Source organism: Triticum aestivum, chromosome 6B, assembly GCF_018294505.1.
Source record: "Triticum aestivum cultivar Chinese Spring chromosome 6B, IWGSC CS RefSeq v2.1, whole genome shotgun sequence".
NCBI classification, from domain to species: Eukaryota; Viridiplantae; Streptophyta; class Magnoliopsida; order Poales; family Poaceae; genus Triticum; species Triticum aestivum.
Genome location: NC_057810.1, coordinates 652,263,950 through 652,336,038, shown reverse-complemented (window position 1 = coordinate 652,336,038; position 72,089 = coordinate 652,263,950). Strand labels below are relative to the sequence as shown.

General features: G+C 44.8%; 2 protein-coding genes across 8 annotated transcripts; one reads left to right on the top strand and one right to left on the bottom strand.

Annotated features, from left to right (window-relative positions):
• Nucleotides 1-12,859: 12,859 nt before the first annotated feature.
• On the bottom strand, nt 12,860-13,698 carry LOC123134704 (uncharacterized). The gene has a single exon (XM_044553898.1). It carries the CDS (start codon nt 13,516-13,518, stop codon nt 13,144-13,146), a length of 375 nt encoding a protein of 124 aa, XP_044409833.1. The 5' UTR covers nt 13,519-13,698; the 3' UTR covers nt 12,860-13,143.
• Nucleotides 13,699-18,927: 5,229 nt separating this feature from the next.
• LOC123138517 (uncharacterized) lies at nt 18,928-23,399 on the top strand. 7 transcript variants are annotated; one of them, XR_006469215.1, is made up of 4 exons: nt 18,928-19,510; nt 19,974-20,014; nt 20,113-20,227; nt 22,544-23,397. XR_006469215.1 is itself a non-coding variant. In XM_044558495.1 (4 exons), the coding sequence occupies exons 1-4, from the start codon at nt 19,337-19,339 to the stop codon at nt 22,722-22,724; spliced, it is 393 nt and encodes a 130-aa protein (XP_044414430.1). In that variant the 5' UTR covers nt 18,928-19,336; the 3' UTR covers nt 22,725-23,399. The 7 variants fall into 7 exon arrangements, 2 of the variants coding, with proteins under 2 accessions (XP_044414430.1, XP_044414429.1); XR_006469214.1 differs by adding an exon at nt 22,343-22,443 and having other exon boundaries at nt 18,928-20,014; nt 22,544-22,803; XR_006469213.1 differs by having other exon boundaries at nt 22,343-22,615.
• Nucleotides 23,400-72,089: the final 48,690 nt, after the last annotated feature.

The following is a 72,089-nucleotide window of genomic DNA, read 5'->3' as shown; positions in this document are numbered from 1 at the left end:
TTTCTTTTTTTATTTGGTGGGCTTCTTTGGCCTCTTTTTTTGTATGGGCTTCTTTGGCCTCTTTTATTTTTATAAAGTCCGAAGTCTCATCCCGACTTGTGGGGGAATCATAGTCTTCATCTTCCTTTTCTCACTTGGGACAATGCTCTAATAATGAAGATCATCACACTTATATTGATTTACAACTCAAGAATTACAACTCAATACTTAGAACAAAATATGACTCTACGTGAATGCCTCCGACGGTGTACCGGGATATGCAATGAATCAAGAGTGACATGTATGCACAATTATGAAGGTGGCCTAGCCACAAATATGATGCCAACTACATGATCATGCAAAGAGCAATATGACAATGATGGGGTGTGTCATAATAAACGGAATGGTAGAAAGTTGCATGGCAATATATCTCGGAATGGCTATGGAAATGACATAATAGGTAGGTATGGTGGCTGTTTTGAGGAAGGTAAATAATGGGTACATAATACCGGCAAAAGTTGCACGGCACAATAGAGGCTAGCAACGGTGGAAGGGTGAGAGTGCGTATAATCCATGGACTCATATTAGTCATAAAGAACTCATATACTTATTGGAAAAGTCTACTTGCCCTCGAAGCAAAGTACTACTACGCATGCTCCTAGGGGAAGGGTTGGTAGGAGTTAACCATCACGCGATCCCGACCTCCACTCACAAGGAAGACAATTAAAAGAGCATCCCATGCAACAAATTTGTCACACAACTTTTACCATAGGTGCATGCTACGGGACTTGCCAACTCCAACACAAGTATTTCTCAATTTCATAATTACCCAACTAGCATGACTCTAACATTACCACCTTTATATCTCAAAACAATTATCAAGCATCAAATTGATCATAGTGTTTTAATGCACTTCTATGATAGTTTTTATTATACCCAACTTGGATGCTCATCATTCTAGGACCAAATTTATAACCATAGCAAATACCATGATGTTCTAAAAGACTCTCAAAATGATATAAGTGAAGCATGAGAGATCAACAATTTCTACAAAATCAAGCCACCGCCGTGCTCTAAAAGATATAAGTGAAGCACTAGAGCAATTCTTGTCTAGCTCAAAAGATATAAGTGAAGCACATAGAGTATTCTAACAAATTCCAAATCATGTGTGTCTCTCTCAAAAGGTGTGTACAGCAAGGATGATTGTGGTAAACTAAAAAGTAAAGACTCATATCACATAAGACGCTCCAAGCAAAACACATATCATGTGGCGAATAAAAATATAGCTCCAAGTAAAGTTACCGATAGACGAAGACGAAAGAGGGGATGCCTTCTGGGTCATCCCCAAGCTTAGGCTTTTGGTTGTCCTTGGATGGAGATATTCAAATTTGACAGTCATAAGGCGACTTACCAAAGATAGCAGAAACCATCTGAGACACCTGGCGTTTTAAGTTGGTAAGTTCAGTGGTCGCTTCCTGGAGAGTCGCCTCCGCCTTTTCAGCCCGTTGTGTCAAGGCAATTTTCTCTTTAGCCCAGGCGTTTTTCTCAACTTCAAAGCTGGTCTTCATTTTTTCTGATTCAGCCACACTGAATTCGAACTTTGAGTTCGCCTTCTGGGTCTCAGATTCTTGTAGCTCCAGACGAGTCTTCAAGTCAGACAACTCTGATTGAAGTTGAGTTGTAGTGGTCTATGATACGTCTCCAACGTATCTATAATTTCTGATTGCTCCATGCTACTTTATCTACTGTTTTAGGCAATATTGGGCTTTATTATCCACTTTTATATTATCTTTTGGACTAACCTATTAACCGGAGGCCCAGCCCAGATTTGCTGTTTTATGCCTATTTTAGTGTTTCGAAGAAAAGGAATATCAAACGGAGTCAAAACAGAACGAAATCAACTGGAGAAGTTATTTTTGGAAGGAAAGCCACCCGATGGACTTGGAGTGCATGTTAGGAAAGAAGGGAGGTGCTCACGAGGGTGGGGGCGCGCCCACCCCCCTAGGGCGCGCCCCCTGCCTCGCGCCCCCCCTTCGGTCCACCGACATACTTCTTTCACCCATATATACCTACGTATCATAAAACTTCCAGAACAGAAGATAGATCGGGAGTACCTAAGTGGTGGTTTTATTTTCTTATACTAATGGAGCTTATGAGTTTTCTGTTGAGTTTTGTGTTGTGGAGTTTTCAAGTTTTGGGTAAAGACTCGATGGACTATGGAATAAGGAGTGGTAAGAGCCTAAGATTGGGGATGCCCAAGGCATCCCAAGTTAATATTCAAGGAAGACTCAAGCGCCTAAGCTTGGGGATGCCCCGGAAGGCATCCCCTCTTTCGTCTTCGTTCATCGGTAACTTTACTTGGAGCTATATTTTTATTCACCACATGATATGTGTTTTTCTTGGAGCGTCATGTTATTTTCTTTTGTTAGTATTTGCTTGCTGATATTTAGATTAATGTTTTGCATCTTTAGTTTCAATAAAAAAGTCAAGGATAGCCTTTGCCATGCTTATTTTGCTAGTATACATGTTGCTGTTTGAAAACAGAAAGTTTACCGCTGTTGCAAAAATTCCCTGGAAAAGTCAGAGAATGGTATAATGTTGAAACCTTTTGCATATTAAGCTCTGATAAATTTACTACAGTGGGAATTTTCTCTCATAATTTTTGGAGTTAGGGAAGTATTGATACTCCTGCATTCTTTACAGACTGTACTGTTTTGACAGATTGCTGTTATGTTTGCATTGTTTGCATATGTTTGCTTGCTTAATGATTCTATTTGAGGATAGGAGTATTAAATATGCAGAGACATTTAGTATGCAATGTTGAATAATAATTTTAGTGATTTGTTACAGTAGAAAATGATAAGGTTTTGCATTGTTTTATACTAACCTATCTCACGAGTTCTTGTTGAGTTTGGTGTGAATGAAGCTTTTTGATAAAAAGAAGAGAAACCATGATATGTGAGGAATTAAGGAGACACAAAAGTTCAAGCTTGGGGATTCCTAAGGCACCCCAAGATAATATTTCAAGAAGTCTCAAGCATCTAAGCTTGGGGATGCCCCAGTAGGCATCCCACCTTTCTTCTTCAACAACTATTGGTTAGTATCGGTTGAGCCTAAGTTTTTGCTTCTTCACATGAGTTGTGCTATCCTTGCAATGTCATTTTCTTTAGCTTTTCTTGCTGCTTGAATACAATACCAAGATCTGAAATTCTTTATTGAGAGAGAGTCTTCGCATAGTTGCGTAATTTTTTAACTACTCATTGATCTTCACTTATATCTTGTTGGAGTAGTTTGTCATTTGCTCTAGTGCTTCACTTATATCTTTTAGAGCACAACGGTGGTTATATTTTGTAGAAATAGATGAACTCTCATGCTTCACTTAGATTATTTTGAGAGTCTTAAATAGCATGGTAATTTGCTTAAATAATCCTAATATGCTAAGCATACAAGATTTGTAAGAATTCTTATGAGTGTGTTGAATACTAAGAAAATTTTGATGCTTGATAATTGTTTTGAGATATAAAGATTGTGATATTAGAGTCATGCTAGTTGATTAGTTGTGAATTTGAGAAATACTTGTGTTAAAGTTTGTGATTCCCGTAGCATGCACGTATGGTGAACCGTTGTGTGATGAAGTCGGAGCATGATTTATTTATTGATTGTCTTCCTTATGAGTGGCGGTCGGGGACGAGCGATGGGCTTTTCCTACCAATCTATCCCCCTAGGAGCATGCGCGTAATACTTTGCTTTGATAACTTGTAGATTTTTGCAATAAGTATATGAGTTCTTTATGACTAATGTTGAGTCCATGGATTATACACACTCTCACCCTTCCACCATTGCTAGCCTCTCTAATACCGCGCACTTTTTGCCGGTATCATACACCCACCATATACCTTCCTCAAAACAGCCACCATACCTACCTATCATGGCATTTCCATAGACATTCCGAGATATATTGCCATGCAACTTACCATTGTTCCTTTCATTATGATACGCTCCATCATTGCCATAATATTGCTAGCATGATCATGTAGTTGACATCGTATTTGTGGCAAAGCCACCATTCATAATTCTTTCCTACATGTCACTCATGAATCATTGCATATCCCGGTACACCGCCGGAGGCATACATATAGAGTCATAATTTGTTCTAAGTATCGAGTTGTAATTGTTGAGTTGTAAGTAAATAAAAGTGTGATGATCATCATTATTAGAGCATTGTCCCCAGTGAGGAAAGGATGATGGAGACTACGATTCCCCCACAAGTCGGGATGAGACTTCGGACTTTACAAAAAGAAAAAAAAGAAGAAAGAAAAAAAGAGAAAGGCCAAAAAGAAAAAAAGAAGGCCCAAATAAAAAAAAGAAAAAAGAGAGAGAGAAAAAAAGAGAGAAGGGACAATGTTACTATCCTTTTACCACACTTGTGCTTTAAAGTAGCGCCAAGATCTTCATGATAGAGAGTCTCTCATTTTGTCACTTTCATATACTAGTGGGAATTTTTCATTATAGTACTTGGCTTGTATATTCCAATGATGGGGTTCCTCAAATGCCCTAGGTCTTCATGAGCAAGAGAGTTGGATGCACACCCACTTAGTTTCTTTTATTGAGCTTTCATATACTTATAGCTCTAGTGCATCCATTGCATAGCAATCCCTACTCACTCACATTGATATCTATTGATGGGCATCTCCATAGCCCGTTGATACGCCTAGTTGATGTGAGACTATCTTCCCTCTTTTTGTCTTCTCCACAACCACCATTCTATTCCACATATAGTGCTATGTCCATGGCTCACGCTCATGTATTGCGTGAAAGTTGAAAGAGTTTGAGATTATTAAAGTATGAAACAATTGCTTGGCTTGTCATCGGGGTTGTGCATGATTAAATACTTTGTGTGATGAAGATAGAGCAACAACCAGACTATATGATTTTGTAGGGATAACTTTCTTTGGCCATGTTATTTTGAGAAGACATAATTGCTTAGTTAGTATGCTTGAAGTATTATTATTTTTATGTCAATATGAACTTTTGTCTTGAATCTTTCGGATCTGAATATTCATACCACAATTAAGAAGATTTACATTGAAATTATGCCAAAGTATCACTCCGCATCAAAAATTCTCTTTTTATCATTTACCTACTCGAGGACGAGCATGAATTAAGCTTGGGGATGCTTGATACGTCTCCAATGTATCTATAATTTTTGATTGCTCCATGCTACTTTATCTACTGTTTTAGGCAATATTGGGCTTTATTATCCACTTTTATATTATTTTTGGGACTAACCTATTAACCGGAGGCCCAGCCTAGATTTGCTGTTTTATGTCTATTTCAGTGTTCCGAAGAAAAGGAATATCAAACGGAGTCAAAACAGAATGAAATCAACTGGAGAAGTTATTTTTGGAAGGAAAGCCACCCGATGGACTTGGAGTGCACGTCAGGAAAGAAGGGAGGTGCTCACGAGGGTGGGGGGCATGCCCACCCCCCTAGGGGTGCGCCCCCTGCCTCGTGGCCCCCCTCTTCAGTCCACCGACGTACTTCTTTCACCCATATATACCTACGTATCGTAAAACTTCCAGAACAGAAGATAGATCAGGAGTTCCGCTGCCGCAAGCCTCTGTAGCCACCAAAATCCTCTTGGGAGCCCGTTCCGGCGCCCTGCCGGAGGGGGAACCCATCACCGGTGGCCATCTTCATCATCCCGACGCTCTCCATGATGAGGAGGGAGTAGTTCACCCTCGGGGCTGAGGGTATGTACCACTAGCTATGTGTTTGACCTCTCTCTCTCGTGTTCCCTCTATGGTACGATCTTGATGTATCCCGAGCTTTTCTATTGTAGTTGGATCTTATGATGTTTCTCCCCCTCTACTCTCTTGTGATGAATTGAGTTTCCCCTCTGAAGTTATTTTATCGGATTGAGTCTTTTATGAGAACACTTGATGTATGTCTTGCCGTGCTTATCTGTGGTGACAATGGGATATCATGTGCCACTTGATGTATGTTTTGGTGACCAACTTGCGGGTTCCGCCCATGAACCTATGCATAGGGGTTGGCACACGTTCTTGACTCTCCGTTAGAAACTTTGGGGCACTCTTTGAAGTACTTTGTGTTGGTTGGATGAATCTGAGATTGTGTGATCAATATCGTATAATCATGCTCACGGATACTTGAGGTGACAATGGAGTATCTAGGTGACACTTAGGTTTTGGTTGATTTGTGTCTTAATGTGTTATTCTAGTATGGACTCTTTTATAGATTGATCCGAAAGAATAATTTTGAGGTGGTTTCGTACCCTACAATAACCTCTATGTTTGTTCTCCGCTATTAGTGGCTTTGGAGTGACTCTTTGTTGCATGTTGATGGCTTGCTATATGATCTATCTATGTTATTATGGTTGAGAGAACTTGCACTAGTGAAAGTATGAACCCTAGACCTTGTTTCCTATCATTGCAATACCGTTTACGCTCACTTTTATCATTAGTTACCTTGCTGTTTTTATTATTTAAGATTACAAAAACCTATATCTATTATCTATTTTGCACTTGTATCACCATCTCTTCGCCGAACTAGTGCACCTATACAATTTACCGTTGTATTGGGTGTGTTGGGGACACAAGAGACTCTTTGTTATTTGGTTGCAGGGTTGCTTGAGAGAGACCATCTTCATTCTACGCCTCCCACGGATTGATAAACCTTAGGTCATCCACTTGAGGGAAATTTGCTACTGTCCTACAAACCTGTGCACTTGCAGGCCCAACAACGTCTACAAGAAGAAGGTTGTGTAGTAGACATCAGTCTATACATACACCGGATCAAAAATATAAGTCAGCTAAAAACATGAAGTCCCAAGCCTTTTGCAAGCAACAACACTTGGCACTTGGGGGCTAATGTCTGCCGAGAAAACTACTCATGCAACGGTTTATATGAATAAGTCCCAAGAACTTTGCGAGTAAGAATACTTGGCACTTGGAGGCTAATGCATATTGCTTGTTTTCTTACTGCTTTATAGTGACCCGGTTGTGCTGCACATGGTCACAACCGGCTCATGAGAACTACACAAGTAAGTATTGTCTTCTACACAAGAATATAAAGGACCTCATTCATGCTGATTAATCCGACCCTTGGGGGCTACGGATTCAGTGTTAACTATTACAACTACACTTTAAGCTAGATGCTTTAAGCCGGATTTTTAAAGGATTCTATCAAAGGGTATTACTTATGCTCATAATTAATCTAAGTCTACATCATATTCATCATAAACAGTAGACTTGGGGACTGACAGGATGTGCATAATTCAATAAAGGAAGAGTTCATACCTCAAACTTTTGGTGCATTTGCTTCACCATGTCAACTTCAAGTTCATGGATGTTGTGTACTTGACTGAGATAACTAGAATACACGTCGCCAATGCTTAATTGGGAGTAGTCAGCAACATCAAATCTTACTTTGCATCGTTCAATGTGCTCCTCCTTGGCAGAGTGTTTGGCCAAGACGGTGGGCCTTCCCGGCTCTCTAAAGCCGGTATTGGTGATCACCACGTCATCATCTTGTGTGTCAGCCGTCTTAACAGGGCTTGAGGCTTCAGGATTTAAAGGGTCATTGTTGGCTTGATCGATAGGCGGGTCAGGAGTCACTGGTGGAATGTCAAGAACCGGTTCAGATAGTTGAGGAACAGAGGCCTCAGGCGCTGCAGTTTGTTGTTCCGGTTCACTGACTTTCGGGTTTTCGACCGGCTTATTCACATTTTCCTTCTTGCTGGGCTTGGCTTTTCCACTACATAAAGTCATGAGAGGTCAGTATAAATATAAAGGAATGTAATGAGTAAATGATAAATAATTATTATTACCCGGGAGCAGTCTTGAAAGCCGGCAAATGAGATTGGGATGAGTCGCCGGAAGAGGAACGAGACGTTTCCTGGTAGTTTGAGTCAGAAGAATTAAGTGGTTGGCGGATGAGACCCGCCAGAGGATAAAAAGAGTTTAAATCGGGGGTGACCTCGTTTCGACGCTTCTTCGGAGTGTTCGGTAAGCTGGAAGATAATTCTTCATCCCTGCTTGTCCGAGTCTGTCGCCGGCTCTCGTGCTGCTGTTGCTTCAAAAGAAAGTGAGGATCTAGATGAGCTAACAGGTGTGAAAATCTTACTTTCCGGGTTACTCTTCGGATTTTCTGTCTTGGCAAGGGTCGGAGTCGGATGAAATGATAGTTACCTCTTCTTCAATTGCCTGACTGGTCCCCGTGTCTTCCTAATGATAATCAATGTCAATAAGATGGTTGAAAAAAGAGCCAAGAGAGTCAAGGGCTACCTCCGACTCAGAACCATCGTCCAGTTCAAGCATCTCGGAAGCACTGGGTTTCTTTCCCTTCCTCTTGGCGGTTCTCTTGGTGGCTTTCTTGGCCTTCCCAACTCTCTTTGCAGCTTCATGATCATATTCTTTCTCCCAAAAGTCATCATCATCCTGCGAAAATCATCAAGGTCGAGTTAAAACAAAATATTTAAGGATGAAGTTAAAGTAAGTAATTTAAAGAGTTACTCCTGGCGCCGGGTTAGATGCACAGAAAGGGCTTAGATCCACTTTACTGCAGTCCACCGGGCTTTCATGCAGAAGAGACTTTGTCATTTCATTGATAGCATCCTCAGATAAATCTTCAGGACTGTGGCATAGTGGATCCTTCTTGGCACCGGTGTAAGCGCACATTAAGCCGGCTCGGTGACTCAGTGGAATGACCCGCCATGAAACCCAGCATCGAACCAAGTGAATGCCAGTTAGACCGTTTCCCAACAGAGCCTTGACCTTGGCAATGGTAGGGGCGAGTTTCTTGTGTTCAGCAGCTGTCAGCTTGTCAGGGAGAGGATGATTTGATTCAAGACGCAGGGCGCGAAAGCCGGGCAGCCGGTTCTCGTCAGCCGGAGAAGTATCCTTGCAATAGAACCATGTCTGGTTCCAGTCCTTGGGGTGACTCGGCAGGCGGGCATAAGGAAAGATAGCATCTCTCCTGCACTGAATTGAGATTCCACCAAGCTCCAGACTGGGTCCGTTTGAGTACTCGTTCTGGCGGTTCAAATAGAAATACTCTCTGGATAGCTCCACACTAGGCTCCTCTTGAAGGTAGACCCCACAGAACACTTGGAAGTTGCATATATTTGACACAGAATTAGGTTCGATGTCTTGAGGATGAAGGTTGAAAAAGTGCAAAACGTCCCGGAAGAATTTAGAGCAGGGCGGTGAGAAGCCTCGGTTCATGTGATCGGTAAAGACAATGACTTCATCATCTTTTTGTTGAGGTTTCTCTTCTTCCAGCTTAGGGGCGTAATAGTGCATGACAGTCTTCTTGGGCAGATAGCTGGTTTTCACAAAGTCCTGGAGGGTGTTCTCAGTGACTATGGAGGGAACCCAGTTACAGGAAGTGGCTGTCTTTGGGGCCATTGCGAAGAAAGAATCCTAAAAAGGAAAAGAACAAAGTTTGCCGGTTCAAAGTTAAGCCGGTGGGAAAGAATTACAGCACACATTCAGAATGGCGGCTTAAAAAGGGGCCTAATGGTATATGACTAGTTACAGCAAGCTATATAAGCCGCCATGAGCAGTTTGATGTCTATCAAAGGAGAAATATGTTGAGCATTGAATTTAACTACAGCCGGTGATATAAGCCGCTGTGATCGAGTTGGTTTATCAGGAAGAAAATTTTACTAAGTCCCAGACAAACAGGTTTTACAGATTACAATTATAAATTTGGATCTGGCGCTGTGTGGAAAAAGAAAATAAATCAAAACCTAAAAGCAGAACAAGGGAGTTCATAGGTTCTGAGGAGATCTTATATCAAGGAAAAAGGGTCCGCTGTGTTTTCAGATCTAAAGGGTGCTAGGGTTGAAGAACTACAAGCAACCACGAAGAACATGAGGAACCGTTGAAACCCTAATGTGATCTGGAGCATGGAAAGAAGAGCGCTTACAGAGGCCGGTGAACTACGATGGAGCGCCGCCGATCTCTGGTCCGTTCAGGTTGATGCAGCGGCTAAGGACGAGGACGACGGTGTGCTTCGCGGCGGCGGCGGAGCTCGAGTGACAGGAGAGTCGCGAGAGGAGGAAGACGAAGGAAGGAGGGGGAAATGAGAAGAGGTTGTTCGTGACTATTTATAAGGAGAAGGCTAATAAGTGGGCGCGAAAAACGAGGAGGCCAAAACATGGTTATCCAGCTGCCCAGGCGCCTCGATTCTCGGGACGGTTGTTAAAGATAAAAGATCTGTTTAGATATATTGGATATTGTGTTAATTAATGACAGGTGACATCATGGCGGGTTATCGCGATTCCAGGAGATGACGTCATGGCGGGTTATGAATTCTCGCACAGATAAATAAGCGGGGATTTTTCTAAGTGTTGAAGATTGACATGAACCAGTTCAAATCAACCTGGGGCCTAATGTTGGGGATATAACTATTACGTATGACCCGCCCAGGAGGGGCCGGGTTATACCTATGGCGATTCATCATATGAAGCCCACGGTGATATTGAAGATGGCGGTTCAAGATAAGGGCCCAAGGCCCAAGGGCGGCTTAAAGCCCGTAGAAATAAACCGCCTTATGTAAGACTTGTATTGTAAGGCATGAATAGATAGTCACCGAGCCGGACACGTTGTTTATGAGCCGGCCGGGACTTCGAGAGCCGCGTGCTGGGCGTCAACCTGTGTATATAAAGGGACGACCCGGCGGCGGTTCAGGGCAAGAAAGAACAGATCGAAAGCTAGGTCAAGCGGATTCGCTCCCTAGTAATCGAGACATAAGCAATACCACCTCGAAACTGGAGTAGGCCTTTACCTTCATCGCAAGGGGCCGAACCAGTATAAACTCTCGTGTCCTTTGTCTCGGAGAACCCCTTTAAGCTAACCTAGTTGTGATGGCTTCACGACTAAGTCCTTTCGCTTGGACATCTGTCGTGACTATTCCACGACAGCTTTTGTGCGGCGCTACTGCTTCCTGCTAAAGAGCGCTACTGCTATATTTTCACATATATATATTTTCAGGTACGTAGTTGCGGTGTTTTTGTATAGGTTTTATACACTATTCTAATCATATCATAAGCATGCAATATGCTCATCATATCATACACATAATAGTCTCATCATATCACCCAACACAAATCATGTCGTCTCATCATAATCACGATATAGCGATACAAGTTAAGTGACATGTAGTAGTTTTTGTGGCGCCGGTTTTGATCCCTCTCTCGCGCTAGTGTCAACCTCAAGTAACTATCTTCCGCTACGGCTCTGCTATCGAACCCTCTGTGGTTGCCACCCCAAAATGCATCTGGGCCCTATGTACACGGCGTAGCACTTCTTCACCATCGATGATCTATGTACTTGCATCGTCACATGAGTCGATAATATGCAACATATATAATTGAGCAACAGAAATATACAAAGTTAGCAAAAATAGAAGCAACATATCATAAGCATAAATAACTAAGTTCATCGTACCCCAAATGCCCTAATTAGAGTGATCTTTGCTAGTTGAGGAGGACAATTTAATTACATCATAAAGTTTCATCGTGCATAACTCAAAGTTTTGTCATCGAAAAAGTAGTGACTAAACAGACATGGGGTGGTTCTCCTACTCTCCAGCAGCGTTGGCGCGTTAACCCATCCCCGGTGCTGCTCGCCGGCGACAAAGCTATGATGTGTGACCCACGGATGGAAGCAATGACTAAGGAGAAATCAAGCGGCTCTAATCCATCATAATTCAGCAAATCGGACGGCTGGCTAGGCGCTTAAAGTTGCATAAAATCAGCCGCGTGATTTGTAGCAGCCGCCCTTCTTTTTTCACCTCAATTCTCGACGATGCCTTTGACTGAGTCGACTCATGAGATTCTTCTCATAAAAAAAAAGAGTGACCCATGAGATCCGTTCGTGATCTTACTGAGAATATACAAATCAAAATCGAAACTACTACCCACACGATACTGCTGCACGATCTTTGCACGACGTGCTAATCCAGCGGCCAGTGCCTTTCTGAATCTTGTGCATGTCCGGCTGGATTTGAGTATCGTGCATGAATCGTCTGGCTCGTGTCGTGTGTATAGCACTGCTGAATCAAAATCAAACCCCAGCTTCAGTGCATGATTGTTGATTGGCCAAACGATGGAATCATGCAGTTCGTGAGACGACGACGCAGCCGGACTACCGGCCAGTTGGTGTTGGTCGACACCCGCGCGAGAGGCCGGCCGGGTATATTCTCATTTTCTTTATCTGTCATATCATCTGACGAGTGATAAGCCAGCACAAGCAACTTGTGCAAACATAATGTACTAGCAGTACATTCTAGGCTGCAGTGCCGTCGTCGTCATCTTCTTCCATATTCAATCCGGTTCTTCTCGCGTCCAAAGCCGCCAGCAGTGGTTCAAACTTAACTACGTGACTTGAGCTCCTCCATTAGACTTTCATTCTGCAACTTCAATGTTTTCTTCTTTTCTGAAGCGGAGGCGAAAGCTTTGCCTCTTTCGATAAATAAGAAAAGACGAGAGTTGCCCGGTTAATTCATGGAAAAACCGGGCGAAAAAGTTGTAATCGCAAAAGAAGAAGAAGAAGAACAGGAGGAGGAGAAGAGTTGTAGTACTATAGTCTGGTTTTCCATGGATTTGTCATACAGTTCTTGAATAATTGCAGAGCACATGACTGTTATCTCCTCGGGAGAGAAAACAAAATACTAGTACTAGTAGCTATATCTGGCATCAAAGTGCATAGGCATGCAGCCACAGTTGCTCGATGCCTCGATCAAGTTAATGACAACTTTTCTTGTGAAGAAGAGATCAAGTATTAATTAATAGGAACTTTGGTCGATACTCGTATGAGCCACGTATGATGAATTTCTGATAAAGAACGCATAGTTGAACAAGACTCGAACGAAGGAAAAGAAATTTGATTCTTTCTTTCCTCGTTTAGTTTATCATCATCGCCTGTCCTTTGATTCAGAAATTAAGTAGCAGCAGCAGTAACATGCTAGCTAACTTAAACAACAGAGTTTATACGTACGTACACGTACAGATCAAGGAGGTAGAACGTCGATCGATCCCAAGCAGCTGAGTCAAGCACGAGACGAGTACCACTACACACGGACGACGTGCTCGATCTCCCGCTCCATCAGATCCTCGCTCGGCGCGGGGGGCCGGCGTCAGTAGCGGTTGCCGACGGTGACGGCGGGAGCGAAGGCGGTGCCGAAGGAGCAGTCGGCGCCGGCGTAGTTGGATTGCATCATGCTAACGGCCGCCGCGCCCTCGAGGAGGTCCTCCAGCGCCCGGGCGTAGAAGGCGCGCAGCCGGCGCAGCGCCCGCCGGTAGGCCGCCGCCACCCACCGCATCCGCAGCCGGCGCACCGCCCCGAAGAATCCCCCGCGGCCGCCGCCCAGCCGCGCCACCGCCATCTTCTTCCTCCTGCGCTCCCCCTGCGCCGCCGCCCCGGGCAGCAGCGGCGGCCCCGCCGCCAGCGCCCGGCGCCGCGGCATCCTGAACCGCACGGCGCCGCCCCGCCGCTGCAGGTCTCCTCCCATCGCTCTCCCTCTCCCCCCCGCTCTCGCTCTCGCTCTCGCTTGCTTTGCCTTGCTTTGCTTGCCTTTGGAAGGAAGGAGGTTAAGGCGAGAGCGAGCGAGCTGCCGCGCCTTTGCTTCGGAATGGCAAAAGAGATGCGTTTGTTAGCCAACATAAGCCCGTGATTCGTGCAGCTGCGGGAGGGTACCACTCGTACTTGTTTTATAGGAGTATTATTATCAGCTGATGATATGAATGTGGTGATATAGTGTTAAGCACGCAGCACATTGTTTAAGCACGTAGCGGCAAGAGGGTAGGAGACAAGACGAAGGGGAGGTTACGGGAAAGTGGGACGGCGATGGGCCTTGGAAACGGTGACGTGCTCCACACCCACGCACATGTACTACATCAGGATTATAGCTAGGGTGCCTGCATGGGTCTCGTCTCCATGGATAGCATAGCTAGGTAGCTAGCTGCCAACGTGCTTAAGCAAGTGGGATCGATCGATCCCTAATGAGTTAGGAGATCAACCAATGGGCATCTGCAACCACTACTCGCATGCACGCATCTTGTCCTCCGTAAACTAAACCTGGCAAGACGGACCGTGAGAGGTTGTACTGTTGTACAGTAGTGGTAAAGGAAGATAGTGGAAGTATGTCGATCAATCAGTCAAACGCAGAGGAGTCCAGATGCTTCAGTGAATTTAAGCAGCCCGCGCTGCGTGCGTGCGGAAGAGGGAACTGTATGCCAAGAGGAATATAGCCGTCCACAGCCCGATCGCGACCCTCTTGCTTTGCGCGCCGGTGGACAAAAACTCCATGCACGGAATCGCACGGGCGCTCATCAATTCCAGCCACTCCCAGCTAAACTGACACTGACGCGCCCGAAAAAAATGCAGAATAGAATTATGCAGCAAAATATTGGTAATTTGTGTGAACAGCTGCGAGGTGTGCGGAAAATTTTCACCGGCCGTTCCGTTGTCGCCACACAGCCGCACACTACCGGCTGGAGGGATTGGGATTGAGCCGACCTGAATGGGACCATACACGGTCCACTTGGAGGGATGGTATTCTCTGTCCTCTCATGTCCAAACGAGCCCGACCGAGAGGGAAAACCCTGGACATAGCCATCAGCCGCTAGTGTGCGTGTGAGAGAGAGATACAGCCTAATAATCTTCTTAGTTTGCTACCCATGTAACTTACGGTGGCCACCTGGAGGCAGAGTAATTCACCGGGCGCAGTGATATTCCTCTGTTTTGTCCGTGCTCACGTTCAGAGTCAGTTGGGAGGCTTGGAGCAAACTTGAGAAGCACGGGAAGATAAGTATGAGTACTACAGTACTACTTAATCTTTATGGATGTGTGTGCATACGTGAGAGCTTACCTCAGCCTAGAGTAAGCATTAGTATTATAACATGCAGCATCAGAAAGGAACACATGGTCTGCAGATTGTTGGTGTGCAGATCGATATGCCGCTTCATTTGTATATTGTTATACTCTTTTAAAGAACTCAGCAGTGTGCAATTGTTCGTGGAACAAAAACATGATGTGATACCATGAGATTTCTAGAGGATTTGGTTTGAAATCTCAAATTATCCGTGTGAGGTCAACAAGGGCAAATTCTGTTGGACGAAGGTACCATTTCCCACAAACGAGCAAGGCAAGCACTCAGGATGGCCGGCCTGTTTAATTAGTTTTCACGGTAAAGTTTCTACAAGATTTTCTATTGGTCTTAGGAGCCATTTCGCATTTAAAAAGTTATTCGGAAATTTCAAAAAATCTTTGCGCTTTTAGAAACGTTCCTATTCTTTTAAGGATTGCTTCTTTGATAAATGTTTGGATTTTAGAAAACAAATTATGAAAACATGAATGTGCTAATAAAATTGTTCCTGACTATTTAAAAAAATTGGATTAAAAAAAATCACGTTATTTATAATGTTCAGAAGTTTTGAAAAATCTACACAAAAGGTTTCAAAATGTTAGTTTTATAATGTTCACTTTGTTTCAAAACAAATACTCACAATTTTTTTTAAAATTTTCAAACAATGTTCACTTTTCAAAAAACTTTTTTTCACTTATCTTTTCTGAAAAATAAATGTAAAAACCGACTTAAAAACCACAAGAAACAAAAACCGTTCAATACAGTGTGCGGCTCGCTGCACCACCTCAGAAATGGGGCGGCCCATATACATTTGGCCGCCAATTTGATGCAATAAACATCAAATAGGCGAAATCATTTATTGAGAAGTACTCATTGGAAAGATCACTCCCACCTCCTCATGTTGCGACAAGTGGCGCTGCATGTGTGCCACTTGTCACAACCCGGGAGTTTTTCATTTTTTCGTAGATTAGTTTATTCAAAACGTTTTATCTCTTAAACCGTGCGTCCAAATCTCGAACCATTTTCATCGTTGGATTCCTAGCATCGAGATCTTCAAAACTAGAAACCGTGTTGATAGGTTTTAACGAACTTTTTTCACGAAAAAAACTGGGCGAAAAAACCGAACCGGGAGCACGGGTTTTTTCACTTTTAGAAAAGAGTCACGCCGTGCCTGTCGCAAAATCACAACCGTGACTCTCGCGGAAGCAAAATTGTGCCTCTCACGAAAAAAAACAAAAAACATCGCGTTCCCAAAAAGGCCTTGCCTCTCGCGAAAGCACAACCATGCCTCGCAGAAGCAAAACCGTGCCTCTCACGGAAGGAAAAAAATACATGTCATTTTTTTTGTTTTCGAGAGGCACGACCGTGACTCTCGTGAAAGCACAACCGTGCCTCTTGCAGAAGCAAAATCGTGCTTCTCGCGGAATGAAAAAAAAGCAGAAAATGTGTTTTTTTTTTAGAGTCGTGACTCTTGCCAAAACACAACCGTGCCTCTCGCGGAAGGAAAAAATAGGAAACGTGTTTTTGTTCGTTTCCAAGTGGCTCGACCGTGACTCTCGAGAAGGCACAACTGTGCCTCTTGCGGAAGAAAAAAAACAGAAAACACATTTCTTTTTTGCCGTTTCCGAGAGGCACGGCCGTGACTCTGGCAAAAGCAAAACCATGTCTCTCGCGAAAGCAAAATCGTGACTCTCGTGAAAGAAAAAATAAAGAAAAAGTGTTTTTTTCGCGCAATTTTTTTTCCAACTTTTTAATCCAAAAGCTGAGGAAGACCTGTGGAAAATCGAAATGTCGAAAACCCCCGGGAAAAAACCTTTTAAAAAGCCAAAAACGTGTGCGAAAAAAATCCGAAGGGAACGCCCAGAATGCGACAGGTGACGTACGGCTGAGAGTGCATCAAGTGCCGCTGATCGTTATGGGGCTCTCGAAGAAGCGCTCATCATCTAGTTGCTCACTCAAATAGGGGCTCCCCTCAACGAGACGAGGTTATAAATTTCCTTTCTGAGCGTTAGGCCATGAAATGAGTAGAAGACAGCTTCCAAGCCCACACATATTGGAACTCGTCAAATCGAGAAGTACACTATTCTCATTAGAGTCAATTACAACATAGGTGCCTGAACTTGGCAAGAAAAGTCAGTTTGGTGCTAAAACTTGTGGCATACATTGAACTGGTGACAGAATTTGGTTTGGCCATGCATCTACGGTGCTAATAACATTTTGTATACGCACACCATGCTGCCGAGGCGCGCCAACATGGCATGGGACCAAATGTCAGTGACCAGGAGGCGGGGACGGCGTGTGACCTGATTTTTTAATGAAAAACACCCTCATATTTTTATTTTTCTCACAAAAAGCCCCTAAATCTTGTCACTGTGACAATTACCGCTAGTCCAGACACGCTAGCCAGCACACCACGCACCACTTGCTGTACAAGTGGGATTTCTACCCCTAATGACCTATAGACAAGCACACATATAGGGCTTAACTGGGCTGCAGTCACCGCGGGCCATTTTCACATGTTAGTTTTTTTTGATATCATTTGTAAAACATATATAAATTAAAAAGATTATACATACAAATAAATTAACTTGTTTAGAATAATATTCTTGTAGTTATAAAAAATATTTAAAACAATTGTCATGTAATTTTAAAAATGTAGTCAATATTATTCTATTAAATATTCAACTATTATTTCAAAATGTTTTTATAGTTAAAATAATATTTAAAAATTATAATAATTTTCGTAAATTATTAAAATATTCATTTATTATTAATGTAAGCCGAAAAATATTCATGTATTTTTGGGCTGTATTCATGCATTCAGATAAATATTCATGTACTCACTTTACGAGAAGTATTATTATGTAAACTACTGTTCATGTAATTTTAAAAGATATTCAAGCATTATTTTTAAAACAATTATATAATTTAAATAGTAAATACTGTATGAATTACAGTCGTATTTTTATGAATTAAAAACACTATCATGGTAAAAATGGGCCGCAGTCACTGCAGGCCATTTAAAGCGCATTTGGGTAATTAGTTTTTTTTAGACAAATACGGGTCACTAGATGTAGCTATCCCATTTTCTCAAAAAAAAGAAAATAGATGTTCCAGAGGCTAGCAACTTCGGCTTGTTAGGATGAGCTCGCATGTTCGAACCCCGTACTTTTTCCTGTTAATTTCATTTTTGTACTGGTTCCTGACGGGTGGGCCTCATTGTTTTTTTAAGGAAAAAAACAAGGGGCTCTTTTGTGATGAAAAAAATTCAGGGTGGTTTTTGCAAAACCCAGGTCAGGCGCCCATCCCGGCCTTTCCAGTCACTGACAGTGGGTCCTACGTCACGTTGGCTCGCCTCATCAGCTTGTTGAGCGTATGCAAACGTGATTAGCACCGTAGATGCACGCCCAAGCCAAGTTGTGTCACCGGTTCAATGTATGCCACAAGTTTGAGCATCAAACTGACTTTTCTTGCCAAGTTTAAGCACCCGTGGTGTAATTGACTCTTCTCGTTACCTTTTTGCACTTGGAGCTAAGTTGAGAAGCACGGGAAGGTAAGTACTACTCCTTAATATTACTAGTAAGCATGCACGTGCAACGCACGTCTCTCAAATATAACACATGTTTTTAAAAATCTATTTACTCCTGAAGTTGATTTTTTATCGAATTGATTTTTATTTAGTTCCCCCACCCAAATAGGGTATCATGGGCCTAACGGTTTAAGCATGAGAGTGCAATGTACGATTCACACACACAACAATTTTTTAAATCGACAAACCATGAAAATATGTGACTGAATATTTTTTTTGGGGATTTTATGACATTCCAAAAATAATTTTTCATGCGCGGAGAACGTGCTCCTGGGAGCCCAAATGGATATCCTATATTTTCTATAGCTTCATACTCATCAGACATATACTGTATTATTCAATAAAGAATATCCAAAATCTTAATAATTTGAATTAAAATTTAGCTTCCAATGGGTTCTTTATATTATTCACAACCTAAAGCACTCCTTGACTGACTTGATAAAAAAATGACAGCCCGTCGGACACACACACGCACACGCCGTCGCCACACACACCACTGACACACTCTCTCATCTTGCTCCCGGACAAGCAGCGCCTCCGCCCTCCCCACTGCATCCCGCCGCCGGCACAGGGACCCTCCCTTGCTGCGCGCTGCTTCGGCAGGGACTGCCCCTCTGCCTCCCCACTCCCCATGGCTGCTGAGACGGCCGCCCTTCTCTTGCCTCTCCACCTCCGTCCGCGGAGGCGCAGACTTCCTCTCCACCAGATCCTCGGTCGTGGACTCGACATGAGAGCTGGAGGGTTCCCCTACGCCTACCTCCTCCTCCCGCGGGACAAGACGCAGAATCGGAGCAAGCGCCGAGGAGCGCCGGCTAGGACGCCGTGCTCCGATGGGTTGGGCGTGTTGCGAGCCTCACCGTGGCCAAGTACCACATGCTCCAGAGTGGATGGTCGATGCCCTCCCCACCTGGCCACCTCACGCGTGACTGGTATTTCGTCATCCCGCCTCTGCTCGATTCGGCTCCGTCCGATGGCGGTGCTTGCGCCTTGACGCCGCGCCTCGCACGATGGCCGCCAGAAGCCTATGCCTTGGCCGCTTTAGCTATTGTGCGTAAGCGTGATCTAATAATCAGAAATGTTTTGATGTAATCCATTGCTCATGCAATTCTATAGTCTGTGGAAACTGCTCTTTTACACTGGTACAATTGCAGTCTTAAGTTGGAACTTATTTGTAGTTTATTCAGTGACTACATAATATCTCTATATAATGCCATACCAATAAGGCATATTTGATTAGTCTTGCTTGGTCTGAACATTCTTAAATGTAATTCAGGATGCTCTAGCTAATCTTTTTTCTCATTTCTGACAAGATGCATTGTTGTTTATCTGAACAGCAGTTTCGTGGCATGAAAAAGAACATATATATAACAATGCATTCCATGGGGCTGCAGTACTGGAAAATTTCCTGATCGTTGAGGCAACCAACATGGATTTGCATAGCTTCTGTAACTCAAATGAATGCTATGTAAATAATATTTTTTTCGTCTAACTATTATCAAAATGCATGCAGGTTTAGCTCTGACAGAATCAAGTCAATCAACTATGGGACAGGTACAGTATGCAGTTATGTTCTAGTGTTTTAGCTACAGTGCAGGTACATCTTCCTTGCTTAGTCTAATTGTGATTGTCAAATGTTCCTTGATTGCTAGATTTTTGTGTACACTTCTTGTGCATATGTGAAGGGAAGCAAGCTTGGATTCACTGGATGATGTATACACACCAAGTGCACCTCGCTTTCATAATAGCAAGCAACCTCATATTGAGGTACGTTCTCTTCGCTTGCAGCCTTTTTAAGAGTTTGGTTTTTCCAGTTAGTCTCTTCTGATGGTGATGTCTCAGAAAATCGCTTTCTCCGGTGGTTGATAATTTTAGCTCTATATGCTTGTGTTGCAAACAGCACAAGCAACTGGGCAACCATTTGTTTCATAAACTCAAACCATTGAACTTAAAAACATCACCTTCCGCAGCTGGTGTGTATCGTAGTTGAGTGACAGCAGATTGCCCAGTGGGCTTCTCCGCAGTGTGAAAATCTGTCAGAAAGAATTGATCATAGATATGATTATACTTGTGACTGCTACATCATAAAGAACAGAAAAAATGGACATACCAGGTGATATGGCCACGGGTGTCTTAGATGGAGTGCGCTTTCAATTTAGAAAGGAGATGTAGCTTTGTTATTATCCTTTGCCTCGTGTCTTCTTTTTAATATCTCGTGTCTTCTTTAATTCTTTTGGATCTGCTTTTTGACCTGTCTCCAAGAAAATCTTCAGGATCTATAAGGTCCAAGTAGGTAAGAGTTGGTGATATATTTATTTACCCTGGGTAAATAGCAAATCAAGTAAATAAGAAAGTCTTGTACATCTCATTTTGGAAATTTGAGAAATGATCAAGAGGTGAAGTCCACTTTGATTTTTACCTTGTGCAGACTTAGGTTTGTTGTAGGTCCTTGTAGTCATGGTTTTCTTTTAAAAAAATCATACATCATCGAACCATGCTGAACTCACGTGTACAGAGTATGCTGTCATCATCTTACATAGCATCTTCTATAAATCATACACAAAATTTCGGAATCTGAACTACACAACTTTGAAACAAACTGAAAAGTTATCAGCATCTGCACTAAACATTGGTAAGTTAGCTTTAGGAGAAACATACTCAAAGAATATCTGAGTCGGCCGTTATTCATCTTGACAGTAAGGCACGATAGTCATTAAATTCGTATTACGATTCTTCGTGCCAACACTACAACCTACAACAGTAAATCATATATATAACTATGTCCGAAACTTGACATCATACAATGTGGAAGAAGGAATTAAATTGCCAAAAATATATACATACCTTACTCTTTAACTGCGTTTACTCGATTGCTGAGTCTGATGAATTGCTACATAAATAGCCCAAATGATTGCCTGGCCATATGTAATGTTGGTAAACATACAATGTAAGTACCAGAATTCGATCAGAATAAAACTTCGGCAAACCAACATTTAGTTATTTAAACAAAAGTTCACCTTATTGAGTACAGAAGTGGCACTTGGATTAAGCATTTGAAAAACATTAATGCATGGTACCCAATACCAATTGGCAGGCCAACATATAAGAACAAATTTTGCTTAATTGTATTTCAGATATATAGAGAAGCATGTACTGATTTTTATTTGCACAAAATGATTAGTCGTAGATTGTCATAGAGATTTTGTAGTCATTTCATTCAAATGGCTTAAAACTAACATAAAAATGTGGCAATCCATTGGCACAAATAGACTTCATACAGTACTCTCAAGTCTACAATACAATACCAATTGGCAAGCCAACATTCAGAGAAGCATCTACTGAACTTAGGTTGTAGAAATTCAGAGAAGCATGTTCTGGATTTAGCAAGTAGAAATTCAGAGAAGCATGAGTGGAGGAGCCGATTCTACCGTTTCGTGTATGCTGTCTACCTTTTCCTATTATCAGTTGGGATGTCACTTTTTCTGTCTTCCATGCTCAGGGTCTTTTGATATAGAACTTGTTGACTATCTGACTTCCATGCTACAAAAGATAGGCATCTCCTAAATTATGTTTGCTAATTCTTTCATTTAGCCAAGTTGGATGTCAATCCTCCCAATTATGTGCTTATATAATAACAGAACATATTAGAGAATAGAGATATGTTCAGTGACATGCATTCTGTTTCATGCAAAGCACATAAACTCTATATTATAGGCCATTGCATTTTGTTTACTCGGTATATTAAGAAATAGGAGTACAATTGTAGTCATGTTTTTTATGTTACTCTTTGTATTTATGAATTTTGACCCAAATCTGCCACGAGGTGAACTTTGACTGATGTCCATCATTTTGGTCAATATTATTTTGTTGTCTCAAGCGCAGATTCTTCTAATTACGGTACTCCTAATAATTGAATATGTGGGGAGAGTCAGTGTTCCATGAAACCAGATTGCTTTCCTTGCTACAGAGTATGAGCCACCTAGGTTTGTTTCCCGTCAGCTAACTTCCTACACCAAGCCGGCGGCTTGATGTTGAGGTAAAGTCTTAAAGAAAATTCTGATCGAAGTTTGTACCTGATCAAAGTTTGCTGGCTTGGTGGCGAGGGCGTCAACATGGCGACGGCGGCAGCCCGCGCTCGCATCCGTTGGTCAGCAGAGGAGAGCAGCAGGCGGCCACGGCGCCCCGCGCTCATGTCCGTGGGCCAGCAGAGGTGAAGCCGACGGTGGCGCCGGAGACTCTCGCTCGCATCCATGGGGCAGTGTAGGAGAGGCAAGTGGCGACGGCGGTCTGTGCTCGCGTCATTGGGGCAGTAGAGGAGCGGACGGCGGCGACTGAGTCCCGTGTTTGCGTCTTTGGGGTAGCAGAAGAGGAGCGGACAAGGGACAACGGCAGCGTCGATCCGCGCTCACGTCCATAGGGCAGCAGACAACAGAGGAGGAGCGGCGGGCGGTGGCGGCGATCTGCGCACGCGTCTGTGGGGTAGCAGAGAGACGACGCGTTGTGAGGGCAGAGAGAAAATTACGGGATAGAAACCCCCTATCCTCGTTAATTGAGGACCAACCAGTGCGTCGGGCAGTCTGCTTGGCAGAACATTTAATCTGGGACGTTCATGTGCGTAGCAGACCCTTGATGTAATATGGATTGTTAGATGCTATTTAGTTGGATTGATCTAACGCCTCTGATAATCCTGTGCATACTTTGTGGTGTGTCTCTAGGGGAATTCATGTTTGCTCTTTTAATAGTAGTATAGATGGATGTGTATGCAGGTGAGAGAGCTTACCTCAGCTTAGAGTACGCATCAGTGTTGTAATGTGCAGCGGCAGAAAGGAACACATGGTTTGGTCTACAGATCGATGTGCTGCTTCATTTGTACGTTATTATACTCTCTTAAAGACCCCGCAAAAAAAGTATACTCTCTTAAATAACTCAGCGGTGTAGAATTGTTCATGGAACAAAAATCATGAGTTGATACTGTTAGAATAAATTCGAGGCATACCGTCGATCATCTGAGGATCAAGCAATCACACGAGCACGACACCGAAATTTGTTAACGAGGTTCATCGATATGACTACATCCCCGGAGCCTGACTATGGGCGCTCCTTCCCGTGACACCATCACAATACCGCACACCGGCCACCCAGGCGCCGGCACACGCCGCCGGCTCCCCCTTGCGCGCCTGTGCTATTATGTTGGCATAGGTTACATCGTGTGTCTAGCCCTGCTATATATGAGAGGCTTAGGATACAAGTGTCCTACTTGGACACGACTCCATATTCTATCTAAGCACAACACAACTACAAGTCCAAGTGGTATCATGAGCAAGGTTACGAGGAGACTGTGGATTGTTGATCTAGAGGAAGCATTGAGTTTGAGATGCAGCCGACTGCGGCATGGTTCTCGGCGAGATTGGAAGAAGCAATTGGAACCGGGCAGAAGTTCTTGGCGGCGGCGCGATGTACGGCGCAAGCAGTAGTCAGATTGGATGGATCGATCCGATTGGAACCAGGAGCAGCAACGAGACGTGAAGGTCCAGTAGCAGCCGAGACAGGAGCAAGCGCAGGCGGATGGCAGCCGCCCGGACCGATGCACGGGCTGGCGTGAGGCGTGCTGTTCCATGCACGTGGAGCAGCTGCGTGCGTGGTCTCTAGGGCCCCGGCGGTTCGTGACTGTGCGCGTGCATTGTGCAAGGCTGTTGCTTCTTTTTGAGGGATGAATATATTTAAACTAGGCTCGGAATGTCATCCGAGACAGCATCCAGAATACAACTTGGAGGAACCTCAAGCCACACATGGCACCTCTCGTCACCAACACCTAACTTAGCAAGTTTGTGGGCAGGCACATTAGCCGTGCGCCTAACCCAGGTAACTCTGGAGTCTAAGAAACCACGAAGCCGAGTTTTGAGCTCTTCGATCCAAGGCCCAACCGGAGACATGTTCTTGTTGGGGCTGTTGATCATGCCGACGATGCCGTGACTGTCAAGTTCGAGATGGATGCGCTGAACATGAAGATCCCTCGCCAGGTCCACCGCCTCCAAACTAGCCCTAATCTCAGCAGCCTCCGGGTCAGAAATGTCAGGGAAGAAATAGCATGCACCCGCCACGAACCCCGTGTTATGATCTCTGATAATTGCACCACCGCCACCCTTGGCACCTCCTCTGGCTAGGGCCCCGTCAGAATTGACCTTGAACCAACCAGCATCCGGGGCCTCCCAGCGCTGAACAGGTTTGTCCGTCGGAACACGGGCAGGAGTATCATGGGCCATGCACCAGTCCTGCATGCAACGAAGAACCCTACGGAGATCTCCTCCGGAGCAGCAATCCGCTTGCCCTCCCGTGTCTCGTTCCTCGCGAGCCAAAGACCATAGACCGCCTGAACCATGGCCGCCCGCTCATCATCGCCCGCTTCAGAGAACCAAGATAGAAGCCACCGAGCCAGCGCCGTGTGAGATTCGGAGTGGAGAGGCGGGGCAGCCACAGCGACGCCGTGCTTGGTGCGGAGCAGATCCCGGAAAAGTTGAGAGTGAGAGAAGCCCCAGAACCTGTGGAGAATGGTTTCTTCCCTGCCGCAAGCAGGGCAGAACACTTCCGGCTTGATACGACGGCGAAGAAGCTCGGAACCCACAGCAAGACCGTTCCTGATCAATCTCCACATGTGGATTTTGGTCTTGTTTGGAGCACTAGTGTCCCAGAGTGCCAAGAAACCCCGATGCTTATTCACAGAGCTCGATGCTTCGGGCCGTCCCGAGCGTGCATTCTTCATACTCATTTGCAGATGGTATGCGGATCGCACAGAAAACTCTCTTGACTTCGTATGGTTCCAAGCCAGGTAGTCGTCGGTGCCAGGGCCGCCAACGGCGATCTGTTTGATGTCCTTGGCATCATCCGCTGAGAACATGGAGTCAACTTTGTCACTGTCCCACCGTGAGCCATCCGAGGTCAGAAGGTCTGCAACTTTTGTCACCCCCGGCATGAAGATCTGGCCCAGCGGACGCGGACAGCTATTCCTGGGAATCCAATTGCTGTGGTGGATGTGAACATTTCAGCCGTCTCCGATGCGCCAGATGGAGCCCGCCCGGAGCAGGTCGCGCCCGTGAAGAATGCTTCTGAAAGTAAAGGACCCAAACGAGGGGCAGGCTGCGTTCATGATCGAGCTATTACTGAAATATCTGGCTTGCAACACCCTCGCACAAAGGGAGGAAGGACATGTCAGAATGCGCCAAGCTTGTTTGGCCAACAGAGCTTGGATAAAAGCTTCAAAGTCGCGGAATCCCAGCCCTCCTTGTCTTTTAGCTTCACACATTTTTTTCCCAGGAGATCCAATGCACCTTTCTTTTCGCCATCAGTTGCCCCCCACAAGAATTTAGACAAGATAGATGTCAGGTTCTGGCACATCTTCTTGATGAGTTGGAAGCAGCTCATGATGAACATAGGTGTAGCTTGGAGGGATGATTTGGCAAGAACCTCCCTAGCGGCCTTAGAGAGGCCTTGGCCTTTCCACCCCCCCACTTTCCCTTTAGAGCTTTCCGTGAGGTACTTGAAAGTACCAACTTTTGAACGGCCAACCAGTGTTGGGAGTCCAAGGTACTTCTCGGTCAGCGCCTTAGAGGATATACCAATAACATTTTTCAGCTCCGTTTTAACCTCCTCCGAGCAGCCCCGTCCAAAGAATATTGAAGACTTCTGAAGATTCACCTTTTGGCCCAAGGCAGATTCATACTTTTCTAGGATATCTTTGAGCGCTGTCAAATTCTCTTGGCACCCTTCCAGGAAGACGATACTATCATCAGCAAAGAGAAGGTGGGTGATGACCCACAAGTGTAGGGGATCTATCGTAGTCCTTTCGATAGGTAAGAGTGTCGAACCCAACGAGGAGCAGAAGGAAATGATAAGCAATTTTCAGTAAGGTTTTCTCTGCAAGCACTGAAATTGTAGGTAACAAATAGTTTTGTGATAAGATAAATTGTAACGAGTAACAAGCAATGAAAGTAAATAAAGTGCAGCAAGGTGGCCCAATCCTTTTTGTAACAAAGGATAAGCCTGAACAATTTCTTATAATGAGAAAAGAGCTCCTGAGGACACATGGGGATTATTGTCAAGCTAGTTTTCATCACGCTCATATGATTCACGTTCGATACTTTGATAATTTGATATGTGGGTGGACCGGTGCTTGGATACTGCCCTTACTTGGACAAGCATCCCACTTATGATTAACCCCTATTGCAAGCATCCGCAACTAGAAAAGAAGTATTAAGGTAAACCTAACCACAACATAAGACATATGGATCCAAATCAGCCCCTTATGAAGCAACGCATAAACTAGGGTTTAAACTTCTATCACTCTAGCAACCCATCATCTACTTATTACTTCCCAATGCCTTCCTTTAGGCCCAAATAATGGTGAAGTGTCATGTAGTCGACATTCACATAACACCCCTAGAGGAAAGACAACATACATCTCATCAAAATATCGAACGAATACCAAATTCACATGACTACTAATAGCAAGACTTCACCCATGTCCACAGGAACAAACGTAACTACTCCCAAAGCATATTCATGTTCATAATTAGAGGAGTAATAATATGCATTAAGGATCTGAACATATGATCTTCCACCAAGTAAACCAATTAGCATCAACTACAAGGAGTAATCAACACTACTAGCAACCCACATGTACCAATTTGTGGTTTGGATACAAGAGATGAACTAGGGTTTTGAGAGGAGATGGTGCTGGTGAAGATGTTGATGGAGATTGACCCTCTCCCGATGGGAGGATCGTTGATGATGACGATGGTGATGATTTCCCCCTCCTGAAGGGAAGTTTCCCCGGCAGAACAGCTCCGCCAGAGCCCTAGATTGGTTCCGCTAAGGTTCCGCCTCGTGGCGGCGGAGTTTCGTCCCGTAAGTTTGCCCATGATTTTTTCCAGGGTAAAAGCCTTCATATAGCAGAAGATGGACAAGGAGGGCCACCAGGGGGCCCAGGAGACAGGGGGCGTGCCTAGTAGGGGTGGGTGCGCCCCCACCCTCCTAGCCAGGGTGTGGGCCCCCTGAGGTGTTTCTTCCGCTCAATAATTCTTATTAATTCCAAAAATAAGTTTCGTGGAGTTTCAGGATTTTTGGAGCAGTGCAAAATAGGTTTCCAATGTTTGCTCCTTTTCCAGCCAGAATTCCAGCTGCCGGCATTCCCCCTCTTCATGGTAAACCTTGTAAAATAAGAGAGAATAGCCATAAGTATTGAGATATAGTGTGTAATAACAACCCATAATGCAATAAATATTGATATAAAATCATGATGCAAAATGGACGTATCAACTCCCCCAAGCTTAGACCTCGCTTGTCCTCAAGCGGAAGCCGAAATCGAAAAATATGTCCACATGTTTAGAGATAGAGGTGTCGATAAAAATAAAATACGGACATGAGGGCATCATGATCATTCTTGTAACAGCAACATAAATAGATTTTCTCATATGACTTCTTATGCTCAAGTAACAATCAATTCACAATGTCAAGTATGGTTCAGAAACTTCATTGAAAGCTAACAAACTATAATCTCAGTCATTGAAGCAATTTCAATTTATCATAACATCAAAAAGATTCAAGAATAGAGCTTTTCAGCAAGTCCACATACTCAACTATCATGTAGTCTTCTACAATTGCTAACACTCACGCAATACTTGTGGTTATGGAGTTTCATCCGGACACTAAGAAAGATAGGGGCTTATTGTGTTGCCTCCCAACGTATTCACCTTTAGGTGATGTCAACAATAATAGTCCATGCTAACTTACACCCAATTGGATATATATATCATGATCTTTCAAACACGAGGAGCTTGCCAAAGGATAAAATGAAAAAGGGAAAGGTGAAGATCACCTTGACTCAAGTATAAAGTAAAAACATAAAGTAAAAGATAGGCCCTTCGCAGAGGGAATCAGAGGTTGTCATGTGCTTTTAGGGTTGGATGCATGAAATCTTAATGCAAAAGAATGTCACTTTATATTGCCACTTGTATGTGAACCTTTATTATGCAGTCCATCACTTTTATTGCTTCCACAACAAGATCATATAAAGCTTATTTTCTCTGCACTAATAAGTCATACATATTTAGATAGCATTTTTTATTGCCTACAACATGACAACTTACTTGAAGGATCTTACTCAATCCATAGGTAGGTATGGTGGACTCTCATGGCAAAACTGGGTTTAAGGATATTTGGAAGCACAAGTAGTATCTCTACTTGGTGCAAGGAATTTGGCTAGCATGAGGGGGAAAGGCAAGCTCAACATGTTTGGAAGGTCAATGACAATATACTTTAAGTGAGATGTGAGAAAACATAAACCATTACGTTGTCTTCCTTGTCCAACATCAACTCTTTTAGCATGTCATACTTAATGAGTGCTCCCAATCATAAAAGATGTCCATGATAATATATTTGCATGTGAAACCTCTCTTTCCTTATTACTTCCTATTAATTGCAATGATGACCAAAACTACGTTTATCAACTCTCAACAACTTTTATGCCTCATACTTTCTATGTGTGAAGTCATTACTATCCATAAGATCAATATGAACTCTTTTATTCTTTCTACTTTCTCAAGATCATAGCAACATAGCAAAGCCCTTGACTCAACACTAATCTGGATAGCTCAAGGACTCGATTACATAAAGAGATCACAAAGCAAAACTCAAAACTACTTGATACTAAAACTTCAATCTACTAGATCAAGATACTACTAAAAGGATCGAACTAAAATAAAATGGTAAAGATAGGAATGTGATGGTGATACGATACCGGGGCACCTCCCCCAAGCTTGGCAATTGCCAAGGGGAGTGCCCATACCCATGTGATTATGTCCTCGGAGGTGGTGAAGTAGGAGTTGTTGATGATGTAGGCTTGTTCCTCAATTTACGCTTGAGTATAGTATTTTTCTCCTTTAGGTCCTCGATCTCCTTCTCAAGGCTTAATACTCTTTTGCACAATTCCTGTTTATTTTCCTGCAAGAGATGAAAAGGGATAGACTCGATCTTTGGCTTCTTTGCTCTATTAGGGAGGCTTGACTTTTTAAACTCCACATGCATGTCCCCAGGCTGAGGTAATGGGGCTTCGTCTTCGTCTGAACTCGTCTCCTCTTTTCCCTTAGGTTCATAGTCTTCCTCTTCTTCAGAGGTCCAGCCATCATGCCCCAAGTCCCCGTAGACCTTAGGGTCTGCAAGGTAATCAGCCACATAGCTTTGTCCTTTCGAATCCCGAGACGACATACTGCTCTAAATCTGTAACAGAACAGCTCGAAACGAAAACAGAGGATATTTGCGTGATACGGTGGTCAAAGCCTTCGGGAGTTTATATAATGAATTTTTATCGACGAAAATACGTAACATGCAAGAAAACGGAGTCCGAGAGGCACACGAGGTGGCCACGAGACAGGGGGGCGCACCCAGTAAGGGTGGGCGCGCCCTCCACTCTCGTGGAGGCCTCGTGTCCTTCCCGAACTACTTCTTTCTTCCTAAAATTCTTAAATATTCCAAAACTGATAAAAATTGCCATTAGAATTGTTTTGGAGTCGGTTTGCTTACCGTACCACATACCTATTCCTTTTCAGAGTCTGGAACGTTCTGGAAAGTGTCCCTTATGTATTCCTGCGGGGTTACGATTTCAATAATATTAGTTTCAACATTGATAGGATTACCTGAGATATAATGTTTAATCCTTTGACCGTTCACCACCCTCGGACTTGTGCCTTCGAAGTTGTTGATTTTTATGGCACCAAAACGATAGACCTCCTCGATAACGTAAGGACCTTCCCATTTAGAGAGAAGTTTTCCTGCAAAAAATCTTAAATGAGAGTTGAATAATAACACATAATCACCTACGTTAAACTCTCGCTTTTGTATTCTTTTATCATGCCAGCGTTTGACTTTTTCTTTGAATAGCTTAGCATTCTCACAGGCTTGGGTTCTCCATTCATCAAGTGAGCTAATATCAAACAACCTCTTTTCACTGGCAAGTTTGAAGTCATAGTTGAGCTCTTTAATAGCCCAATATGCTTTATGTTCAAGTTCTAGAGGTAAATGCCAAGCATTTCCATAAACCATCTTATATGGAGACATGCCCATAGGATTTTTGTATGCAGTTCTATAGGCCCATAATGCATCATCAAGTTTTTTGGACCAATTCTTTCTAGATCTATTGACAGTCTTTTGCAAAATTAATTTGAGCTCTCTATTGCTCAACTCTACTTAACCACTAGACTGCAGGTGATAAGGAGATGCGATTCTATGATTAACATCATACTTAGCAAGCATCTTACGGAAAGCACCATGAATAAAATGTGAACCACCATCAGTCATATGATATCTAGGGACTCCAAACCTCGGAAAAATAACTTCTTTAAGCATTTTAATAGAAGTGTTATGACCAGCACTACTAGTTGGAATAGCTTCTACCCACTTAGTAACGTAATCAACAGCAACTAAAATATGTGTGTAACCATTAGAGGCAGGAAAAGGTCCCATATAATCAAAGCCCCAAACATCAAAAGGTTCAATAACAAGAGAATAATTCATAGGCATTTCTTGACGTCTACTAATATTACCAATCTTTGACATTCATCACAAGATAAGACAAACTTGCGAGCATCTTTGAAGAGAGTAGGCCAATAAAAACCGGATTGCAATACCTTATGTGCAGTTCTATCTCCAGCGTGGTGTCCTCTATAGGATTCGGAGTGACACTTGCGTAGGATCTGTTCCTGTTCATGCTCAGGCACACAACGTCTAATAACACCATCTACTCCTTCTTTATAAAGGTGTGGGTCATCCCAGAAGTAATGTCTTAAATCATAAAAGAACTTTTTCTTTTGCTGGTATGTGAAACTAGGTGGTATAAATTTAGCAACAATGTAATTAGCATAATCAGCATACCAAGGAGCAGTATGAGAAGCATTAACAATTGCTAATTTTTCATCAGTAAAGCTATCATCAATAGGCAGTGGGTCATCAAGAACATTCTCTAACCTAGACAAGTTGTCTGCAACGGGGTTCTCAGCTCTCTTTCTATCAATAATATGTAAATCAAATTCTTGGAGCAAGAGAACCCATCTAATGAATCTAGGCTTAGCATCTTTCTTTTCCATAAGATATTTAATAGCAGCATGATCAGTGTGAATAGTAACTTTGGAATCAACAATATAAGGTCTAAACTTATCACATGCAAACACAACTGCTAAGAATTACTTTTTAGTAGTAGCATAATTTCTCTGGGCAGTATCAAGAGTCTTACTAGCATACTGGATAACATTCAATTTCTTATCAACTCTTTTCCCTAGAACAGCACCTACAGCATAATCACTAGCATCACACATACTTTCAAAAGTAAATTCCAATCAGGTGGCTGAACAATAGGTGCAGTGATAAAGCTTTCTTAAGTATTTCGAATGCTTCCACACAATCATCATCAAAGACAAAAGGAATATCTTTTTGCAATAAATTAGTCAGAGGCCTGGAGATTTTAGAAAAGTCCTTAATGAACCTACTATAAAAACCGGCATGACCAAGGAAACTTCTTATACCTTTTATGTCCTTGGGACATGGCATCTTTTCAATAGCATCAACTTTAGCTTTATCAACTTCAATACCTCTCTCGGAGATCTTGTGCCCCAAGACAATGCCTTCATTAACCATAAAGTGACACTTTTCCCAATTCAAGACGAGACTAGTGTCTTCACATCTCTGCAAAACTCGATCAAGGTTGCTCAAGCAATCATCAAAGGAGGATCCATAAACAGAGAAATCATCCATGAATACCTCACAAATGTTTTCACAAAAGTCAGAGAATATAGCCATCATGCATCTTTGAAAGGTAGCAGGTGCATTAGATAAACCAAAAGGCATACGTCTATAAGCAAAAGTACCAAAAGGGCAAGTAAAAGTAGTTTTTGATTGATCCTTTGCTGACACAGGTATTTGAGAGAAACCAGAATAACCATCTAGAAAGCAAAAATGTGTGTGTTTGGATAGTCTTTCTAGCATTTGATTGATAAAAGGTAAAGGGTAATGATCTTTCTTAGTAGCTTTATTTAATTTATGGAAATCAATTACCATCCTATAACCTGTAATAATTCTTTGCGGGATCAATTCATCTTTATCATTAGGAACGACAGTAATACCTCCCTTTTTAGGAACACAATGGTCAGGGCTTACCCAATCACTATCAGCAACGGGATAAATTATACCTTCCTCAAGGAGCTTTAGTATCTCCTTTCTTACCACTTCTTTCATCTTGGGATTCAGTTGTCGTTGAGGATCTCTAACTGGTTTGGCACTTTCCTCCAAATTAATTTGTTGTTGGCATAATGTGGGACTAATGCCCTTAAGATCATCCAGAGCATATCCAATAGCAGCACGGTGCTTCTTCAGAGTTTTCAATAATCTTTCTTCTTCTTGCTCTGAAAGGTTAGCACTAATAATAACAGGATATATTTTCTTTTCATCAAGATAAGCATACTTAAGATTATCAGGTAATGGTTTGAGTTCAAATACGGGATCACCCTTGGGTGGAGGGGGATCCCCAAGAATTTCAACGGGAAGGTTGTGTTTCAGCATAGGTTCCTGTTTAAGGAACACTTCATCTATTTTCCTTCTTTCCTTCATAAACGTATCATTTTCATGGTCTAGCAAATATTGTTCTAATGGATCAGTAGGAGGCACAACAATAGAAGCAAGACCAATAATCTCATCCTTACTAGGTGATTCTCTATCACGAGGGTGTCTACGAAACTTAGCAAAATTAAACTCATGTTTCATATCCCCCAAGCCAATTGTAAGAACATCCTTTTCACAATCAATCTTAGCATTAACAGTGTTCAAGAAGGGTCTACCAAATATAATGGGACAAAAGTCATCTTGTGGGGAACCAAGAACAAGAAAATCAGCAGGATATTTAACTTTCCCACACAAGACTTCAACATCTCTAACAATCCCAAATGGTGTAATAGTATCTCTATTGGCAAGCTTAATAGTGACATCAATATCTTCTAACTCCGCGGGTGCAATATCATGCGTAATCTCATTGTATAAGGAAATAGGTATTGCACTAGCACTTTCACCCATATCGCATAAGCCATGATAATAATGATCTCCTATTTTAACAGAAATAACAGGCATGCCTACAACATGTCTATGTATCTTAGTATCGGGTCTAGCAATATTGGCAGTTTCACCAGAAAAGTAAATAACATGCCCATCTAAATCATCATCCAAGAGATCTTTAACCATAGCAATACTAGGTTCAACTTTGATTTGCTCAGGAGGTGTATAAGTCCTAGTATTACTCTTACAAACAACAGTTGAAGTTTTAGCATGATCCTTTATCCTAACAGGAAAAGGAGGTTTCTCAACATAAGTAGTAGGAACAATAGGATCACTATAGGTGACAGTCTTTTCTTCAACTGTAATAGGTGCAACTACTTTTACTTCAACGGGCGGATTATATTTAAACCACTTCTCCTTAGGCAGATCAACGTGAGTAGCAAAAGATTCACAGAAAGAAGCTACTATCTCAGAGTCAAGTCCATATTTAGCGCTAAATCCACGAAAAGCATCGGTATCCATAAAAGATTTAACACAATCAAACTTAGGTGTCATACCTAACTCCTTACCATCATCGGAACCCCAATCTTCAGAGTTGTGATTAATTCTTTCCAATAAGTCCCATTTGAATTCAATAGTATTCAGCATATAAGAACCAGCACAGGAAGTATCGAGCATGTTGCGATCATTGAGAGAAAGCCAAGCATAAAATTTTTGAATAATCATATCTCTGGAGAGCTCATGATTGGGGCATGAATGTAAAAACGACTTAAGCCTCCCCCAAGCTTGAGCGATGCTTTCTCCTTCGCGAGGCCAGAAATTATATATGTAATTACGATCACGATGAATAAGATGCATAGGATAGAACTTCTGGTGAAATTCCAACTTCAGTCGTTTATAATTCCAAGATCCCGTATCATCACATAGCCTATACCATGTCAATGCATATCTCTTCAAAGATAAAGGGAAGACCTTCCTTTTGACAACATCATCGGGAATACCTGCAAGCTTAAATAATCCACAAACTTCATCCACAAAGATAAGGTGTAAATCGGGATGCAATGTTCCATCTCCTGCAAATGGATTAGCTAGTAGTTTCTCTATCATACCTGAAGGAATCTCAAAGTAAATATTTTCAATAGGTTCAGTAGGTTGAGGAGCAACTCTTTACTCTTCTGGTCAGGGTGAAGATACCCCGAACAAGCCCCTTAAAGGATTAGTTTCCATAGTGACAAGTAACAGAAAATTTCAGCACACTATATAAATGTTTCCTTACCAAGTTACACTTACCAAAAGCACTACACTCCCCAGCAACTACGCCAGAAAAGAGTCTTGATGACCCACAAGTGTAGGGGATCTATCGTAGTCCTTTCGATAACTAAGAGTGTCGAACCCAACAAGGAGCAGAAGGAAATGATAAGTGGTTTTCAGTAAGGTTTTCTCTGCAAGCACTGAAATTGTAGGTGACAGATAGTTTTGTGCTAAGATAAATTGTAATGAGTAACAAGCAATGAAAGTAAATAAAGTGCAACAAGGTGGCACAATCCTTTTTGTAGCAAAGGATCATCTTGGACAATTTCTTATAATGAGAAAAGAGCTCCCGAGGACACATGGGGATTATTGTCAAGCTAGTTTTCATCACGCTCATATGATTCACGTTCGGTACTTTGATAATTTGATATGTGGATGGACCGGTGCTTGGGTATTGCCATTACTTGGACAAGTATCCCAATTATGATTAACCCCTATTGCAAGCATCCGCAACTACAAAAGAAGTATTAAGGTAACCTAACCACAACATTAGACATATGGATCCAAATCAGCCCCTTACGAAGCAACGCATAAACTAGGGTTTAAGCTTCTATCACTCTAGCAACCCATCATCTACTTATTACTTCCCAATGCCTTCCTCTAGGCCCAAATAATGGTGAACTATCATGTAGTCGACATTCACATAACACCACTAGAGGAAAGACAACATACATCTCATCAAAATATCGAACGAATACCAAATTCACATGACTACTAATAGCAAGACTTCACCCATGTCCTCAGGAACAAACGCAACTACTCACAAAGCATATTCATGTTCATAATCAGAGGAGTGATAATATGCATTAAGGATCTAAACATATTATCTTCCACCAAGTAAACCAATTAGCATCAACTACAAGGAGTAATCGACACTACTAGCAACCCACATGTACCAATTTGTGGTTTGGATACAAGATTGGATACAAGAGATGAACTAGGGTTTTGAGAGGAGATGGTGCTGCTGAAGATGTTGATGGAGATTGACCCTCTCCCGATGGGAGGATCGTTTATGATGACGATGGTGATGATTTCCCCCTCCCGGAGGGAAGTTTCCTCGGCAGAACAGCTCCGCCGGAGCCCTAGATTGGTTCCGCCAAGGTTCCGCCTCGTGGCGGTGGAGTTTCGTCCCGTAAGCTTGCCCATGATTTTTTCCAGGGTAAAAGCCTTCATATTGCAGAAGATGGACACCGGAGGGCCACCAAGGGGCCCAGGAGACAGGGGGCGCGCCCCCACCCTCCTGGCCAGGGTGTGGGCCCCCTGAGGTTATTCTTCCGCTCAATAATTCTTATTAATTCCAAAAATAAGTTTCGTGGAGTTTCAGGATTTTTGGAGCAGTGCAAAATAGGTTTCCAATGTTTGCTCCTTTTCCAGCCAGAATTCCAGCTGCCGGCATTCCCCCTCTTCATGGTAAACCTTGTAAAATAAGAGAGAATAGCCATAAGTATTGAGATATAGTGTGTAATAACAGCCCATAATGCAATAAATATTGATATAAAGCATGATGCAAAATGGACGTATCAGAGGGTCACATGAGGGCCAGTGCTCCCAAATGACACACCCTTAATAGATTGATCCTCTTGGGCTTCCTTAAGCAGCGCCGAGAACCCCTCAACACAGAACAAAAATAGGTAGGGAGAGAGAGGGCATCCTTGCCGCAGGCCCCTAGAGGGGGTGAAGCGTCGGGACAGCCCTCCATTCAGCTTGACAGAAAAGCTAGCTGTGGTGACACACCTCATAACCATCATGATCCACTCTCTAGCAAAGCCAAACTTCTCCATCATTTGTTCCAGAAAGTGCCACTCAACCCTATCATAAGCTTTTAGCATGTCTAGCTTGACCGCAGAAAGACTCTTCTTTCTTCTACGTTTGCGAATTGCATGCACACACTCGTACGCCACAAGCACGTTATCCGTGATTAGCCTACCCGGCACAAAGGCACTTTGTTCCTCCGAGATCAGAACAGGAATGATACCCTTCAATATGTTAGCCAACACCTTGGTAGCTATTTTATACAACACATTGCACAGGCTAATAGGCCTGAACTTCGAGAGAGACTCCGGTGAGTTCACATTTGGGATCATGACTATGACTGTAGAGTTGAAAGAATCCGGAGCAGCTGCCCCGCTTAGAAATTCGCGGATCGCCATGCAAACATCAACCTTTAACAGCGACCAATGTTGCTGATAAAAGAGTGCGGGAAATCCGTCTGGCCCCGGGGATTTGGTCAGCCCCATCTGAAAAAGAGCCACTTCAATTTCAGCGTCCGAAATAGGAGTGCCTAGCTTCGAGTTCATATCCTCTGTAACACTGGAAGGGATATTCTGTAGCAGTGCTTGAGCGCCAGATGTGCCTTCAGAAGTGAAGAGACATTCATAGAACGCCGCAGCCATTTCTCGCATATCTTCGTCAGTGGTACAACAAGAGCCATCTTCGCGCACGAGGGCGTGAACAGTGTTTTTCCTCTTATGATGCGAGGCACGGTTTTGGAAATACTTGGTGTTTTGGTCCCCCGCTTGTAGCCAATCAATTCTCGACCGTTGCCTGTAGAACACCTCTTCCCATTCATAAACTTCCTTGAGCTGATCCTCAATGGCCTTGATTTCCTGCGAGTACTCCATGGTGATCGCCCTTGTTTTAGCATCAACAAGCTGATTCTTCAGGTCCTTGATCTGCCGACGGATAGAGCCAAAGACCTCCCGAGCCCAGAACTGCATGCTGCCCGCGGTATGAGCGAGCCGTTGACATAGGGCCGTGAGCCCCTGTCCACCATGGTCAGCAGCCCACCATGCCTCCTCCACCATGGAAGTGTAGCTCTCATGTCTGGTCCACGCCTCTTCGAAGCGGCACCAACCGATCCTCTCCTGTTTGCATTTGGAGCCGTCTCCAAAGCATGGATCAAAAGAGCTTGGTGGTCGGACTCTTCTGTCATTAGATGTTCCACACATGACTCAGGAAAAAGGGAGAGAAACTCCTCATTGCAAACTGCACGATCCAATCGAACTTGTATGTTTTCAGAGCCCTCATGTTTGTTATCCCACGTATACTGGTAGCCTGAAAAACCCAGGTCCGCCAAGCCACAACTATCCAGGCAGTCCCATAAGTCTTCCATCTGGCTAAAATTTCGCGGGTTGCCGCCCAACTGATCTGAGCGAAACATCGCCTCATTGAAATCACCCGCGCATAGCCACGACCGGTTGTCTTGAGCCCTGAGGTATCTGATAGCATCCCAAGACTTCTTACGCAAATCTGTGCGGGGTTCCCCATAGAAACCAGTGAATCTAAAGGATTTCCCCTCACACTCCAACACCGCATCAATGAAATATTGGCACCAAGGATGGATAGTAACAGAAATACTATCTCTCCACCAAAGAGCAAAGCCTCCACTCAGGCCCTGACAATCCACCGCCACCCCACATCAGAAACCAAGGCTCCATTTGAGCATGTCCATAGCAGAAGCCTTCTTCTTTGTCTCCGAGAGAAATACCACCGCTGGGTTGTAGGACCTGATCAGGTCACGCAGCTCACCAACTGTCGAGTCCAACCCCAAGCCTCGACAGTTCCAAGCAAGAAGATTCATTGGTCTCGGCAGGCCCGGGAGTTGGGGTCCGCTGATGTAGCACTATTCTCAGAGATGCGATCAAACACCAAGGAAGTTTTTTGCCTCGTGTCGCAAATGAAGGCGTCATGGTCATCCTGCCTTGTTGAGCCACCCTTTGCAATCCAGACCTGCTTGGGGCCCCTCCTCCTGCTCTCCTGTTCATAATGATAGTGAGGATCAAAGCGGTAGGACTCAGCAGAATCATGCCTAGGTCATCTCCTATACGTGCCCCTTCGTCTAACCGGATCCTCATGCATGGCATGCAAGCGGATCGGGTTGGGAAAGGCTGTTGCTGTGTTGTGCTATGAGTAGGGAGCCGAAGGAATCAGGACCGAGAGATTTGTTTGGACAAAAAAGGACACGTGCGTTCAGGCAAGAGGCAAATCAGTCAGCGAAATAAAGAAATCCGTCAAGGATATGCATATATCGGAATTAGCAAGAGAGGCATTGACAAGGCGTTTGCTAGTATTGGAGTCGTGCCAAGGAGCGGTTACACGTGAAGACCAAGATTGGTTGGATTTTGCTATTAGTACATAGGGGTGTACCACATCAGGTTTTGCTTGTGTACTTGGGGCATCGCGATGCAGCTCGGTTAATTTTTCATAGGTTTGACATGGAGAAGTTCGATGGGACTGAAAACCTTGGGTTATGGTAGGCATGGATGAAAAATTTGTTGGCACAACAGAGATGCTTGAAGGTGTTGCGGGAAGTCATGTCAGCTAAGATGGAAGTATCATGTGATGGATGAGAATTCGCGGAAGACGATTTGGGAGCCTCGAGCGTGTCATGCAGTTGGAGAAGTTTGGTTGGGTCGGACTAGATAGTCTGACGAATCGACGTGAGTCGGTTGGTACAGAAGATGGTGGCGCGATCGGCGACGACGACATAGGAGCGTGGTGCTGATGGTGACCGACTTCTAGGCATGGAAACACGTGGCGCAAGCCCCGAGGGCTTGTGGGGCTTCGACAAGACTATGGCGCGGGGTTGATTCAAGATGGTGCACATGAGAGCTTGGAGTCGACAGGGCGTGGGGTGGCACGTACAACCACCATGGAGTCATGTTGAAGGTGGAGTTGGATTGAGGGGCTACGATGTAAGGATCCAGGGAATCGAGGCCTATTCATCAAGGTGGAAAATTGAGGGACACGTAGTTCAGACTGGGGACTAGTAGTCTGATGGAAGCATGAAACTCGTCATCGGTCGGTGATGATCGGTGGTACTCTGTAGTGGGGGTTGAGTGGTGTGGTTTCGCGACCCTTGAGACTTGACCGGGACAGCGGAGGCTCGACGCGGTAATAGCGGCAAGATGTGCGGTATGCACGTTGCATGGAGACGGGCCAGGGCTCTGGTGGTCATATATGTGGTGAGACAACTGTGAATTTGACTCAGGATGACTACAAGCAACAGTGAAATTCCTTCAAGTTTCAGGTAGGCGGTGAAGAAAGGAGCAGTGATGTTGAGTTCAAGTAACTCTTATGTGTGACACCCAATATGTGAGTTGTTCACTTTCATGCAGGTCAGTGATCAGTGTGTGATGGCATTGGACGGATACTCTGGAAGTTGGGAGCACAAACTAGAGTAACAAGGAATTTAATTTTGCTCGAGCGTTGACTGTGGTCAAGAAAAGGAGGGACTACAAGTTGCAGGTGGAGTCATATGGAGTTTTGGAGTAGCAGCGGTACTCATGGCATAACCTCAAGTCCAATGTACATGGAAGTTTGATGCATGGACAAATTTAGGGTGGTGGAGAATATTCGCCAAGGTGGAGTTCGTTGGAGTTGTGTCGAATATTATGTACCGGAAGGTTACAATTGGACTTGTAGTTGTGTTGTGTTCAGATGGGATATGGGGTCGTGTCCAAGTAGGACACTTGTATCCTAGGCCTCTCATATATAGCGGGGCTAGACACACGATGTAACCTATGCGAACATAATATTTGACACAACTCCAACAGATACCACGAGATTTTTAGGGGATTTGCTTTGAAATCCCAAATTATTCGTGTGAGGTCAAAGCGGGAAAGACGCATGTACCATTTCGCACAAACGAGTGAGATGAGTGCTTAATTAGCTTACATAGTAAAGTTTCTCTAAGATTTTCTATTGGTTTTAGGAACCTTTTTTTCCTTTACAGTTTTTTTTTCATATTTTAGAAAGTTATTCGGAATTTTCAAAAATTGTTGAAATTTTTACAAAATGTTCCCATTTTTTAAGTGATAGGGTTTTTTTATAAATGTTTGATTTAGAAAATGGGATAAAAATGATTGCATTTAAAATGTTCCTCACTTTTTTAAATGTTTAAATTTTCGAAAGTGTCCGTGTTTTCCAAATTTAAGAAATGCTCATGTTTTTAAAAATGTTCAAAAGTTTGAAAAATATCACAAAAGGTTTCAGTTTTCAAAATATGTTCTCTTTGTTTTAAAAAGTATTCACAAAATATTTTAGAAAATGTTCACTTTTCAAAAATTTGCTTGGACTTGTGATGCTGGCATGGGCCTTGTGGAGTGAGATGGAATTGGTTAAGGAGCTTCCACCTTATTGATCAACTCTCGATTTTGGCACGCATGTGTGGTTAGGCCAGTATGGGGAGTTGCTATTTTTACCTGTAAATATTTCAGACTTTTGAATAAATCTTGGTGAGGGTGTCTAAAAAAAACCTTATTGATCACTTTGACTTTTGCTGACTAGCACTGTGGCCCGATAGGATTATTTATGTTTTAACGACAAATTGGCTAGCCAATATTAGGTAATAAAACAATCCTACTCATGACCATCTTTAGGCAAGCCATAGGCCAGGAGATGGGACCATCCAGGCCGAGAGGAGAAAAGTATCTATATATATATATATATATATATATATATATATATATAGGGTGGTCTATTATGATAACACCCCTTAAGAGTCTTATTCTAATAACACCAGCCTTATTCTGCACACCACCAACAGATCGCTGCCGCCCCTCCCCTCCCGACCTTCTACCGCGGCAGCGTCCTGGGATCGCTGCCGCCCCTCCCCTCCCGGCCTTCTATCGCGGCAGCGGCCTGAGAGCACCGCCGTCCTTCCCCTCCCGACCTTCTTCCACGACAGCGGCCTGGGAGCGCCGCCGCCCCTCCCCTCCCGACCTTCTCCTGCGGCGGCGGCCTGGGAGCGATGCCGCCCCTCCCCTCCCCACTTTCTCCCGTGGCGACGACCTGGGAGCGCCGCCGCCCCTCCCCTCCCGGCCTTCTTCCGCGGTGGCGGCCAGCAGCGACACCGCCCCTCCCCTCTCGGCCTTCTTCTGCGGCACCGGCCAGGCAGCGCCACCGCTCATCGCCTCTCGACCTTCTTCCGCGGCAAGCACCAAGCAACACCTCCCCCACTAGCATATCGGCCTTCTTCCATGGCAGCAGCTCAGTAGCGCTGCCTCCGAACTCCCTCGGGCCTGCAATTAGCTGTACTTCATCACATGTGGATTGGTGCTACCTCGACTTCAAACCAATTCGAGCAAGGAGGACTGTGCGCAAGGTTGCTTCATCCATGGCAGCTTCTTGGAATAAGTCTGCATCGACCTTCAGAGCAAATCCTCCTTCCCCGTTCACCTTGAGCAACGTCCAGACCGCTCATGAACTTCTGAAGGGCAAGTGGACTGCACGGGCGAACGTGAAAGTTGCGCAGACGGACAAGAAGGGAACTTCCTCCTGTAAGCAGTACACTTCCTCAACCATCTCAGTGTAGTTATCCTAGACAAAGCAGTAAAGCAGTACATCACGCCTACAAAAACTATGCAGTGCGATTGTTTGGTTCGTTGTTGGAGAAAATGCAGTGCACTTGCTCAATTATGCAGTATGCTTGTATATGTTCATTACGGATAACGATGCAGTGCGGTTGCTTCAGTTCACCTTGCGGGGTGATGCAGTCATCCTGCAATACTTTGACAGTACCATTTTGAACACAATGCAGTTCGCATGATTCAGTTCATTTAACCTGACAATGCAACTCGGTCATTTTGTGTGCAGGAAATGACGTTCAACAGATACAAAATGCCGCGCATAATTGACAGCACTGAGAACAACAACTTTCAGAAGAGTGGAGCTTCTTCTGAAAGAGATACTGGCTAGGTTACCCCTGAGATTCCTCAAGGATTCTTCACGACAACAAACAGGGTGCAATACTCTCCGGAAGAAGCTTTTTCCCAGGAAGAAGATGTAGTCAAAGATGACGATGATGTCACATTCGTCTGGGAAGGCACTCACCAACGGGATGATGAAGATGATGACGATGAAGATGAGCCAATAACAGTTCTCAACCCAGAGTATAAGCATGAGTTCACTATGTTTGGACAGCATGTCTGAACAGACAATGATGACGCAGTTGAACATGATGTTGCAGCAGATGATGATTATGGCTATGATGATGTGCCACTGCTCCAAAATTTTCAAACCAATCCACCGAGACATCGTCACAACACTGGATTACCACCACGTCCACCTGCTGCACCAAAACACAGAGATCCAAGCAGACCTGCTGCATTAACTTCAACGATGCGACCACCAACGGTGCCTCGGTCAAAAGTAAACATCAGGTACAAACCCTCCTCACTATTGCCGCCACGAGATCCTCAACTACACAGATCTACTATAACCCCGCCATGTCCAATACAACCCGGCGAGCTGCAAACACCATCGGGTGAACGACTCTACACACATGTAAGTTTATGTTCTGAAAAAAATAGTTGTAGTCCATTCAGATAACATTGCAGTGCACACTGATATTTCTTGTGAGGTTTGACCTAGCATCTAATACATTGGATTCTTCTGAAAACTTAGGAACATTGCAATGCTTTATTAAACTCGTATGCACTCTCGTATTTAAAAAACAGAACAAAACAAATTATCTCATAGAGCATTGCAATTAATGCAGGATAAAAACATGCCGCTGAACCTCGTACCTGCTGCTGGAATGAAGTTCACCATGCACGACAAGGCATGGGACTTTTATAACAATTATGCAAGATGTGTAGGGTTTGGCATATGCAAAAGGGCAAAACAAAGGACAAATGCCTACATTGTTTGCTCAAGAGAAGGGACGCACAAGCAGACTGTGTCAGATTATCACCGGGTATGTCAGAAGACATCAAAAAGGATTGGCTGCAAGGCAAAGGTTAGAGTCAAAAAGAGGAAGGATGGCAAATTTGTGATAGAAATGGTTCAACTCAACCACAATCACAAGATGCTGGAAAGCCCCGGGATGCTTTTGCACATGCGATCGCACAAAAAAGACGATCCTTTGATAGACTAGTTAGTGAAAGACATGCAACTGGACAACCACACACATGCTCAGATGATGTTGACGCTGTCGCGTATGTCCGTGTTGGGGAACGTAGCAGAAATTCAAAAATTTTCCTACGTAACACCAAGATCTATCTATGGAGAGACCAGCAACGAGTAGAAAGGGGGAGGAGAGTGCATCTACATACCCTTGTAGATCGCTAAGCGGAAGCGTTCAAGTGAACGGGGTTGATGGAGTCGTACTCGTCGTGATTCAGATCACCGATGATCAAGTGCCGAACGGACGACACCTCCGCGTTCAACACACGTACAGCCCGGTGACGTCTCCCACGCCTTGATCCAGCAAGGAGAGAGGGAGAGGTTGAGGAAGACTCCATCCAGCAGCAGCACAACGGCGTGGTGGTGGTGGAGGAGCGTGGCAATCCAGCAGGGCTTCGCCAAGCACCATGGGAGAAGAGGAGGAGGGAGAGGGGCAGGGCTGCACCAACCAGAGATCAAATCGCGTGTTATGGGCAGCCCCATGCCTCAATATATATAGGGGAAGGGGAGGGCTGCACCCCCTTTAGGGTTTCCCACCCCAAGGGGCGGCGGCCAGCCTCCAGATGGCATCTGGTGCGGCGGCCAAGAGGGGGGGGAGGAGTCCATCCTCCCCAAGGCACCTCGGAGGTGCCTTCCCCCTCGAGGACTCTTCCCTCTAGGGTTCCCTAGGCGCATGGGCCTCTTGGGGCTGGTGCCCTTGGCCCATGTGGGCCAAGGCGCACCCCCTACAGCCCATGTGGCCCCCCGGGGCAGGTGGCCCCACCCGGTGGGCCCCCGGGACCCTTCCGGTGGTCCCAGTACAATACCGATGACCCCGAAACTTGTCCCGATGGCCGAAACAAGACTTCCTATATATAAATCTTTACCTCCGGACCATTCCGGAACTCCTCGTGACGTCCGGGATCTCATCCGGGACTCCGAACAACATTCGGTAACCACATACAAGCTTCCTTTATAACCCTAGCGTCATCGAACCTTAAGTGTGTAGACCCTACGGGTTCGGGAGACATGCAGACATGACCGAGACGTTCTCCGGTCAATAACCAACAGCGGGATCTGGATACCCATGTTGGCTCCCACATGCTCCACGATGATCTCATCGGATGAACCACGATGTCAAGGACTCAATCGATCCCATATACAATTCCCTTTGTCTAGCGGTATTTTACTTGCCCGAGATTCGATCGTCGGTATACCGATACCTTGTTCAATCTCGTTACCGGCAAGTCACTTTACTCGTTCCATAACACATCATCCCGTGATCAACTCCTTGGTCACATTGCGCATATGATGATGTCCTACTGAGTGGGCCCAGAGATACCTCTCCGTTTACACGGAGTGACAAATCCCAGTCTCGATCCGCATAAAACAATAGATACTTTCGGAGATACTTGTAGTGCACCTTTATAGTCACCCAGTTACGTTGTGACGTTTGATACACCCAAAGCACTCCTATGGTATCCAGGAGTTACACGATCTCATGGTCAAAGGAAGAGATACTTGACATTGGCAAAGCTCTAGCAAACGAACTACACGATCTTTGTGCTATGCTTAGGATTGGGTCTTGTCCATCACATCATTCTCCTAATGATGTGATCCCGTTATCAACGACATCCAATGTCCATAGCCAGGAAACCATGACTATCTGTTGATCACAACGAGCTAGTCAACTAGAGGCTCACTAGGGACATATTATGGTCTATGTATTCACACGTGTATTACGATTTCCGGATAATACAGTTATAGCATGAATAAAAGACTATTATCATGAACAAAGAAATATAATAATAACACTTTTATTATTGCCTCTAGGGCATATTTCCAACAGTCTCCCTCTTGCACTAGAGTCAATAATCTAGTTCACATCGCCATGTGATTAACACTCACAGGTCACATCGCCATGTGACTAACACCCAAGAGTTTACTAGAGTCAGTAGTCTAGTTCACATCACTATGTGATTAACACTCAATGAGTTTTATGTTTGATCATGTTGCTTGTGAGAGAGGCTTTAGTCAATGGGTCTGAACCTTTCAGATCCGTGTGTGCTTTACAAATCTCTATGTCATCTCCTAGATGTAGCTACCACGCTCTATTTGGAGCTAATCCAAATAACTGTTCTACTTGGAGCTATTCTAAATTGTTGCTCCATTATATGTATCCGGTATCTCTACTCAGAGCTATCCGGATAGGTGTCAAGCTTGCATCGACATAACCCTTTACGACGAACTCTTTTACCACCTCCATAATCGAGAAAATTCCTTAGTCCACTAATTTCTAAGGATAACTTTGACCGCTGTCCTGTGAGCCATTCTTGGATCACTCTTGTACCCCTTGACTGACTCATGGCAAGGCACACTTCAGGTGCGGTACACAGCATAGCATACTGAAGAGCCTACGTCTTAAGCATAGGGGACGACCTTCGTCCTTTCTCTCTATTCTGCCGTGGTCGAGCTTTAAGTCTTAACTTCGTACCTTACAACTCAGGCAAGAACTCCTTCTTTGACTGGTCCATCTTGAACACCTTCAAGATCATGTCAAGGTATGTGCTCATTTGAAAGTATTATTAAGCATTTTGATCTATCCTTATAGATCTTGATGCTCAATGTTCAAGTAGCTTAATCCAGGTTTTCTATTGAAAAACACCTTTCAAATAACCCTATATGCTTTCTAGAAATTCTACATCATCTCTGATCATCAATATGTCAACAACATATACTCATCAGAAATTCTATAGTGCTCCCACTCACTTCTTTGGAAATACAAGTTTCTCATAAACTTTGTACAAACCCAAAATCTTTGATCGTCATCAAAGCATACATTCCAACTCCGAGATGCTTACTCCAGTCCTTAAAAGGATTGCTGGAGCTAGCATACCTTTTAGCATCCTTAGGATCGACAAAACTTTTCTGATTGTATTGCATACAACCTTTCCTTACGAAAACTAGTAAGGAAACTTGTCTTGACATCCATCTGCCAGATTTCATAAATGCAGCTAATGCTAACATGATTCCGACGGACTTTAAGCATCGCTACGAGTGAGAAAATCTCATCGTAGTCAACTCCTTGAACTTGTCGGAAAACACTCCGCCACAAGTCGAGCTTCATAGATGGTGACATTACCATCCACGTCCATCTTCTTCTTAAAAGATCCATTTATCTCAATGGCTTGCCGATCATCGGGCAAGTCCACCAAAGTCCATGGATCCGTTCTCGGATTTTATGGCCTCAAGCCATTTATCGGAATCCGGGCCCACCATCGCTTCTCCATAGCTCGTAGGTTCATTGTTGTCTAGCAACATGACCTTCAAGACAGGATCACCTTACCACTCCGAAGTAGTACGTGTCCTTGTCGTCCTACGAGGTTCGGTAGTGACTTGATCCGAAGCTTCATGATCACTATCATAAGCTTCCACTTCAATTGGTGTAGGTGCCACAGGAACAACTTCCTGTGCCCTGCCACACACTTGTTGAAGAGACGGTTCAATAACCTCATCAAGTTTCCACCATCCTCCCACTCAATTCTTTCGAGAGAAACTTTTCCTCGAGAAAGGACCTGATTCTCGAAACAATCCCTTATTGCTTTCGGATCTGAGACAGGAGGTATACCCAACTGTTTTGGGTGTCCTATGAAGATGCATTTTATCCGCTTTGGGTTCGAGCTTATCAATCCTGAAACTTTTCCACATAAGCGTCGCAGCCCCAAACTTTCAAGAAACGACAACTTAGGTTTCTCTAAACCATAATTCATACGGTGTCATCTCAACGGAATCATGTGGTGCCCTATTTAAAGTGAATGTGGTTGTCTCTAATGCCTAACCCATGAACGATAGTGGTAATTCGATAAGAGACATCACGGTACGCACCATATCCAAAAGGGTGCAACCATGATGTTCGGACACACCATCACACTATGGTGTTCCAGGCGGTATTAATTGCGAAACAATTTCCACAATGTCTTAATTGTGTGCCAAAACTTGTAACTCAGATATTCATCTCTATGATCATATCATAGACATTTTATCCTCTTGTCACAATGATCTTCTACTTCACTCTGAAATTATTTGAACCATTCAATAATTCAGACTTGTGTTTCATCAAGTAAATATTCTCAACATCTACTCGAATCATCTGTGAAGTAAGAACATAACGATGTTCACTGCATGCCTCAGCACTCATTGGACTGCACACATCAAAATGTGTTACTTCCAACAAGTTGCTATCTTGTTCCATCTTACTGAAAACGAGGCTTTTCAGTCATCTTGCCCATGTGGTATGATTTGCATGTCTCAAGTGATTCAAAATCAAGTGAGTCCAAACGATCCATCTGCATGGAGTTTCTTCATGCGTATACACCAATAGACATGGTTCGCATGTCTCAAACCTTTCTAAAACGAGTGAGTCCAAAGATCCATCAACATGGAGCTTCTTCATGCGTTTTATACCATTATGACTTACATGGCAGTGCCACAAGTAAGTGGTACTATCATTACTATCTTTTGGCATGAACATGTGTATCACTACGATCGAGATTTCAATGAACTATTCATTTTAGGTGCAAGACCATTGAAGGTATTATTCAAATAAATAGAGTAACCATTATTCTCTTTAAATGAATAACCGTATTGCGATAGACATAATCCAATCATGTCTATGCTCAACGCAAACACCAAATCTCGATGGTAGAGGGAGCGTGCGATGCTTGATCATATCAACATTGGAAACACTTCCAACACATATCGTCAGCTCACCTTTAGCTAGTCTCCGTTTATTCCGTAGCCTTTTATTTCGAGTTACTAACGCTTAGCAACCGAACCGGTATCTAATACCCTGGTGCTACTAGGAGTACTAGTAAAGTACACATTAACATAATGTATATCCAATATACTTCTATCGACCTTGCCAGTCTTCTCATCTACCAAGTATCTAGGGTAATGCTGCTCCAGTGGTTGTTCCCCTTATTACAGAAGCACTTAGTCTCGGGTTTGGGTTCAACCTTGGGTTTCTTCACTTGAGCAGCAGCTGAATTGCCGTTTCATGAAGTATCCCTTTGTTCCCTTGCCCTTCTTGAAACTAGTGGTTTCACCAACCATCAACAATTGATGCTCCTTCTTGATTTCTACTTTCGCGGTGTCAAACATCGTGAATACCTCAAGGATCATCTTATTTATCCCTGATATGTTATAGTTCATCACGAAGCTCTAGCAGCTTGGTGGCAATGACTTTGGGGAAACATCACTATCTCATCTGGAAGATCAACTCCCACTCAATTCAAGTGATTGTTGCACTCAGACAATCTGAGCACAAGCTCAACGATTGAGCTTTTCTCCCTTAGTTTGCAGGCTAAGAAAATCATCGGAGGTCTCATACCTCTTGACGTGGGCACGAGCCTGAAATCCCAATTTCAGCCCTCGAAACATCTCATATGTTCTGCGACATTTCGAAAATGTCTTTGGTGCCTCTACTTAAACCATTTAACTGAACTATCACGTAGTTATCAAAACGTGTATGTCCGATGTTCGCAACTTCCACAAACGACGTTTGGGGTTCGGCACACTGAGCAGTGCATTAAGGACATAAGCTTTCTACTGTCTGCATAATTGCTACTTTCAACTTTCAACTATATTTTCTCTAGGAACATATCTAAAACAGTAGAACTATAGCGTGAACTACGACATAATTTGCAAAAGGTCTTTTGACTATGTTCAGGATAATTAAGTTCATCTTATGAACTCCCACTCAGATAGACATCCCTCTGGTCATCTAAGTGATCACATGATCCGAGTCAACTAGGCCGTGTCCGATCATCACGTGAGACGGACTAGTTAACGTCAGTGAACATCTTCATGTTGATCGTATCTACTATACGACTCATGCTCGACCTTTCGGTCTCCGTGTTCCGAGGCCATGTCTGCACATGCTAGGCTCGTCAAGTTAACCCTAAGTGTTTTCGCTGTGTAAAACTATCTTACACCCGTTGTATGTGAACGTAAGAATCCATCACACCCGATCATCACGTGGTGCTTAGAAGCGACGAACTGTAGCAACGGTGCACAGTTAGGGGAGAACACTTCTTGAAATTTTGTAAGGGATCATCTTATTTACTACCGTCATCCTAAGTAAACAAGATGCATAAACATGATAAACATCACATGCAATCAAATAGAGTAGTGACATGATATGGCCAATATCATATAGCTCCTTTGATCTTCATCTTCGGGGCTCCATGATCATCTTGTCACCGGCATGACACCATGATCTCCATCATCATGATCTCCATCATCGTGTCTTCATGAAGTTGTCACGCCAACGACTACTTCTACTTCTATGACTAACGCGTTTAGCAATAAAGTAAAGTAGTTTACATGGCGTTCTTCAATGACACGCAGGTCATACAAAAAATAAAGACAACTCCTATGGCTCCTGCCAGTTGTCATACTCATCGACATGCAAGTCGTGAATCCTATTACAAGAACATGATCAATCTCATACATCACATATATCATTCATCACATCCTTTTGGCCATATCACATCACATAGCATACCCTGCAAAAACAAGTTAGACGTCCTCTAATTGTTGTTTGCATGTTTTACGTGGCTGCTATGGGTTTCTAGCAAGAACGTATCTTACCTACGCAAAACCACAACGTGATATGCCAATTGCTATTTACCCTTCATAAGGACCCTTTTCATCGAATCCGTTCCGACTAAAGTGGGAGAGACTGGCACCCGCTAGCCACCTTATGCACCAAGTGCATGTCAATCGGTGGAACCTGTCTCACGTAAGAGTACGTGTAAGGTCGGTCCGGGCCGCTTCATCCCACAATACCGTCGAAACAAGATTGGACTAGTAACGGTAAGCATATTGAACAACATCAACGCCCACAACTACTTTGTGTTCTACTCGTGCAAAGAATCTACACAATAGACCTAGCTCATGATGCCACTGTTGGGGAACGTAGCAGAAATTCAAAAATTTTCCTACGTAACACCAAGATCTATCTATGGAGAGACCAGCAACGAGTAGCAAGGGGGAGGAGAGTGCATCTACATACCCTTGTAGATTGCTAAGCGGAAGCGTTCAAGTGAACGGGGTTGATGGAGTCGTACTCGTCGTGATTCAGATCACCGATGATCAAGTGCCGAACGGACGGCACCTCCGCGTTCAACACACGTACAGCCCGGTGACGTCTCCCACGCCTTGATCCAGCAAGGAGAGAGGGAGAGGTTGAGGAAGACTCCATCCAGCAGCAGCACAACAGCGTGGTGGTGGTGGAGGAGCGTGGCAATCCAGCAGGGCTTCGCCAAGCACCATGGGAGAAGAGGAGGAGGGAGAGGGGCAGGGCTGCACCAACCAGAGATCAAATCGCGTGTTATGGGCAGCCCCATGCCTCAATATATATAGGGGAAGGGGAGGGCTGCGCCCCCTTTAGGGTTTCCCACCCCAAGGGGCGGCGGCCAGCCTCCAGATGGCATCTAGTGCGGCAGCCAAGAGGGGGGGGGAGGAGTCCATCCTCCCCAAGGCACCTCGAAGGTGCCTTCCCCCTCGAGGACTCTTCCCTCTAGGGTTCCCTAGGCGCATGGGCCTCTTGGGGCTGGTGCCCTTGGCCCATGTGGGCCAAGGCGCACCCCCTACAGCCCATGTGCCCCCCGGGGCAGGTGGCCCCACCCGGTGGGCCCCCGGGACCCTTCCGGTGGTCCCGGTACAATACCGATGACCCCGAAACTTGTCCCGATGGCCGAAACAGGACTTCCTATATATAAATCTTTACCTCCGGACCATTCCGGAACTCCTCGTGACGTCCGAGATCTCACCCGGGACTCCGAACAACATTCGGTAACCACATACAAGCTTCCTTTATAACCCTAGCGTCATCGAACCTTAAGTGTGTAGACCCTACGGGTTCGGGAGACATGCAGACATGACCGAGACGTTCTCCGGTCAATAACCAACAGCGGGATCTGGATACCCATGTTGGCTCCCACATGTTCCACGATGATCTCATCGGATGAACCACGATGTCAAGGACTCAATCGATCCCGTATACAATTCCCTTTGTCTAGCGGTATTTTACTTGCCCGAGATTCGATCGTCGGTATACCGATACCTTGTTCAATCTCGTTACCGGCAAGTCACTTTACTCGTTCCGTAAGACATCATCCCGTGATCAACTCCTTGGTCACATTGCGCATATGATGATGTCCTACTGAGTGGGCCCAGAGATACCTCTCCGTTTACACGGAGTGACAAATCCCAGTCTCGATCCGCATAAAACAATAGATACTTTCGGAGATACCTGTAGTGCACCTTTATAGTCACCCAGTTACGTTGTGACGTTTGATACACCCAAAGCACTCCTACGGTATCCAGGAGTTACACGATCTCATGGTCAAAGGAAGAGATACTTGACATTGGCAAAGCTCTAGCAAACGAACTACACGATCTTTGTGCTATGCTTAGGATTGGGTCTTGTCCATCACATCATTCTCCTAATGATGTGATCCCGTTATCAACGACATCCAATGTCCATAGCCAGGAAACCATGACTATCTGTTGATCACAACGAGCTAGTCAACTAGAGGCTCACTAGGGACATATTATGGTCTATGTATTCACACGTGTATTACGATTTCCGGATAATACAGTTATAGCATGAATAAAAGACTATTATCATGAACAAATAAATATAATAATAACACTTTTATTATTGCCTCTAGGGCATATTTCCAACAGTCCGGTGGTCTGCAGTACATGGGACATACTAGCCACGACTGGGTAAACAAGTAAGCACGTAACAGAGCATATCTCTTGAGCATTCTATCGGTAATTATTCCCTGTTTGATGAGATGAGTTTGCATTGTGTCTGAAAAATGCAGGAAATAGAAGTTTGCCAGAGAAGAGTCTGAAGATGATGTCAAGAAACTTCTGGATTTCTTCGAGAAAATGCAAAAGATAAACCCAGAGTTCTTCTATGATTATGACGTTGATGCAGATAACCGTGTAAGAAACATCTTTTGGGCGAACACAAGTTGCAAAGGATCGTATGCAGATTTTGGAGATTGCGTTACATTTGACACGACGTATAAAACAAACAAATTCCACATGCCGCTTGGAGTCTTTGTGGGGTTGAACCATCATCTACAGAGCACCATATTTGATGTTGCCCTTGTGCGAGATGAAACAATACCATCATTCGAGTGGGTTTTCAAAACCTTTCTAAGGTGTATGAACAACAAGCCGCCAATCTACATGCTCACAGGTACAAAAAAACAACACGTGCATACTTACGTTTGTTTGGTGCACTTATATTTCTTCCATCTATCTTGCACACACGCAAACAACTTAATAAAAAAACACTGTTTGTGACTTCTCAGAATAGTGTTCTTCGATGAAGGCAGCATCAAAAACTATCCTCCCATAAACTCTGCATAAGCTGTGTCGGTGGCATATCATGAAGAAGTACAAAGACCACCTCGCCTTGCTGTATAAGGCGCACGAGAAACTCAAGGATGAACTCAATGTGGTGCTGAACCACCCACTAATGCCGTTAGAGTTTGAACAAGCATGGAAGAACCTCATTCAGAGCTACAACTTGCAAGACGACGAAGTGATGAATTCGCTGTGGGATGACAGGCACGAGTGGATCTCGGCTTACTACAAGGAAATTTTCTATGCTCGGATGACTTCTACACAGAGAAGTGAGAGCATGAACCGCATACTAATGAAATTTTTTGTCAAGGAGAAGCATGATCTCCATCTGTTTGCTCAGCAGGTGGATAAGTGCATTCAGACCAGGAAGGTCGTCAAGCACGCAGAGACAGTAGCAAATGAGGTAAACAGAATGTCAATCAAAAACTGCAAAAATATGACTACAAAAACAAACAAGTTTTTCATTTCTCTAGTTCGTAACAGTGCATTAGTGATCATGCAGTCAGAGGTAAAAACAACAACCAAGTTTGGGTTCGAAGTTCAGCTATCAAAAGTGTATACAAGGGTAGTGTTTGCAGATTTCAAAGAAACACTCTACCGTAGCACTGCATTCAGAGCAGAACGGTGCCTTGAGAACCTGACAAAGTATCTCGTACACCACTACAACAGATCAGATGCATTTGACTGGGCAAGGCATAATTTCCAAGTGGCCGCCGATGAAGAGAAAGGTGTCTACGAATGTGAGTGCAAACTCTGGACACACACAGTTGAGACTCCTAGCAAAAAAAATTCTAGTTTCTGATAGTCATGCACGAAAGCTCACTTACTGAACTTTAAAAGTCCACATGCATGAGTAATTGACAAAACCAAATGAAGTTCACTTATTTAAAAATGAACAAATAACAAAAAAATATGTGTTTATTAATTTCATGCAGTTCACTTACAAAACAAAAAGAAAATCGTGTGTTTGTCTGCAGGGCTCTTGTGCGTCCATGTGTTATGCATGCTTTCTCATTTGAGAGTACTCAAGATTCCTGAGGTGTACATCATGAAAATATACACCCGTAACGCAAGATCAGATGCAACATTTGATAGAAGACACTACGAACAAACAACACCAGATGGAACCTCGCTTTTTTGCCGTAGAAAATTGCTGACAGAAACAACAATGGACCTTGCAAACAGAGCGACAAGGTCCGACGCTGGGTGCCACAGAGCGTTGTCTGGTATGAGGGCACTGGTTGAGGAAGTTGATGTGCTCAACAAAGAAGAAGAAGAAGAATAAGAAGAAGAAGCAAAACTAAAGCAATCAGAGAAATCCCAACATGACAATAATGCCGAGCAAGTAGAAAATACTGAACACAACGAAACTGGTGCTATCAAAAAAGAAACAATTCTTCCACCTCCTGTTTCAAACACAAGAAGGAAGAAAGGGGCGACGCAACCCAGAAAAAGATTGCATGCAAGGAGAAAAATGATGACAAAAACAGTAAGCCACAGCCTGAGCTGGACAGTGATGATCACCCACTGGGAATAAGAAAGTGCAAAATATGTAATGAAATCAGCGGTCACAATTCTAGGACGTGTAAAAAAAGAGATGAACAAGAAACACAAGGACATGGCGATGCACAACCAAACAGAAATTCCACTCACAACACTAAGAAATGGACGAAACCGAGACGTTGTAGCATATGCAAAAAGAGGAAGAGACACAATTCAAGAACCTGCCCCAAAAGAAAAAGAAAAAGATTAGAAAATGAGGAAGACGAAGAAGGTGAGATCAAAGAATAAGATGGTGACACAACTGAAGAAGAAATGGATTATGAAGAAGCAGATGGAGAAGAGGAGGAAGAAGAAGAGAGTGAAGAGGACGAAGAACGTGAAGAAACTGAAGAAATAGTGGCTTATGAAGAAACAGATGATGAAGATGATGAAGAGGAAGAAGAGAGTGAAGAGAGCGAAGAGGACGAATAACATGAAGAAACAATGCCAACAAGACCACCCCAAGGGAATGCTGCTGTACAGAAAAAACCAAGAACAACACCACTTTCAAAAAACAAGGTAGGAGCAAAGAAGGATGTAGTTCACAGCGCTGGAAAACGAAAACCACCATCAACCAGCACGCGGGGATCAAAGAAGGATGCAGTTCTCAGCACTGGAAAATGAAAGCAGCCAACAACCAGCTCGCGGGGAGCAAAGAAGGATGCAGTTCACAGCGCTAAAAAACAAAAGCAGCCATCAACCAGCACATGGGGAGCAAAGAAGGATGCAGTACGCAGCGCTGAAAAACCAAAGTAGCCATCAACCAGCACGCGGGGAGCAAAGAAGGATGCAGTTCGCAGCGCTGAAAAACCAAAGCAGCCATCAACTAGCACGCGAGGGGCTACAAACACAACGATGCAGAGACAAGAACTAGCAACACCACCATGGAAAGCAAAAGAAAGTGCGACATTAGACACGCTCCAGTCACCGCGCAAAAGCAGCAGGTTAACGACAAAATAGATGAACTTTAATAAATTAATCATATGCACAGGAGTTTGCTTATCTCTATGACTTATCTACCAGTTTAAATTTTGTGTAAACACAAATTTCCCGTTGACTATGAGTTATTCAACTAAACCATGTAAAGAGAAAATGGTATATAGAGTATACCATATATATAGCAGTCTAGAGTAAAACATTGACACATTTTGATTCAAAAACCATGTAAAAAATGCTGTTAGCTCACTGGTAGCATGAAGTTCAGAATAATAATTGAAGCGGTTCAGATCCCAAAAGTGCTTATTACAAAACACATCAAAAAGATAAAGCGTTTGACACGCAAAATTACTTATTACAAATCAACCTCATAACCTTAGCCAATCACGTCAAATGTGATTCTAACCGTACGATCCTCGAGTTCAATAAAGTTGAGGACAACAACTTGCTCAGACTTCAGACCACTATCAATGACAAATTCCTTCCACCCTTTCTGCAGACACAGCCACCCATTAATGCCTACACTGTACTTGGCTGGTTTAAGGTATCCATTACCAAGAACAACTTGAAGAATTCCATTCTTCTTGAGCCGGAGATACCTAAGAGCTCATTGAGGAATTTTATGCAAAAAATAATAAAATTGTTTGAGAGCGATACTAGTAGTACAATTCGCATACTGTGCACAGAGCGGTAAAAACCTACACAAACTACAAACATGAGCTAGATGAAGTGCACAACAGCCCAACAAGTAGTACAGATAAAACGCAATTCAATATGCAGTACGGAACTTGCAAATATGCAGTACGCTTCGAACTATCATGCAATATTCGAGACTAGCTACATGTAGTACACACCATACAAATTGGGAAAAAATGTGGAAACATGTAGTGCTCAGCTAATATATAAGCAGTTCACATATTGTAACCATGTAAACTATAACACAAGCTGCATGCACACAAGCAAAAATAAATAAAAACAAGAAATAAGAAAACATTGCAGTACACTTCAAAAAACAAAAAAAAGTGTGTTCTTAAAATACTAGAAGTTCAGAATAAAATGGAATTATACAAAAAAACACAAAGAAAAAAAATCATATCTAACAAACATACCATCTTGTAGTGAGTCTCCACATCTGTTGGCGTAAGCTGATGGACAAAAAGACTTGTGCGGCCAAGGCCACGGTGAAGCAGGGCAGAATAGAACGTAGAAACGTTGATCTGGCCCATATCCAATCCTTCCGTGAATACTATACCATATGCAAGCTGCTCCGCTTGCGCAGTTCGGCACAATACCTTCCCACCACGACGAGCACAACGGGCCTGCAAGCAAGGTGAACAATCGCAGTGCGTCGGCACACCACAACCATGGCCGCAGCAGAAGAGATACGCGCAAGGGCCTGGAGCCATCGCAACAAAAACCTAGAAAAGCAAAAAAAAAATATAGGCTGGAGAAAGGAGAGAACTTGCGGCTAGAGGAGAAATGAAATGCAAAGGAATGGTATAAGTTAGCCTTCATTTATAGAAGAGGAATGCAAAAAGGTCAAAACTAAAAATTAAAGGGGAGTTAATGAAAATTATGTTCCAAGAATAAAGGACAATCAATAAAGACTTATGTTACCAAAGAAAAAGAAACCAAAAAAGAAGGTGTACTTTGACTGCAGCAATTCCCACGAACAAACCGCAGATCATTAAATAGTAATTCTCTTAAAAATTATAATCCACAGACCATTTTATGTGTGCAGTTCTCCAAATTCCTACCAGGAAGTTCACTATATGTGTGCATGAAGCGCAATACATGCTCAAAATGAAGCAAAAGATAAGCACTTTCGTGCAGTGCACAAAAGCAAAAATTACAACACCTGATGTAATCCTTAAATGTAAGTCATGCAGTGCGCAGCATTGGCATAGCCAGTCACAAAATTTTTGGCACAAAGAAGGATGCACGCAGTGCAAAATGTGTACACCTGCAACACAGGACTATGACGAATGCAGTGCGTGTAGGGGTACAAAAGCATTGCACACCCGTACACTAAGAAAAAAGGATAAATAAGAGGAAAAACAATAAAGAAAAATGATACCCATGCAGTGCACAAAAATGTAGCTAAAAACACGTGTAGATAAAAGCAGTGCACGCCCCAGCATTGAAAAAAATACAAAGAAAAAAAATTGACCACCCAGGTGCTACTGGCCCCAGCCAGTCTCGTAATAGGTCCGCGCCACAGAAGGTGAGTCGTTCTGAGTTACAATGCATGGGGCCGGCCACACATGGGCCCACAAGTCAGAGATCATAGAGTTGCGAGCACCGTGTATAAGCGCCCAAATAAGTAACAAGAGGAGTTCGACCGATGTGCCTCGCCAGCGCTTATAAACATGTCGGGCGCGCCTTCCACGGGCGAGGTGGGACTAAACATTAGGACACACACACAACGAACCGGGAACCAGCCGTGCTCATAGGCCGACTTGGGCCCAAATGAGTCTTCAATACCCGAACACAGGCCCAACAAGGCCGACTAAGAAAAAACCATAAGTTCAAAAAAAAGTGTGCCCCCCCCCTTTCCCTACCCTCCCGCATCAGGGACTCGAGTAAGTACATGCAAAAATAAGATGCCGTACGTAGCGGTAGAAAAATGCAGTGCATACCATTACGCAATGCAGTGCGGTATGGCAAACCAGTTCCGGATTACCTACATGAATAAATACACGGCATAGAACACAATGAAAAACTCGTAAAATAGTGGAATACATTGTACTTTTTTCAGGGGCTGCAGCAAGGTCACGCAAAAAACGATGAATTACGCACATGTACACACAAATGCAGTTCTGGGGATGGGAAGAGCCTAACTGGTGAAGAAGAAGATGGCGGCGGCCAAGAGCCAACAATGCCAGCGTCGTTTCAGAATTATTATCAAATTTGCTTTATGTTGTTTGCTTATGTATCGTTAGTTTGCTGGTGTGCTGAACTTGCTTTGCTTGCCATGCAGAATCGTTTGTAATGATGAATGCAGTGCACAAAGCAAATTTGTTTTTTGTTGTCTGTTCATGTATCATTAGATTCGAGCAGTGCACAAAACAAAGAAAAGTTGCAGTGTGCAAACAGGACACATGCAGTGTAAATTGTATATGTATGCAGTACAGACTCCGTTGAACAAAGTTTTAACATAACCAATAAAGCACTGCACGAACCTAAATTTGAAAAAAAGAATACGTAAGAGCAAAAACACAAAAAGAAAAACGCAAACACGTAAATAATCAATGCAGTGCAGAAATGTATGAACGTGCAGTACAGAACCATAATCAATGCATTACACGTATGATTTACTAAGCAGTGCATTCCCATACATTGGAAAAAAGATTACATAATAGCAAAAACATGGAATCAAAAAATGAGAACTGTACATGTAGTACAGAATGCATGCAGATGCAGTACATAACACTGATCAATGCAATGCACGCCCCAACATCGAAACAAATATCTAAGACAGAAAAATACGAATGCAGTACAGACTCTGTCGAATGAAGTTTTAACATAACCAATAAAGCAGTACACGAACCTAAATTTGAAAAAAGAATACGTAAGAGCAAAAACACAAAAAGAAAAACGCAAACACGTAAATAATCAGTGCAGTGCAGAAATATATGAACGTGCAGTACAAAACCATAATCAATACATTACACGTATGATTTACTAAGCAGTGCACTTCCATACATTGGAAAAAAAGATTACATAATAGCAAAAACACGAAAACAAAAAGTGAGAACTGTACATGCAATACGAAAAAACAATAAGTTCAAAAATAAAACATCAAAAAGAAAAATGAGAAACATTTTTTAAATGAATAAAAACAAACAAAAAAATGTGCATCGGCACTGCCAGAAACTATTAATAAGTAAAACACAGGAAGCCCGAAGTCAACGTACAAATGCAATCCGCGACATACAACAATGCAGTTCTCCACGTGGAAGCACGAAGTATTCTTTTTTCTGAATTGCAGTTCTCTTCACTCTGCAATGCAATATGGCTAAAATGAAGAATGCAGCCCTGTTACTTAAGCAAAGCAGTCCGACACCCATACCCACACTACCCTTCATCCACACAAAAGCTGTATTACCACAAAATTCAAGAGAAGAAAAGAAAGAACTCCATCAAGAGAAGAAAAGAAAGTACATCTATGTGAATTCTAATCCGATATAATGCAGTACACTATGTGGACTTGCGCAGTTCTGCTCTGATAGCAAAGAAGTGCACTGACTTGGACAATTCACAGAAAACACAATCATCACATTTTCTGACAGTTGCATCAGTACATTGAACTAATCACGAAGAAAGAGGCGATGACGTTCCGAATTTCCAATGCACTAATAGAGCCTCCTCATTGCGGAACCTCTCTACAGTTACCACGTAACTTAAAACAGAGCCCCACCACGCTACCACCCTGCTCCACCTCTCCCAGGTCCTATCAAGGAGAGCAGAGGAGAGCAGAGGAGAAAACACAACTGCTTTGTCCCCCAAAAAACCCCATTGCATCTTCTTCTCAACACTTCCTCTCTCTCCAGAACAAACACAAGAGAGCAGAGGAGAGTCATGGCGGATGCACCTCTGTACAAGCAGCGCCACAGATACACCAGGGAGCTCCACGATGTCCACCTCCATGGCAATCACAAGCTCCACGTTGTTTGCACAAGGAAGGGTAAAGACGTGGACAAGATGCTATCCACGTTCAGGAGGAAGCTCGGCGGAATGCCCGTCAAACTAGTCGGCATTGATGTCGAGTACACGCACTACGTGAAGCTACAGCGGGCAGCAGTGCTCCAGCTATGCATAGAAAAAGAATTTATTGTCTACCACATCTCTGCAGCTAAAGACAGGTAAGAATAACTATCAATCTGTACTATTGCTTGTCAATATTGATTTTAAGTTTTTCTTCACTGCAATTGCCAAATATTTAAACTTTGGTTCTCATTTTTGAAAAACATGGCATATGAATTCATTGACAGTTTTCATCTGGCCCCATGTATGTCACTCATGTGTTCAATTATTGAATTATATGATCTAGCAATACACGCAATTTAATTCTATTTTGCCAAATACAAATTACTTGGCTGAACAATAGAAAACTACAACATTACCATACAATACATGTATGAAATTAGGTTCAAGAATACAAGCATACACAAAACATGCATTGTTTATGCAATCTATTATCAGATTTACTAGTTATGTTGAACAAAGTATTACCAACTACTCAATGCAACAGATTCAGATATTCATATTGCAGATCAGTTTCAGAAAAAACAAAAAACATTGGTAGTTCTAAGAAATAAACTATATTCACTCTATACAAACATATTGCACGCTAATGGAACTAGACAAATTCCTCATGAACGACTAGTACACCTTCGTCGGATTCGCTATTGAAGGAGACAAAATCATGCTGAAGGTATCTGGTTTGGAGATCAACTCTGACAACTACATTGATATTCAGGTGGAATGGAGAGACCCATACAATAAAAAGAAGTTTGACTCTTTGGCTGATGTTGCCGGCAGGATGATAGACATTCACTACAATGACATGAAGAAAAAAATTAACCGCAAGGAGGACCATACTCTGTGGGGATTTTGCCCGCTGCCAGAAAAGCTTATCAAGTATGCAGCAACAGATGCATTCACAACATATGAGTCATGGAGAATCAACTACGATGTCATAATGGGACTGGACAGGGCAAAAAGAGAAAAAGAAGCAAAGAAGAAGAAGAACAAGGCTGTAATCCAATACAGCAACTAGAAAAAATCAGGGCTATGTTTAGTTTCACTTTACTTTAGTCGTTGTGTTGTTCTTTGTTTCATGTATGCAAGCTTTTCATGATGTTCGTTGCTTCATATCGAACATTTCTTTTGTAAAAACAATGTTAGTTTGCTTGTGATCAATTGCTTCCGCAGAACTTAGTTTGTATTAGAACAAGTATCTAGACAACTTTGAAAAATTTAATGTGTGATACCAAAACATACTATTCACATACAAAACATATTCAAAAACAACATTAAACAAAAAAATTAAGTAATCTGACTACAAACTCATACATAAAAAAGAAAAGATTAATGCAGTTCAAAAATGGTAAAAAGGAGTATACATGTGTCCACATGCAGTCCACAAAAAGTAATTTTAGAAAAAGAACATTAATATTAATATTTCTAAAAAAATATAATCTGCAGACCATTCTAAACAAACGTGAATACAATTCACAAAAAAAATATAAGGCAGTTCACGAAGTGTATACATGAAGTGCAGTACATGCATAAATGTAGAACGACAAGGGTGTCGGTGTCAAAACCGTCGGATCTCGGGTAGGGGGTCCCGATCTGTGCGTCTAAGGCTGATGGTAACAGGAGGCAAGGGACACAATGTTTACCCAGGTCCGGGCCCTCTCGATGGAGGTAAACCCCTACTTCCTGCTTGATTGATATTGATGATATGGGTGTTACAATAGTTGATCTACCACGAGATCGTAGAGGCTAAACCCTAGGAGCTAGCCTATGATGATTATGATTCTGTCTCTAAGGACTAAACCCTCCAGTTTATATAGACACAGGAGAGGGCAAGGGTTTACATGGAGTCGGTTAGAAAGAAGGGAATATAATATCCGAACCGCCAAGCTTGTCGTCCACGCAAAGGAGAGTCCCATCCGGACACGGGACGAAGTCTTGAGTCTTGTATCATCGCGGTCCAATAGTCTGGCCAAAGTATATAGTCCGGCTGTCCGGATACCCCCTAATCCAGGACTCCCTCAAAGGGTAGCAGCAACTTTCGTGTGGTGCCCAACACACAGACTTGCTACACGCAGTGCAGTACTCAATGTTGGTGCAAGCAGTACAAATGACATCATTTGTACCACCACGGAAATATATATCATCCAAAAAGAAAAAATGCTTCAGATAAGGAAAAAAATTGATCACCCAGCTGCAACCAGGCCCCGGACATTCTGTTTTTCCAACAGATGGGAAGCATGCAACCCCAGAGCCACAACCCTAAGATAGATAGGGGGATGAGGTGTGACGGACTCACCTACGCATGCGGCACTGCGGCACGCCGCATCGCCGCTTGCTCTGGCTCGTTCCAGGCTCGACCTCACAGGAGGATGGGGAGGGGGTCATGACGCCCCTCCCAACCCCCTACCCGGCCTCGCGCTAACGCACGACAGTGCGCTTGGTTGACAGGCACAGTGCGGACATTCTGTTTTTCCAACAAATGGGACGCACGCAACCCCAGAGCCACACCCCTAAGATAGACAGGGGGGCGACGGGGTGTGACCGACTCGCCTACGCATGCGGAGCCGTGGCACGCCACGTCGCCGCGTGCTCCAGCTCGTTCCAGGCTCGGCCTCACAGGGGGGTGGGGAGCGGGGGTCACGACCCCCCTCCCCAACCCCTGCTCGGCCTCGCGCTAACGCATGTAGTGCGCTTGGTTGACAAGCGTAGTGCGGACATTCTGTTTTTCCAACAAATGGGATGCACGCAACCCCTGAGGCACACCCCTAAGATAGACAGGGGGCGACGGGGTGTGATGGACTCACCTACGCATGCGGCGATGCGGCGTGGCAGGGGGATGGGGAGGGGGGGTCACGACTGTCGGTGTCCAAACCGGCGGATGTCGGGTAGGGGGTCCCGATCTGTGCGTCTTAGGCTGATGGTAACAGGAAGCAAGGGACACAATGTTTACCCAGGTTCGGGGCCTCTCGATGGAGGTAAAACCCTACTTCCTGCTTGATTAATATTGAAGATATGAGTAGTACAAGAGTAGATCTACCATGAGATCGTAGAGGCTAATCCCTAAGAGCTAGCCTATGATGGTATGATTGTAATTGTGATCGGCCTTCTAAGGACCATCCTCTCCGGTTTATATAGACACCGGAGAGCTAGGGTTTACATGGAGTCGGTTACAAGGAAGGAAATACAATATCCGGATTGCCAAGCTTGTCTTCCACGCAAAGGAGAGTCCCATCTGGACACGGGCCGAAGTCTTGGGTCTTGCATCTTCACGCTTCGATAGTCCGGGCGATGTATATATTCCGGCTGTCTGGATACCCCCTTATCCAGGACTCCCTCAGTAGCCCCTGAACCAGGCTTCAATGACGATGAGTCCGGCGTGCAGTCTTGTCTTCGGCATTGCAAGGCGGGTTCCTCCTTCCGAATACTCCAAGGTTATTGTTGAACACGTAGACCGTGTCCGGATCTGCAAAATGATCTTCACATACCACCGTAGAGAGAATGATACTTCAGCTGACAACTTTTAGACGACGTGACATGCCATTACAGCCAGGTCATTATTCGAACCGTTTTTCCATAACCAGCCGCAGCGCGCATTGCGAGGCAGTTTCCTTGACATGTCTTGTCAAAGCAGAGATCATGTCCCCTTATCACGGGATTCTCATCAATATGGGTATGGGTAATCCCTCCATGCCATCAATCGTGGCGCTTGGGAAGTAAGCGATTCTCAACAGGCTAGTGAGGAGGCACACCGCTTTCTTCGCCTCTATAAAGGGATAAGAGTTCCTCATTCTTACCCACGCCTTCTTCCTCATCTGCCCACTCTTGCCTGCTCAAGCTCCAGTGCCCTAGTCCAAGTTTTCTCCGCACAGCTAAACATGTACGGAGTAGGAGGCAAATGGGTGGCTTCCACCATGAAGGATAAGAACATCGCAAGTCTTCGGGCGGCCAGATACTTGGCCGCAGACATAGCGCACCGGCTACCAGACGGCGGGCAGGTCATTCCAACTCCAGGACCCCATGACAGGGTCGTGTTCCTTGCCCACTTCGTCCGTGGACTGGGGTTTCCACTCCACCCCTTCGTCCGCGGGCTCATGTTCTACTACGGGCTAGATTTCCATGATCTAGCCACGAACTTCGTCCTCAACATCTCGGTGTTCATCATCCTATGCAAGGCTTTCCTCCGCATCCAGCCCCATTTCGGCTTGTGGCTGCAAACCTTCTGCGTGAAGCCGAAGATCGTGAGCGGCCAGCAAGCGGAGTGCGGAGGAGCCATGGTGGGCAAAATGCCTAACATCACCTTGCTTGACGGCTCCTTTGCGGAAACCATGAAGGGGTGGCAATCAGGGTGGTTCTACATCATCGAGCCGTGCAACACCAACTGGGCGGCGGCGCCCGAGTTCCGATATGGAACCCCTATGCGGCTCACCTCCTGGGAACAGAAGGGCCTGTTATGGGGCAAATCTACAGAGCTGACCGGACTCATAAATTGCATCAAGGGCATGAGGTAAAATAACATCAAGCTCGTCAACATGATCCAGGTCATGCTCGTTCGCCGGATCCTGCCGTGCCAAAGGCGGGCATTCAATCTGTGGGAGTTCGTCCCGGCCGAACACCAAACGCTTCAGAGGCTCTATGGCATGAAGCACAAAAACGCGTGGAAGGCGTTGTTCAAGGCCTCTGAAGTACCTCCTCCCATATCCGAGGAACGTGGGCTCCACGCCACACGGTGTCCTGTTCAGGTGAGTTCTCAGGCCGCCATCGGGTTCGGTTTTCCCCAATACACTCATGGGGGGAGGCTTAAGTAATTGTGTATATTTGTGCAGGATTATGTGGAGACAGCGGAGCGGATTGACTGTCTGGCTCTGCTGCCAGAAAGCCCAGCCGATGATCTTCTGACGAAGATGCTGGTCCCGGCGCCCTATAAGGGGTCGGAGAAGAAGACCAATAAGAAGGCCCCGGGGACCCGAAAGGGTCTCTGACTTAAGGTTGCGCAAGCCTTGTCTGAAGACGACGAGGCGCACTACTCCCCCGAAGGGGAAGAAGAAGAAGAGGAGGCCGCCCTATCCAGAAAGGATGGGGGGCCAGAGACGGCGGACCAGGGTATCAGGAGAGGCCCCCCGGTGCAAGGCCGTCATACCCTTGTCGTCTGATGACGACGAGGCAGATTCCTCCCGCGGAAGCGGGGGAAAACAAGAAGAAACTCCACCTCCCCATACCGGGGGGAGAAAAAGAGGAAGGCCACCCCGGTGGGGGAGGCTGGGACGTGCAAGAAGGGAAAGGTGTCCCTTCCGGACTACTCCGCCACCGCCGCCGACAGCGAGGAAGGGTGGCTGCCCAGGAAGAAGCCCCTAGTGCGATCGTAAGTACCCGCACTCCATCATAATTCTGCTTCATAGTTTTGTTGTAATGCCGAACTTGTATGCAGTCCGGCCAGGGCCCATCCCGAAGTGTCGTCTTCGGACGGGTCCTTGAGTGAGTCAGCAATGAACTTACTCCCGACGGCCACATCTCCTCGGCCTGCGGACGACACGGAGGTGTTGTCCCAAAGGCTCCCAGAGATGGGGTAGGTGGTCCTGGAGGCGCCTCAAGGCGGCGTCCTGGATGTCGGACTTGCGGGGTTCAAGATCCCCGCGAATCATGTTGGTGAGAGCCACGGTAAGCCGGGCTCTCAGCCGAACACTGTCCCGGAGCCTTCAGTGGTTCCGGGCTCAGGCGGGCAGCCCCTCATTAGGGAGGGAGGGCCGTCTGTATCGAGGACTTCCGTTGCGCCTGAGGCACCGGATTATCTGCTGGAAGCGCTTCGCGGCGCTTCCCTAGATGAAGAGCACCGTACTCTTATGAGTGTCGTGATTCAGAAGGTTTTGTCCGCCAAGAGCGGACTAACCGAAGCCTGCACCAGCCTCCTGACAGTCTTTGAGGTAAGTAAAAACGTGTGAAATTACCACCCATAGGTAGTAGCCCCTGATACTCTGTTTGGTGTTCGGAAGCAAAAACCAGACAGAGGGTCAGTTATAATCTGCAGGAGTCTAACAATAAGTTTGAATGTAAATAAACATGCTGTGCTGCTGGCTCTGCTGTCCGTACGGCCGAAATCGCCGGCCTAAAGGAGGACTTGGAGCGGGCACAGGGAGAGCTCGACCTCACGAGGAGACAACTCGATGAGAGCAAAGGTGGATGATTCCCTTCTCTCATATAGTAAAGTATAAATAAAATGGGTTATTCTAATGACGTAGCGTCGTGATTTGGTAACAGAGGCCACCACCAAAGTGGCGTCTCTTAGGAAAGCGCTGTCCGAGGCCGAACACAATGCGGCCTTGGAGCAGAAAGAGCGCGAAACGCAAGAAGCCCGAGTGGGCAAAGTACACGAAGAGCTCCAGGGGCTCGGCAAGAAGTTCGAGTCCGTGGAGCATGAGCTTAAAGCAAAAGAGGTCGAGCTTGCGAACGCCTTTACAAGTATAAAAGACGCTAAGGCCGAAGCCGAGAGGGCACAACAGGAAGTCCAGGAGGCCAAAAAGATAGCGGCGGGTAAGAAATTCTTTATACAAAGCAAACATGTGGAGGAGGCGTTTCTTTTACTTACACGAGTCCGGAGCTCTCCTGGGGCATTGGCAGATCTGCCACGCAGCATATCAGATGCCACGGAGTTCTACCGTGCTCAGGAGGGGAGCTCAACAGAGAAGCTGTTCTGGTCCTAGTATGCTGGGGCCGAACATTCAACGCCTCTGAGTGACCAACTGAAGTAGTTGGTCGAGCTCCACAAGGCGGCCGAAGTGGCTATGAAGGATCTCATAGTCCGGATATGGCCTGGTGAGCTTCTGCCCACCAGCTACTTCAGCCTGATCAAGCGGATGGTGGATGCCTGTCCGCGACTAGAAGTCATCAAGCGATCCGTTTGCATTGAGGGTGCCCGTCGGGCCCTTGCCCGTGCAAAGGTGCATTGGGGCAAGCTGGATGCGGAGAAGATGGTGAAGGACGGGCCGCCAGAGGGCAAGCCGCATCGCGTCCCCGAGAAGTATTACGATGGCGTTATGAAGGGTGCTTGCCTCGTGACCGATGAATGTACCAAAGACATAACTTTTGAATGAATTCACCTCTGTCATGTTTGTAATTTAAAGAAGAAGTTACTTGCGCTATGTAGTGATTTTGATATTTAAAATATTACCTTCTGTGCGGCTGTTTATCAAATTCTGAAAGTAGGCCACTCGTCGGCTTCTGCCCCCATGTAACTAGTACTGGGGTGTTCGTGGAAAACCCGGACACTCTTTATCCAAATGTTTGGTCCCTTAAGGAGGTGTCCAGCGCAGCGAACAAGGCAAACGGACTATATGGCTTTATAACCTTCACTTAGCCATAAAAGTCTACAATTTTAAATTTTGGCGAAGCCCCTAGAATCCGGAAGGCCGAATTGGGGCGCTATACACGCCTATATCGGACAAAGCCGAATTATCGCCTAAAGTGGAAAAATCTTTAAGGATTTTAAGACCTCTCGAACAGCGACCAACTCTCGCCACATCATGCCGGTCAGTTTTGTGCTTTCTCTACTGAGGTGCTCGTCCAGAAGAACCAGGGCACAATCACAGTAGTTCTCCCTGCGCTACCTTAGCTGATATAACGGAATGTAAGGCACCAAAACAAGGGAGCCGGGCTATCCCAACTGTAGACCCAAGACATGATTCGGAGCTGATGCATATAATGCTATAAGTTCGGGGTGCCGCACTGTTGAAAGTGTTCGGACTTGTCGTGCTGTATTATGGGGCGCCATAAGAAGCCCATGGCAAACTCAACGTACCAAAGTGTACAGATGCAATATTAAGAGACATTTGTAAGAAAAAATGCTCAAATCAGAATAATAAGCTGACGCTGTATATGATCTCCCGTTGATGAGTACTACGTTTAGGCGTATGTTTACAATGAATGCATGAAGCGGAGATAAATAGGATTATTTGACATACCCTATCCAGAGCCAGGCTATGTACAGATAGATAAAGCAGGTATATGACGATCGTAAATAGATTCCACCTGGGTATTTCCTACTGTGCACAAAGCCTGTTGCCTCCTTGGTTTGCTCTCCTATGTAAGTCCGACAATCCGGCTCTTCTGGAGAAGCTACACTAAAGCCATGTCCTTAAAGGTAAAAGAAAAGGTTACGAAGCAATACCGTACTGTTGACCGAGCTACTGCTACGCCTCCACCTGTGCCCATGGTATTTTGAGTGTGTAATTGTGTATGCATGGCACGAATGCTTTGATGGGATTTGAGCGGAGGCCGGACTGCTAGTCATGCTCTTGGCGTGCCTGCTGATCCTGTTGCGGGGTGTTCCGCCGTCGCTTGACGGAGCTTGAGATTGTCGTCGCCGGACTGGTGGTTTGCCGGAGGAGGCCGCATTGTACTTCTGCCGCAAGGGCTGCAGTGTTCTCTTCTGTGCGAAAAGAGCGCTCCATATTTCTGTTGACTGTTATGACCCCGCGCGGGCCTGGCATCTTGAGCTTGAGGCATGCATAGTGTGGTACCGCATTGAATCTAGCGAATGCGGTTCGTCCGAGCAGTGCGTGGTAACCACTTCGGAAAGGGACGATATCGAAGATTAGCTCTTCGCTTCGGAAGTTATCTGGAGATCCGAAGACCACTTCCAATGTGATAGAGCCCATACAACGGGCCTCTACTCCAGGAATTACACCTTTAAAGGTGGTTTTGGTGGGCTTAATCCTTGAAGGATCGATGCCCATTTTGCGCATTGTATCCTGGTAAAGCAGGTTCAGGCTGCTGCCTCCGTCCATAAGGACTCTTGTGAGGTGAAGTCCGTCTATGATTGGGTCTAAGACCAATGCGGTCGAGCTGCCGTGAAGGATGCTAGTAGGATGATCCCTAGGATCAAATGTGATCGGACAAGCTGACCATGGGTTGAATTTGGGGACGGCTGGCTCCATCGCGTAGACGTCCTGTAGTGCTCGCTTCCGTTCCCGTTTGGGGATGTGGGTGGCATAGATCATGTTGACCGTTTTCACCTGGGGGGGGGGAAATTTCTTCTGTCCCCCCATGTTCAGACGCCGGGGCTCCTCATCATCGTCGCTGTGCAGCCCCTTGTCCTTGTTTTCGGCGTTTATTTTGCTGGCCTGTTTAAATACCCAGGAGTCTCTATTGGTGTGGTTGGCTGGCTTATCCGGGGTGCCATGAATTTGGCACGAGCGCTCCAGTATACGGTCTAGAATGGACGGTCCCTGATTATTTCTCTTGAATGGCTTCTTCCGCTGACCGGATTTGGATCCGCTGAATCCGGCATTGACTGTCGTGTCTTCGGTATTGTCTTCGTTGTTCCGTCGCTTGTGTCTATTGCGCCGTAGCTTGCTGTTATTATCACGGACATCTGACGTGCCAGAATGTGGTGCAGTGCTGCTGCGAGCGAACCAACTGTCCTCGCCCGCGCAAAGGTGGGTCATTAGTGTCGTGAGAGCTGCCATAGACTTGGGTTTCTCCTGGCCGAGGTGTCGGGCGAGCCACTCGTCACGGATATTATGCTTGAAGGCCGCCAGGGCTTCGGCGTCCAGACAGTCGACTATTTGGTTGTTTTTAGTTAGGAACCGAGTCCAGAATTTCCTGGCTGATTCTCCGGGCTGTTGAGTAATGTGGCTCAAGTCACCGGCATCCGGAGGTCGCACATATGTGCCTTGGAAGTTGTCAAGAAATGCGTCTTCCAGGTTTTCCCAACTGCCAATGGAATTCGTGGGCAGGCTGTTCAGCCAATGCCGGTCTGGTCCTTTGAGCTTAAGGGGAAGATATTTGATGGCATGTAGATCATCTCCGCGGGCCATGTGAATGTGGAGAAGGAAATCTTCGATCCATACCACGGGGTCTGTTGTGCCATCGTATGATTCAATGTTTATGGGTTTGAACCCTTCTGGGAATTCATGATCCATCACTTCATCGGTGAAGCAAAGGGGGTGTGCGGCGCCTTTGTGCCGGGCTATGTCGCGACGCAGTCCGTCTGCGTCTAACTGATTATATTCGGCCCCACTGGATTTGCTGGTAGTGTATCCGGTATGACGGTCATCGTCATGTGCTGCGGTGCGCCCCCGTGATCCGTAGATCGATCTTGATTGTCCTACAGCGTTATCCAGTTTATCGCGTAGGTCCTGAGTATTGCCCCGGGCCGTAGTAAACCGGCGCGGGGGTGGGGGCTGGTATTCGGTCTGATATGCCGATTTATCCTGACCTCGAGGCGGCCGGTTAGCCGTGTGGCGCTCGAGTCCATATTCCTCGGCTGCCAAGACTTCTGTCCATCTATCTGTGAGCAGATCTTGATCAACTTGAAGCTGCTGCTGCTTCTTCTTCAGGCTTCCCGCAGTGGCAATAAGCCGGCGCTTGAAGTGCTCCTGCTCTGCGGGGTCTTCGGGTACGCCAAACTCGTCGTCGCCGAGGCTTATCTCGTCTTCGGAGAGGGGCATGTAGTTGTCCTCCTCTGGATACCCGTCCGTTGCCTGTTCATCTGGGTTGTCATGCCCATCTTCCTGTTCGGCCTGCTCGAAGGCGGGCTGTTCGGGGTTGTATTCATCGTCGGCACCGTCCGGATTGTCTTTGTTTCCGGTGCCGGTATTGCCTTGGCGGGGCTTGGAGCGGCGCGGGCGACGCCCATGCTTTGCTTTCTTCTTGGAGGGGTTATCCTCCGTTGCCTCATCGCCATTGGTTTCTTTCGGAGTGTCCACCATGTATATATCGTATGAAGAGGTGGCTGTCCACCGCCCTGTGAGCGGTGGCTCCTGTACGTCTCAGGCATCGTCATCCATGCCGTCAATTTCTTCGAAGTTGAAGTCAATCACGTCGGTTAAATCATCGATCGTGGCAATCAAGTGGGTGGTGGGTGGGCAGCGAATTCCTTCGTCGCCTGCTTCCCACTCAAGTCGGACATAGTTCGGCCCAGAGTCTCCTGACAGAGAGAGAGACTTTAATGAGTTCATCATGTCGCCAAAGGGCGAGTGTTGAAAGATGTTCGCAGCGGTAAACTCCATCACCGGAGCCCAACCTGGCTCGGCTGGCTCGAAAATGTGCGGACCGGGACCAACGACTGGATACGAGTTCGGGGGTCTGGGAATACAGGCCTCCATAGAGATGCGACCTGTGTTCGGCTCCACCGACGATGAGTGTGCGGCCTGCGGGGCGGGGTCCATCCCTCCGTTCTTGGGCAACGCAACCTGCTCCGGATTTAGATCCGGGGCTGCTGCAGGGATGATGTCCTGAGCATCGTCCGACAGCAGGTCTAGGCCGTGCTCGTCGTGACTGTCCAGCGCTCCTGGCAGAGGCCCTAATCCGTCGAAGATCAAGTCTCCACGAATGTACGCCGTGTAGTTCAAGTTTCTGAACCTGATCTGGCGGCCAGGGGCGTAGCTGTCGATCTCCTCCAGATGACCAAGCGAATTGGCCCGCAGTGCGAAGCCGCCGAACACAAAGATCTGTCCGGGGAGAAAAGTCTCGCCCCGGACCGTATTGTTGGGGATTGAAGACGCCATCAAGCCTTGAAGCGACGACACAGAGGAACTCTCAATGAAAGCACCAATGTCGGTGTCAAAACCGGCGGATCTTGGGTAGGGGGTCCCGATCTGTGCGTCTTAGGCTGATGGTAACAGGAAGCAAGGGACACAATGTTTACCCAGGTTCGGGC

Coding starts and splice junctions, on each gene's coding strand:
- LOC123134704 (XM_044553898.1), bottom strand. CDS start 13,518: ATGGGAGGAGACCTGCAGCGGCGGGGCGGCGCCGTGCGGTTCAGGATG.
- LOC123138517 (XM_044558494.1), top strand. CDS start 19,095: ATGGCTGCTGAGACGGCCGCCCTTCTCTTGCCTCTCCACCTCCGTCCG. Junction 19,393..19,973: donor GGCCACCTCACGCGTGACTG/GTATTTCGTCAT, acceptor AAATGCATGCAG/GTTTAGCTCTGACAGAATCA. Junction 20,015..20,112: donor GTCAATCAACTATGGGACAG/GTACAGTATGCA, acceptor CTTGATTGCTAG/ATTTTTGTGTACACTTCTTG.